This window comes from Ascaphus truei, chromosome 6 (assembly GCF_040206685.1).
Source record: "Ascaphus truei isolate aAscTru1 chromosome 6, aAscTru1.hap1, whole genome shotgun sequence".
Taxonomy (NCBI): Eukaryota; Metazoa; Chordata; class Amphibia; order Anura; family Ascaphidae; genus Ascaphus; species Ascaphus truei.
Window position 1 is genome coordinate 68,631,369 of NC_134488.1, and position 72,089 is coordinate 68,703,457.

General features: G+C 45.2%; 1 long non-coding RNA gene across 1 annotated transcript; it reads right to left on the reverse strand.

Moving 5' to 3' along the window:
- Positions 1-2,829: 2,829 nt before the first annotated feature.
- On the reverse strand, positions 2,830-54,030 carry LOC142496484 (uncharacterized). The gene is made up of 3 exons (XR_012802008.1): positions 53,872-54,030; positions 53,213-53,292; positions 2,830-3,707 (listed from the first exon to the last, which is right to left on the reverse strand). It is a non-coding gene; the product is annotated as an uncharacterized LOC142496484 (long non-coding RNA).
- Between the last annotated feature and the right edge of the window lie 18,059 nt (positions 54,031-72,089).

The following is a 72,089-nucleotide window of genomic DNA, read 5'->3' on the forward strand; positions in this document are numbered from 1 at the left end:
AGATCCAATGCTCGAAATGATAGGCCTGCCAGGAGGGCAGACCAGAGACTTGTGGGTCTTTGGGAGATGGTGAAAAATAGGCACAATGGGATGAGAATTATATAGAAACAGTGACTCTTTTTCAGATAACACCCGCAATTCCCTGCCCAGTGTAATGGGAGAGGGGATTTTGCCCGGGATTAAAGGGGTTACACCCCATTTGGCCACCCCCTACTCTCACCTGGGAAGCAAGGGGTTAACTGGACTGTGGGCCAGTAATGTGTTTTTACATTGCTTCAGCATCCTAATGTATATTCCCCTGTAAAAATGTATTATTTCTGTTCCAGTATTTGCACCAACAAACACACTGGGATTAATGCGGGAGGGAAAGGGTTAAGGTTAACTTAGTGTTTATAGCTCTTTGTTCCATGTTCCCACCTTTTCAGGCACCATTTTGCAGAGTCCCATAGGTCGCCATTGGGGCTCCATGTATTTCAATGGCAGAAGTAGCGGTTTTGGACCTGTTTCCAACGACGACCAGCAGGTGGAGCGGAGAGGAGGAGCGGCGGTTTCCCATTGTAAGTCAATGGGGCCATTGACTTCAATGGGGATTCCTCGACGTCGGCCTCCAGGAACAGATTGGCAGCCATCCAAATCGCAGACCGCAAAAGCGGATACAATGTCTTTGAAAAGAGCTTTATCACTTGGGTCAAGTTCAATGACAATTGGCGTGGGAATCTTAGGTTCTAGGGCACCTGGGAATAAAATTCTTGTTGCCCCTAGCCCCTAGGAACCCTCACACACGACCCCCACCGGGTCCAGGAATGAGGGACCCCCGTAAAGGGTCGAGCGGAGAAAGAGGGTCGTGTCATTGACTTTAGTGGTGGAGCGGAGGTCCCATTGAATCCAATGGCGGCGTGCGCCCATGCATTGTCTATGGCGGCGCCGGCCATTGATTCCAGTGGGGAAAAGCCGCGTGGCGTGAAAACGGCTAAGTCCGAAATGGTGAAAAGTGTAGTCCATATCTCCGGTTCTGGAAGGACCAGAGGGCTGGGACTTGGGTGGCATGTGGCAAATGTAAAGATTTGTGGGTTTTTCCATAGACTTCAATGGCGGCGTCTTCCCCATTGAAAGTCTATGGCGGGGAACCCCATTGACTTCAATGGCGGAGCCCCGCCATTCAACGCTATGGCGGCGGTACCCGTTGATTTCAATGGGGAAAGAGTGAAAAGCAGAGATTCATTTTTAAAGGAAAGAATCCTGTATTTCAAAAATGTTTTAACCTGCATTTGTGTATCTCTGGTTTTGGGGGTTGTAGCAGGCTGAGATTTGGCCACAATGGAGATACAGTTCCGGTAACAAAAGCTGGCAAATATCAGCCCACTGGACCCAACAGAACCACTTATATTAATATGTGAAGATATTAAACTGTGAATGGTATTTTGGGTCTTATATGAGAACGCAGAGCCCATCTGCTATGCTAATAGGTCAGGGGGGCAGGCAGATGGTTTATCATAAGCCCTCTGATCAAAGGTTAACCACCCTGATTTTATACACTAGGGCCAAGAACAAAGGGGCTGAGTGGTTTGTAAGTGTCATAGTTCACACTTGCAGTGGAGGAAGATTCTACTTCAAATGACTCCACTAGCCAGCTAGGCGCCTTAAGGTTAAGGTACTGCACCGACACACTTTATTCGAGCAAATACCCGGTATGTACCTGGCAGATACCTGGAATGCGCCGCTCCTCACCTCTGACAAGCCCCGTTGCATTTGCCTTCCCAGCCTGGGTTCATGCCTGGCTGATGGGCGGCTGATCTGTTAAATGATAATGATTAGGATTTAATAGGCTGCAATGCTTCGCGTGTCTACCAGATGGCATAAATTCATGAATTGTAATGCAGTATATATATATGTACTGTGCAGTATTGCAGCCAACGGGAATAAAATGTTTCAATCCCTGCCGGAAAATAACTCAATGCACTCGGGCAGAAAACAGTCACAAACCTCAATACACCCGGGTATACCCGAATTCGTGGGACTAGCCGAGCTCGAATAAAGTGTGTCGCCAGTGTATAGGGCTGAAAATTGTATTTAAACAGGGCTCAGTCTATGCCCAGTGTCTTTTGTGTCATTCTGAGATTGCTGTATGAACTGCTAATCAAGATTCGTGATTATTTCATCATTCCAATTCTAAGTAAGTGCATATTTTGTCTGTTATTTGTATATCTCGTGTGTTCACCTTTTTCAAGGAATAAATTATAGTTTATCATATCTAGTCGTGTTCAGTTTAACCCAGGTATTTTTGGTGTATATTATATCTTGTCATAAGTTACCGTGACACCCAGTTCCACCAATCTGTGGAGCTCCAAGAGGTACATATTTGTAGGATCATTATACAGCCTACAGTAAGATTGGGAATCACTTAGTTGTTTTATGGCCTCATTATACACTGGCGACACACTTTATTCGAGCTCGGCTAGTCCCACGAATTCGGGTATACCCGGGTGTATTGAGGTTTGTGACTGTTTTCTGCCCGAGTGCATTGAGGTATTTTCAAGGCAGGGATTGAAGCATTTTATTCCCGTTGGCTGCAATACTGCACAGTATATATATATATACTGCATTACTATTCATAAATGTATGCCATCTGGTAGACATGCGAAGCATTGCAGCCTATTAAATCCTAATCATTATCATTTAACAGATAAGCCGCCCTTCAGCCAGGCATGAACCCAGGCTGGGAAGGCAAACGCAACGGGGCTTGTCAGAGGTGAGGAGCGGCGCATTCCAGGTATCTGCCAGGTACATACTGGGTATTTGCTCGAATAAAGTGTGTCGGTGCAGTAGTAGTCATTTTTGTGCATAACGACAATAGCGCCACCTTTATCAGCGTTTTCTTATTCCTGGAGGTAGGTGTACCAAGGGTGCACTGAGGCCTGGTATTATCCTGGAGCTTGTTGTACCAAGGGTGCACTGAGGCCTGGTATCATTCCTGGAGGTCGGTGTACCAAAGGTGCAGCAGATACGTTTCCACTTGCCTTCATAGGTTGTGTTTTAATCATCTTTTTCCAGGTAGACGAAATAGGGCACAAGTATTGTCTCACGAGTTGTTGCTTATGTGCTACAAATCTTTTCCTTTTTGCAGGTAACTGTGCAAAGGCTGGTGGCAGAGATGATTGAATTACTGGTGGCATAGATGATTCAATGAATGGTGGCAGAGACGATTCAATTACTGTTGGCGGAGATGATTCAATTACTGGTGGCGTAGACTGTACAATACAGTAGATGGATCCGGAGATAATATTCCTAAACCAAATGAATGTAGAGATGAGGAGGCAGGAGAGTGTACTGCAGACGCAAGTGCTGAGGCACAAAGATTGTTTTGTTTGATTAAGCTTCCAGCTATACAGTAGATTGCATAGAGCTATTATGTATTTTAAATTCTGAACTAGTCATTATCAAAATGTCTTTCATATTGCGTATTTCCGCAACCATTTGTTCATGAACCCCCAGCAATTTTTGATGACGGGATAATTGGAATTCCAATAAACGCTCTTTTGATAGCTCGATCGATGCCAAATGCTCCTGGTGGGTACGAGCTGGTTGGGCACGATCACGATGGTCACGAGCAGGTTGGGCATGTCTTAATCCTGGACTATCCTGATCCGTAAGCAAGGATAAAGACGGTGAATCAGACAATCCAGATATTATTCCTGGAGATGGGATATCTGTTGTAAATAAATAAGGACAACATTAATAGACTGGCACAGAAAAACTACCAGTCACATAGTTCCGTCGTTACAATGTTTGCTGATGTAATTCTCACTAACAACTTCAATGATGACCTCAGACTCCTAAAAAATGAAATGTCTGCTGGACTATTGTGCATGACTAATTTGAGGCCATTGACACAGTACCTATTGAGTCTGCCATGCAGCAGACCAACATCATTACTTGGGAGACACACAAATATTCCATGATTTGATGCCTCAACAACACAATTTATAGGTGATTGCAACATCAGATGTATAATTGTTGTGGAGATAACAACTCTGTCGATGTCAGTCACACCTGCAACTGTCCCATGGTCATATGAATCTGTACTTGTGGCACAGAAGGTGCCACACAATATTCTTAGAAATTGATGGCCTCACCTTCAGTTAATGGGGATGACACCTGGGATAAAGGGGCTGCCATCTGTGTTCCGACCTGTGATGCAGGGGCCACTATGTAGAGTGGAGAAGATGGTTGTTAATAAGAGCAAGTATGTTAACATAACATTACCTGTAATATGAGTTAATAAGACTATATAATTAATTCCACTCTTTGTATATGTGAGAGTTTAACTGTGATCAGCAGCAGCTGTCTGCTACATATCAAGAATGTTTTTAGTTTAAATCCATGACCTACTTACAAACACAATGGTAATACTACTACATACTGTGTGAATGCAGATATGTATGAAGGGATGTGTAATAGAGTTTATGTAGACTCACATAATGAATTGCATGTAACAACTAGTATTCTGATTGCATCGACTATTAACTCATGACATCCTAACAGAATACTAATTATTGACCAGTAATGATAGTGTATTTTTCATAATGATTTTGCCAAATATCAAGTGAAAACGTTTACTCATTTAAAAGTACTGACCTGGGAAAAACGGGTAGTCGTACACGCCAATATCCCTATCCCCAGCCAATCCTTCAACCATGAGGGGCTCGAATCTTGCACTCAGCTGCTCCTTCAACGGAGTCAGCTTTAGATTGGGAGCAGGAGGTCCTCCACCAGTGCCTCAAGCATGTAAATATTTGCTTTGCAATTTAGCCTTCAATTTTCTTTTAATATCATAAAATCTTTTCCTGCAGTTGTCATGAGTTCTGACCTAATTTCCACAGACCGACACAGCCACTCTAATCTCTTCCCACAATTCCTTTTTGACCTTGTATGTTGTCTTGCCTTTAGATATACAACAAAACAACTTTGTTCATGTACATATCTTATAATAAAACAAAATGTAGAACAAATGTGTGAACATGTGTAACATTTATTTGACATGCTGTTTGCCAGTGAGTATCTGTAGCACATCAAGATTATCAACATTTTGACGCATTGTCACGGTAACTTATGACAAGATATAACAAACGCCAAATATCTGGGTTGAACTGAACGAGGCATAGATATAATAAAATATATTTATTCCTTAAAAAGGTGAACACAGCAATATAGTACAATTAACAGGCAAGAAGGTAACACTTACTTAGGGTTGGGGAATGGAGAAGTATCAGCTAGCAATTCTCCAGCAATTAGGTGACATTCAAGATGAAATCAGAAGAACAAGAACTGTAGGGTTGACACAGTTTATATACCTTTGTAACCCTATTCTTAACATTGAATACAGACTATTGGTGAACAATTATCGGTATCCAATCCCTAACGTGGAAACACAGTTTAACCCATGCCCCCCCAGCTAGTTAGCCCATGCATACTGGGACTCTGAGGGTCTTATTTCTGTAGCCCCATAATTAAATCAGGGGTGATGACCAGTCTACCAGATGAAGTATCTGGCAGGATCTTCATTGTTTGTAGGTGTAGATATAACACTTACAAACCACTCCAGTTTGATGCTTTCCGCCCTCAGGTAAACAGTTAGAGTGGCAGAGTCTTTTGATCAGTACTTGGTTCCTAGACTTTGGGTCGCCCCCCTGACCATTTGCATTCCTTTGTGTGTAGGACTCTGCGCGGGTTTTTATCCCCGCCTTGGAATACAATATTAAAGTTTAAACACAGACATATTAAAATATCCGGTTCCGTTAGGTCCAGCAGGTCCAAACTTTCCAGATCTTAATGCCGGAACTGGACATCATATGATCCAAGTTTCAGCCTGCTGCGACCTTCAGAACCGGAGATACACAAATACCACTTAAACCGTTTCATACTTTAACACAAAATTCTCCACTGTAAAATAAATCACAGTTTGTCACTAAATCCCCATTGTGGTGCAGACACTGACATTATAGTGAAACATGGGGAATAGGGGAACATACAGTTTCCTGACATGACAAGGTGTAAGCCACATTCCTGGACCGCAGTCCAGTTAACCCCTTGCCTCCCTGGTGAGGTCAGGGGGGGTCATATGGGGTGCAACCCCTTTAATACCGGGCCAACCCCCCTCTCCCTCTACACGCATACTTAGCAAATTATGTATATCAGGACATATAATATTTACATACAATTGTACAATTCCTCTAATTGTAATCTGGTTGCCAACACTCAATGATAGCATGTATATTGTGGCAGGACGGCCTCACGGCGGGGTCAGTAAGACGCTTGACACGATGGGAAACTTTAAACACTAGTGGTTTATTAGCCACAACCAAAATAAGTACGGGTGCACTGTCCCTTTAAGAAACTACTTTCTTGCAAATTAAAGCCTAGTCCGTTAGGGACACTAACTCACTTCTTGAGCCCTTACTAACAGGACAGCCAGCTAATCTGGTCATGCCCAAAACATGCTACACAAACGATAACCAATAAGCATAATAAGAATAAAGTCTTATCTGTTTCAGCTCCAAACAGCAAACAGGAACACGGTTCCAGGGAGCAGGCTATGTCCTGCCTCGCAGCAATATGTATATTTATCCTGGGTTGGGGTCCCAGCTGGTCCCAGCAGCCTAGCTCCTCGCAGGACTGGGGACCAGAGCAACAGCAACGGCTTCCCAGCCGGGAGAGTTCTCTCCACCTGTGGAAAAACAAGCTCACCTTGTGTGAGCAACTTCCTGCTTTTTAAAGCACTTGTTTCACTGATAGTTCAGCCCCTGTTTAATTAGGCTGCAGGTGTGCTTCTTTCTGTCTGAGGAGATTAACACTCCGAGAACTGGCTGCAGCGTCTCTCCATTCACTATTCCAGCCTACTGAGTTTGTGACTCTGTCACATATCCCTCTCCCCAGCGAAACATTGTCATGTGGAGCAGCCCGTGCACCATTCCCGTGCACCAGCATCTTCGTCGAAAATGTCTGACGTCGGCCCTTCCCTCCCCCTTTTTTTTTCTTGCCTTCCAATTTAGGCATTTTCTTTTTGGGGTAATTACCAGGCTACCTGTGTCTGAAGACTGGTACCTCCCTATCTCTTTGTCTTGTGCCAGTTTCAGTTTAAGGTTGATGCTCCGCTTTTGTTGTGTCTCTTCTTGACAAGGTTCCTGAGCATCCTGCTGTCTATTAGCTTTCTCTCCCAGGACTCTACGCCACGCTGTGACCTTGATCTGCAAATCCTGAAGATGCATTGTTGTCCTTGTCCTCTTGTGCTCAGAGTCTCCCTTATCCTGTAGAAGAGCATTGACCTCGGTCAGCTCATTGCATACACCCCCCAGTGACTGTTTGGCCTTCTCTTTTGGACCTTTCTTTCTCAGTGTACCTTCAGTGTTGGGTTCCACACCATTTATCTTCAGTACTTCAACTTGGTCGGGATTCCTTTTAACCCGAAGTACACCCCATGGCACCTCTCTTTTACGGTCAGCAGACTCATAGGCTTGGGCCTTTCTGTCTTGACTCTTTAACTTACTCTGTTGGGAGATTTGCTGGACCATCTGTGCGGTCTTTCTCCCCTTATGATCACGGGCACACTTCCGTCTCATTCGTGGCTGTCTCTTCACAGTGGCTGCCCTCATAGCAAGGAATCCACTTTGTGTCCCCTGGGCACTGTAGTTTGATTGGATTCTTACTGTGCTAGTGCATCGCAATTTGGCCTTCGCATTCCGTGCCTTGTGGAAAGTAGACTGTAGTTCTGCAACAGTATCACGGTCATGCTTCCTGGAGTGCCTCCCTTGTTTTATCTCTACCGCCACCTTTTCCTTGGACTGCTTCAGTAACCCAAACGTCTGTCTTGGGGTTGCAAGCTTTTCCTCCAGCTTCATCTGAGAAACCTCCTGCTGGTCAGCCGTAGAGTCCAACGCAGCGTCCCGCTCAGTCTTCAGAACCTCAAGCTCCTTGACCAGGTCACACTTTTGTTTCTCCGCCATCTTCCGGCCAGCACACTCAGACTCCAGGTCCTTCCTCAGGTCTTGAAGCAGTCCTTCTGCCTTTCTTCTTTCACTCAGTGCGGCTGCTAGTTCATCTTCGTTAGAATTGAGTCGCGATTCCACGTCTCCTAGCAGACTCAGAGCAAGGCTTAAATCTGTCTCTCTTTCTTTATTCTGGACCTGCAGCTGCTGGTGCTCCTCCCGGACCTTGTCTAGCTCCATCTGTAGCCGGGCCCCCTCATTGGTCGTGTAGTCCAGCCGCTTGTGGATATCAGCCATCTCGGTTTCATGGTGCAACATCAGGCAAGCCACCTGTCGGACGGTCACCTTCTCCCGCTCGGCGAGCTGTATCTTGCGCTCAGCAACCTGCGTTTGCAGCTCTTCAATCTGATGCTGCCAGTCCCCTCTCAGGGCCTTCACCTCTTCCCGGTGCTTACTCTGGGTTTGTATCAAAGCCTCCTCCATCTTTTTGAGCTCTGCAGTTCTTGTCGCCAGTATCGCTGTTGCTTCTGTCTTCCAGGCTTCTTTCTCCTTGGCATACTGACTCATGGAGATGGAGTTGCCTCTCTGCTTCTCCAGCTCTTGCTCCAGTCTTTGGACCTTCTCATGTTCCCTCTCACACAGAGTCACCTGGCTTCTAAGCTCCGCCTCCAGCGATGCTCTTGTGGCGCTCAACGTGATCTTCAGCTGCTCCATGGCGAGGCATTCTTTTTCCAGCATTTTCTCTGCATTCTGCAGAGCAGCCTGTACTTCATTTTTTTCTTGCGCCAATTGCGTCTTCACTTTCTGCGCTTGGTGAAGCTTCTCAGTCCCATCACTGACCAGACCAGTCAGGTTAAAAACCTCTTCCTTCAGGTTTATATTCTCCATTTTCACAGTCTCTATATCCCTTAGGACCGTTTCATTGGCTTTCTTCAAAGTACCCAGCTCTGCCCCTAGCGATGCTCTTGTGACGTACAGCGTGGCCCTCAGTTCCTCATGCGGTTCTGTGGGGACATACTGGGTACTCAGCCGTTCCTGTAGCCCTCGCTGCTTCTCCTTGGCTGCTTGCAGACTTGCATGTAGCTCTTGCAGCTGGCTCTGCCATAAGTGCATTGCCTGTGTGTGCTGCTGCAGGGAGACACGTTGCATCCTCTCTGTATTCTGCAGTGCTTCCTGCACCTCTAGCTTTTCCTGGATCAATTGCTTCTCCACTTTTCCTGCTTGGTGGAGCTTCTTATCACCTTTACTGATTTGATCAGTCAAGTCTGAATTTTTCTGCGTCAGACTTACATTCTCCTTCCTTACAGTCTCTAAATCCCTCAGGGCATTCTCATGGGTTTCCTTCAACATACCCAGCTCTGTGTTTAGACTGTGGCCCTCCTGGCGTGAGAGCTCCAGCTCTGTTTTGAGCGTGCTATCTTCTTGGTGAGAAACTTCTAAGTCTTTGATGAAGTTTTGCACATCTCTCTGGGACATCTCATAGCATAGTCTCCAGTCAGGACTTGTTCTCTCTGATTCCATGTTAGCAATTGCGGTGTTGGCCTTATCCAAACTTGTCGTCAGCTCCTCCAACTCACTCCGTAAGAGATGCTCTGTTTTCTTTAAAGCCGCATACTCTTGTATAACTGGGAGTATACACCTCTGTACCTCGGCATTAGCTTCTCGCTCCCTATTCAATTGTTCCTGCAAGACATCATAATCACGCTTTGCAGTTTGGAGTGCAGAAATTAAGGCCTCTTTTCCCTGGATCAAGGATTTAGCTTCCCTTTGCTCCTCCTTTTCCTTTGCCACCGTTCCTGTGACAATTCTGCCGGTCACTCCGGTCTGCAGCACATCTCGGCGCCTTTCTGACAGCGCAGGTTCAAGTGGCTTGGTCACTTCCCCTGTGATTTGAAGAACAGTTTTCTTTTTCTTCTTTCTTTTTACTTTATTAGCTCCAGAGATATCAGTGGTACTGGGCACACGCTCACTGGTATCAGCTTCCACATCTTGCTTGCACTCATAGGGCGTTGCCTGCTTTTGCAGCTGTTTGTCTTTGAAAATTTTGGGGCACACATCTTCCATGTGACCTACTTTATGACAGGCCCAGCATACTAAATTCATCTGTGGGTACAGCTCTCCTCCAGGGGCCACATATGAGTCGTCATCATCATCATCATCGTATGGCCTGAAGGGACACTGTTTTGTATGGTTATGTACATTGCAAAACTGACACATGACGGCGGCCATTTTAAAACCCCGGATTTTTTTTTTGTTTTCTTCACACCCGACGAGGCAGACTTTGCACAACACACGTAACTTGTATGAGCTTTACAATCTTTGAACCTTCTGGGTTCTTCTTAGGGCAACATCTTTGCCAAAATTCATTTTCACTTTCTTTTTTACCAGACAGGGCAAACTTTGCTCACAGCACTTGCTAGCTGCAAATTCACTCACTTCAGCAAAAGGCATTAGCTTTACACAGCAATCCTTTCGTACCCGACGGGGCAAAATTTACACTCAGCGCTTGCTAGCTGTAACTTCCATGCTTCAGAAAAAAATCATTTTTTTTTTCCGCTTGAGTTCAGTGTCTCAACACATCTTCATCTACTGACCCCCAGAGGCGTAACATCCCACTTCTGACACCACCTGTGGCAGGACGGCCTCGCGGCGGGGTCAGTAAGACGCTTGACACGATGGGAAACTTTAAACACTAGTGGTTTATTAGCCACAACCAAAATAAGTACGGGTGCACTGTCCCTTTAAGAAACTACTTTCTTGCAAATTAAAGCCTAGTCCCGTTAGGGACACTAACTCACTTCTTGAGCCCTTACTAACAGGACAGCCAGCTAATCTGGTCATGCCCAAAACATGCTACACAAACGATAACCAATAAGCATAATAAGAATAAAGTCTTATCTGTTTCAGCTCCAAACAGCAAACAGGAACACGGTTCCGGGGAGCAGGCCATGTCCAGCCTCGCAGCAATATGTATCTTTATCCTGGGTTGGGGTCCCAGCTGGTCCCAGCAGCCTAGCTCCTCGCAGGACTGGGGACCAGAGCAACAGCAACGGCTTCCCAGCCGGGAGAGTTCTCTCCACCTTCCTGTGGAAAAACAAGCTCACCTTGTGTGAGCAACTTCCTGCTTTTTAAAGCACTTGTTTCACTGATAGTTCAGCCCCTGTTTAATTAGGCTGCAGGTGTGCTTCTTTCTGTCTGAGGAGATTAACACTCTGTGAACTGGCTGCAGCGTCTCTCCATTCACTATTCCAGCCTACTGAGTTAGTGACTCTGTCACAATATATATAAACAAGGACATTTATATATAAATGTTAGTTCAATGTGAATGCAGAAATGTTAGCTAATAGATGGCAATCATTATTGGGACACTAATTGGTAATGATTTTCTTACCTACTAAGTGCCCATACAGCCAGTCATAACGCTCCAATATAGCAGTCACAAGGACTCTGTTCTCCTCATGGATGAAACGCATATTTCTTGTAGTTTCTATACGCTTCCTACGTGGATGGCCAGCTGCAACCACTGAGCTCTGCTGCTGCTGACTTGACTCCCCTGCTTCTAATGGAAAAGACTGTAGGAGCATTGCACTCTCCCCACCTCCACTCACCCCACCAGTCACACCACCATCACTCCCCTGACTCCCACATGCTCTCCCATGCCTACTCACATGAACACCACTCATCCCACCCTCACTCCCCTTACTCCCACACTTACTCACACATACACCACTCACCTCAGCACCACCACTCACTACACCAGTCACCCCACCATCACTCCCGACTCCCACTCCTCCCGTCCATACCTCAAACACTCACAAATAACAGAGAAATAAAATAAATGACACACTAACAAAAAACTTTCAAACTCACAAGACAATAAAATAGTAAAGCAAACAAAACAACAGAAGACAAACCTATCAAAAGCCACAACAATTCTAGCAATTCCAAATCCTCCAAACTCCTAGCTCTGTCTGTCTCTTACTCACTCCCAACAACACAGAGAAAGATTACAATAAATAGACCATTTAAATAGACCTCTCGACAAATTGGTTGTCTAGCGAGATTAGCGCACAATGGGAAAAAAACTTCTTTTTTTTTATCACAACGCGCCATTTCCTTGTTTTCAGAGAGACGATCATCACTCCACCGGTTACTCACCATTTTTACAAATTTTGCTATCACAGGTATTCGGGGCTTTGTGCATACCGTGATAGCAACATTGTAAAAAAATAGCAATTTAAACAAGACGGTGATTTTTTTTATCGGCACTTAGCCCCATAGTGATTGATAATGCTGCACCATAGATCAGATGAGCTGCATGACATTAGCTCTGTGTCCTATACATAGATTGAACACTGATAACATATATCATATAGGAGACTCTATGATCAAAAACTGCAGCTTTCTGCCTTTACTTTTTCCCGCAGCATCACGTTTTTGTTTTGAATTGTTTACTGGATTGGTATAATTGATGCTGCAAGTTATTAGACAACGTGCTCAGTATGTATAGTGGGATAACACAGAAATTGTCTAAACTACAATATAAATGCTGTTTCTTTAAACAGCGCAGCTCTAACATCACTGCATAGGTTTACCATATACTCATGATCAAAGTTATCCTACAAGCAACATTAGTGGCAGTATGTATGTATAACAGCGGTATACTTAGCTACAATGTAGCATCTGGAGGTCTAGAGGCAGAGAGCTCTTCGCACAGCAGCAGACTGGATCTGCATGCACCACGTGTGTGACGTCACCGTGCCCTACGCGTCACTACGCCCTATGCGTTTCTCTCCAGGCAGAGCTTCGTCAGCGAAGCCTTGGAGTGCACCACTGAATGTACTTTCTTGTGATGTTTCACTGACCTTACGACAGTTATTCATTTATATGACACTCCATTTATACAAGTTTCTTTTAATGTTAGCATTTTCGTTCTGCAGAAGAAGCTATGCCACGTTTGCAGGTATTAGTACCAGTTTACGGTTGATCAGATGGGGAGTGATGGAAGTGTGTAGTCATAGTCAACATGGATTCAAATCACAACATTAAAAATGTTAAAATAACTTACAATTATTGAAGATGGTGCCCTCGCTGGGAATCTTTAAACTACAGATAGAAAGCAGCTACTATACATATTTCTCAATGCGATAGTTAATGTTTTTTTGATGTTATTGTCAAAGACCATATAAAAGAGACATTAATAAAAGTAAAAGCAGCTTAATCTCTTTCAGCTGGAGTACTATTATTAAACACCTTCCCATGCATGGTGAAATGGAAATCTACTGTAGTTTATCAATAATGGATTTCCCTTCTTCATGACCTTGCTTTTGACTAGATGGCTTACCTATAGCATGCAAATCTTTGCCAGCAAAGTCATTTCTATTTCCTGGCTGTACGTTATCTCCACAACTCTTTTCACAAGTCATTTAATCAAGGGTGTCAGGCTAGCATAATTGATGACTAGGAAGAATGTGTTTGAGGCATGCCCATTAGTTATAAAAATTATCTTCTTGCAGCTATATTATATCTAAGAATCTTGTTATTTACATCGCTGACATTTGAAATATATTGTTAGTGAGGAAGATTTAACCCTTTGGATGTCTCATGACATAGCCACCATATCATGGAGTCTGGCACTTCAGGGACCCCATGTCATAGTGACTGTGCCATAGGCTTTCTGTTAATTTTCTGGGGGCGGTCGTGTGCCAGCTGAAGAACAGAAGAGGCCTCGTTCTCTTCTGTGCCACTCATCAGTGATGATGTGAAAGCCTGGTTTTGTACACTTTTTTGTAACTCTTGTGTGGCACAGTATCAAAAGCCTTTGCAAAATCTAAGTACTGTAGATCACATCAACTACATTGCATAGGTCCAAAGTCCTACTTAGCTCCTGTGGGTACATTAGCATGTCTCAGACAGGTCTGCAGCCCTGTCTTTCCCCATTCTCTCTTAGCATACACTGCTTCCACTGCAGTGAGGGATTCTGAGTAATGACATGCAAATGAGCACTCGCAGTATATCACTTTTTACATGTCAATTTTAACATGGCTCATGTTAAAATGGACAAGTAATTAGTGACACACTATGAGTGCTCATTTGCATGTCATTACCCAGAATCCTTGGCTGCAGTGGAAGCATTGTATGCTAAGAAATAATGTGTAAAAGCAGAGTTGCATGTCTGAGACATGTGAATATGCTCACAGGAGCTAAGTAGGAATTTGGACCTAGGCAATGTAGTTGATGTGATCTACTTAGATTTTGCAAAGGCTTTATTTGCTGTATGCTGTGTGGTGGAGGGTTTTTGTCAATTTTATTTTTACCCACCATAACTGGTTTAATCTCTGGCTATACTTACCTCTGCAACGAGACTAATAAGGTTAGTATGGAATGATCAGTCCCTCATAAGTCCATGAAGATTTACTATTTCTTCAAAAATCTTCAAGTACTGTAGCTTCCCCACTATTGATGTCGGTCAGGCTCCCTTTAATATATGCACCACATCTGCTTTATGCCAACATTATGGCACTGAGCCTGTAGAAATGGAGTCTTTGACTATTAAATATAAAACAGTCTGGCTACAGCTGAACTTAGCTCCTTATGAACCCGTGAGTGCATGCCATCGGGGCCAGGTGCTTTATTTACCTTTATTTTAATTGAGCAGCTTTAGAACTTCTCCGTGTGTTAACCAAATGTTGAGATTGTGGCTTCCTCTTGATGTAATATTTTTGCAGTGAGTTCCTCCTTGGTATAGTCAGAGGCAAATCATTTGTTCAATACGTCTGCTTTGCCTTATCCCCAATAATTTGCCTGCCTGCCTGCCTCCCACTATATTCTCTTTTCCAATCTTGTTGTTATGAATGTACTTTTTGGTCCATTTTTCTCTGCTCATTAGAATTATTGTAAAATGATCCCTTGTGCCTTTTTGCTTTCTTGTGGTGAATTTTAAGTACAGGAAATGTATATTTCATTGCAGGGTTTTTTACTTCGCAATCGGCATTCCATTATTTTCACTATGATTTGACTTTCCATTGCAATCCTTCTTTAATTGTACATTTTTGCTAATTATAATTAGGGATTTCAGTTTCCGGTGTTTATTTTAAAGATTTCTTAAACAATTTTCAACAGTGTTTTCATTTACCAAGAATAAGTTGCAAACAACGGTGTTTATAATTTGTGTTTACATTTTTTTTTTAAAACAAAACATCAATTGTTATTGGCATAGATATCAGCCAATATGGCATCATACACAGATACTGTTACTTACAGTATGTAACCCCTCTTAAATGCCTAACACGAGCTGTTGAGGTGGGGGCCTAAGTTCTCTTTCTCTATGGGATATGTCACATGTGGCTTTAAGTCAGACAACTACAGTAGGTTTTATGGTATAATAGTATTTATAAAGAAAATAGCAATGGACACCATGTTACATTATGATCACTATATACATTTGCATAACAATGGTATCATAACACTCCCCATTAAACGCTGCTCGAGTGTATGGGAATGTCTGATGCTGAAGCCACTCAATCTTGGGTATCAAGGCCTGTGACTTGGTGCCAGCACAATGTTAGAGCTCTTATTAACTGTGGATTTAACCATGTCAGGTCTGTTATTTGTCAGTCAGTCAGTCTTTCTGTCTCTCTCTGTCTCCTAGAGAGCTCCTTCCTTTGCCCCGCCTCTCCCGAGTCCAATCTCATTGGCTGAGGCTCTGTCCATTACAAGTCACATCCTCTGTACCAGAAGTGGCTTCCTACTGCAGCACAGCAAGCTGGGGTTGTTGTTTTCTATTTCAGCCAAGGGGCAGTGTATGTGTGTCAGCTGCCAGCACTTACAAAGGGGTTACATTGACATGCATTTTTTTAATATCAAGTAGTGTATGGTCTTATTGTTTTTTATCATGCAATGTTAGCATGTTGTGCAGCAAATCTAAAAGCAGCAATACAGGATTTTTTTTTTAATTACAGGACTATGTTCTTTTCAGCTCCGGGGACCCCCTGCTTCCAGAGATACTTACCTCTGTAGGAATTGCCGGTATCTCTGCAGCCAGGGAACTGTGTGCCTAACGAAATGGTGGCTTAAATGTCCCGTGTCAACGGGCCAGTAGGAAGCTGTGACATTATCCATTCCAGCTTCCTATTAGCCTGCATGAGCTAGACCAGGGGTGCACAAAGTGGGAGGCGTGAGATTTTCTGGGGGGGGCGCGGCAGTTACACAGGCCCTGCACTTCCCCAAAGGCATTTAAAATAAATGCCGGGGATTGCGAGAGGCCTCTGTAACTTTTAACTGACCTGGAGTTCCAGCGACGTGTCTACATGGCAACCGGCATCATATGGCACCGCGGGGTCACCCCTGACTTAGACATTTAATTTCCAGAGATACCAAAACCCCCCATGGAGGTAAGTATCTCTGGAAGCAGGGGGTCCCCAGAGCTGAAATGAACCCTGTCCTTCAATCCTGTAATGAAAAAAATAAAATGAAACCCGAATTACTGCTTTAACATGAACTAAATATCCTAGGTATAGCAGAACATAAGCACAGACATTGCCAGGACTTTACATACTGTCATAACCCTGAAAGAGCCGTATCAGCAGTTGCTGAAATCCTAAATGAGTCACACATTTTTGCTTATTAAGAAAAAATGCCTTGTTTGTTTAACCTTAAGTTTAAAAAGGATTGCTCTGTTAAAGGAGCAATGCATACAGTACTTTCATATAACTGCAGGGATAAGAAATTGCTCAGTGAACAATCAATTTAGACCAAATCATCCTCATATACAGGTAGGTTGCCAGGTGGCTTCTCCAAACATACTGGACACTGATGAAAAGTGCAATGTGTTCAAGACACACACACACACACACACACACACACACACACACACACACACACACACACACACACTCTTGAGGCACACACTTGAGACACACACCTCTCTGTTCCCCGCTCCACGTTGTTTCCTCCTCTCCATGGCTGTACCCCCAGGCTCCTGACTCCTCCTGATTGACTGCATTACCCAGTAGCAGCCAATCAGGATGGAGGAAGCTGCCCAGCCCCCTAGCAACAGCCCTGTTCAATCCAGAGCGGTAATACTGGACACATACATGTGCATTATTACATCAAATTTTATACTGGATAGAGTGTCCAAATACAGGACGGTCTGATCCAATACTGGACACCTGACAACCCTATATACAGGGTGTAAATAGTAATCTTAGAACATTTACAGCAGCTAAACTTTTTTTTTATCCCCTGCTTACTCAGTAAAACTAAAGGTGACCTGTGATACAAAACATGCACTGAACAGTGATAACATGAAAAGATAACAGTGTGCTAATATTCATGTCATTTTGTCATTTCCCAGAATCCCTTGCTGTAGTGGAAGCACTGTATGCTAAGAGATAATGGTCAAAAGCAGGGTTGCAAACCTGTCTGAGACATGTGAATGTGCTCACAAGTGATATTTTCAATACAAGATAAGAAAATAGCATTTCAATAAAATGTCATATCAAGAGGTAAGGCAAACCATACATAACCATAGTATACATACCAGTAGCGCAACCAGGGGGTGGGTGCAAGGGTGCATTTGCACCCCCAAGAATTGCTATCGCACTTACAGAGGCCCCGTACTCCTTCCCCCCTGCAATGAAACTGATTGCCGTGTGAGACAGCGGGGCCTCTGCAAGAGAGCAGCCCTTCTCCATCCGCATCGAGGCGTCAGGTGACGCAGCGATCTCACGTCGTGACGCGTTGCCATGTGCTGTCGCTGCATCACGTGATGGTGCATTGTCATGGCAACGCATCGTCACGTGAAGTCGCTACATTATGACGTCGCGACTGCACCCCCCAATCAGATTTTCTGATTGATACATACTTTCATAACCTTGAAAGAATCAAAGCAAGAAAAGACCAAAAAGTTTAATATTGCTTTTCTCACTCATTCTGAATGTGCCACTAATTCTTCCATATTAAGAAAGAATGCAGTGTTCAATAGACCTTAAAAGTGTACTTAAAAGTGTACTTAAAAGTGCTGCTGAGTTAAATGAGCAGTGCAATCTTTCATATCAATATATAACTGTGCTATGAAAAATGGGTTACTTATTTTCGGTAAATGAAATCTGTCATCATATGGTGTACGCATCATAAGATTTAAATAACAGCTGAGTCTAGTTAACAGATTTGTTGTAGTACACCATGCTATACTTTTTGAGCGATTCCTATTTGAGCTCTCTCTTTACTTGCTGTAAATATTTAATTCCTGAGAAGGCTCATTCCACGTTAGAGCTGGACACTAGAAGACCAAGTATATTCAAAGCACATTGTGCCAAATCAACCAACAGTTTCATTTTCCATTCCAATAACAATGAACTGTATTGCTTTCTGGTTTTGGTTCTGCCAAGTACTGATGAAAATTCTTTTCCAGACCATCAGCGCTTGAAAAAAACAAAACATAATTCTTATCATCCTGACTAAACTCTCCTCTCAAATGCCCTGATGGGAGAAGGGATGTTACACTGAAGCTTTGCCTGCCATTTGTTATTCATGGAATCATAAAATAATCTGAATCTATCCTCCTGTAACTGCCGTTTCTCAGATGGTCAACACTCTAGCAAAGCACACGGGGCAGGACCAAAATCACCTAAAGTGTTACACACTTTACTTTCCAATAGGTGCTTTGCTTGGACCCCTACCATGGTAAATACTTGATGCACGTGTGTGTTTTCAGATTCAAGAGTTTATATCACATTAATAACTGGGATCATATTTTCTGTATGGAATTTCAGAGACCGTACATGGTGTTTCTCTTATCTTCACTTTTAATATGCACTTAAAGGCCCTCATGTTTTTCCCAAAAGCATCATCACGTAGTAAAAAAAACAGTGACTGGTTTCCACATGGCTAGCAAAGCACTAGCTGCCTCTAAAATGGCAAACCATGGTGTCTGAGTAACCGGTGGTATTACTTTCTGTTTTACTCCGTCGGGTGCCAGAATGCATAATAAAATCAACCGCTCTTGAATACTTCACATGAACTCAAAGCGTTTTTCAAAACACCAGCTAACACGTGGCAAGGGTCACGTCAAGGAAAAGCTTTGAAGTCTGATTTTGCCCCCTTTATGTCATTGCAACATTGTAGTTATTGGCAATGCAAGCAACACCGTCCCATTTTCAGCATATTAGTTAATCACCTTTTGCAAGAGTATTGCAATAGAAACAGCAGTGCCGGTTTCTAATACTTCCATCTCTGCGCTACACCCAGCCGTCTGCTATGTCTGCAAAAGTAAATAGGCCACAGCAGGATTACCATGCCTTTCTGGGGTGTCATCAATGGTGGTTGCTAATGTTGATTCAATTAATTCAATAATATGCTCAATATCAGCCGCACACATTTCTGGTAGGTACTTTTCATGCATCTGGCTTGATTTTGGCAAAGTGCGTGCTGCCAGCCGCTTGCTAAAACATTCACCGATGGCACCACCAGCCTGTTGAAGACCAACAGAATGGACCATTGCTCGTCTAGTTAATTCATGTGCCATATATTTCTCTTATTCACACTTCCATTTAAAACGAGTAATAGTGTCAGGAAGGGACATTTGTAAAGGCTCAGTATCCGGTTTGAGCGTTGGCTCTTTCAGATTTCTATGCGCATTGGACTGCACATGTTCACTAATGCAGCTAGCCTTTTTTCCTTTTAATACAGGAATGCTAACTCGTCAAAATTTGTAAATAAGATCTCTTAAGAGCTCCTTGAAAGTGTGGGCAGCTGATACATTCACTGCCTCATGGCTGCAATAAGAAACTACAACTCCCAGCTTGCTGTGCTGCAGCTGGGAGCCACTCCTGGTGCAGGAGGATGTGACTTGTGATGGGCAGGGCCTCAGCCAATGAGATTGGACTCTGGAGAGGCTGGACTAAGAAGGAGATCCCTTGGAGTCTCTGGCATTGCATGCAGAGGAAAAGCTGCAACACCCTGAGAGATCTTAGGCTGCGGTCCCAGTCAGCACTGTGGCACGTGCGCCCGGCCGGGCTGCGCGTGCACAGCGCTAACCGCGATCTGCCACCTTCAGGGAGAGACGGAGATTGCGATGGGAGGGGGCATGGTGGGGGGTTTGTGGGGGCGTGGCCATGACCTCACATCACACAGCTGGTTCGCCTTCATTGGGTGAACCGCCGGCGCAAGCTATGCTTATAGTGCCGGCCTCCGTCGCAAGTTCTAAACTCAATTTCATTGAGTTTAAAAAAACCTGGCAGTACGGCGCGGCTGCACCTTCAGCGGGAAGGTGCGTACTGGGCCCAGCCCCCTTGAGGGACGGTGCTTAGACGCACAGCGCACGCCGATTACTGGGACCGCAGCCTAAGGCTACACTTATGGTGATGGTGACTTCAGGCTGCGGTCGCTGGAAAAATCAAATTGAGATGACTTCCAGCGATCGCGACCAAGCCGTTGCGCCGTCACGTCGCGCTTACTATAAGCGCACGCGACGGCAGCATTGCATTTGTTTTGCTGTCGCTGTCGCCGGCACTATAAGCATTACTTGTTATATAGCACGTGCGGGCGCGCGCCCGGCATTGCACGTGCATGTGGTGTGCGCCTTTAGTTGCTATAACGCAAGCGGTGAGGCGCGCAGTTAGGGGGCGTGACTCTGACATCACAGTGTTAGGCTGCGCTGTGATTGGCTCGCGGCGTGGCAGCAGCGCGAAAATACAAGTTTCTTGTATTTTCTCTGGTCTGCCGCGCCACCGCTCACGGCCGTGCATGTGCGTGGCCCAAGTATACAAACGTCTGGCTAACACAGCCAATTATAATTGACGCACGCACGGCAGCGCATGCGCGTGCACTATATTACAGCCAAGAAGAGCCCAGTCAGCGATCCGCCCGCATTAGCGGACGCTGGCTAAAGGAAGTAGACCTCAGCAGAGCATCCATCTGACAGCTGCAGGAGGCACGTGTAGTGACAGAGGGGATACTCATCGCAAGCAAAGTAAAAGGGTACGAAAATATTTGCGAAGTACAGACCTGCTACGTTCATACAGAATTTAAGAGCTCCAAGGGTGTGCCGGAACCTTTCCACAGGCGCTTACAGGGTCGCGTGATCACGAGGAGAGATCTTGTGGGAAGTGTTTATATCTAATTGCATTTGGTATGTATTCAATGATCCTCACTTTTGACGATCATGTTGCTATTTTGGTGCCTAGCAATAATTACATTTCAAATACCTTTGTGTTATAAACATTACTGTTGTGTAGAGGTAAGATATATAGGAAGACTCGGGCCCCGCCTCAGTAGAAGGTGTTAATCTGAGGTACATTGGTGGGGTTCCATACAATTCACTTCTTCAACAGTAAAATCTTTGTTCTCCAGTACATATTCATCAGCAGTTTTAATTAGTCGTGGCATTGCTCCAGAGGAATCCTATGCTGCCATTAATTGGGTTTTTGCAGCAAAGCTGCAGCTGCGGCTTAACCTGCAGCCATCCCTTATCATTTCTGTTGATAGGACAGCCCGCATGAAGCCGAATAGGGAAGCCAACACAATAGTTGAGATCCATCTGCAAGGCTGACTCACGTGCAAGTAGGGTAGCGTAGCCAAAGATTTACAGCCCTATTCTCCTGTTGCGAAAAAAATCATTCAGATTTCAGTGTTGGGGTAGCTAGGGCCTGTGGCTGACGAGCAGGAGGATGGGATTGGGCCTGTGGTTACCTTGTATTGTATGTCTTTATTTATATAGCGCCATTAATGTACATAGCGCTTCACAGTAGTAATACATGTGGTAATCAAATAAATAACAGATAATATAAATAACCGATCATGGGAATAAGTGCTTCAGACATAAAAGTAACATTAAGGAAGAGGAGTCCCTGCTCCGAGGAGCTTACAGTCTAATTGGTAGGTAGGGAGAACGTACAGAGACAGTAGGAGGGAGTTCTGGTAAGTGCGTCTGCAGGGGGTCAAGCTTTATGTTTCATGTGTTCAGAATTTCCACAGTGCTATTCATATGCTTCTTTAAGCAAGTGTGTCTTAAGGTGGGTCTTAAAGGTGGATAGAGAGGGTGCTAGTCGGGTACTGAGGGGAAGGCATTCCAGACGTGTGGGGCAGTCAGTGAAAAAGGTTTAAGGCGGGAGAGGGCTTTAGATACAAAGGGGGTAGAAAGAAGATATCCTTGAGAAGAACGCAAGAGCCGGGATGGTGCATAACGAGAAATTAGGGCTGAAATGTAAGGAGGGGCAGAAGAGTGTAAAGCTTTAAAAGTGAGGAGAAGAATGGAGTGTGAGATGCGGGATTTGATCGGAAGCCAGGAGAGGGATTTCATGAGGGGAGATGCTGAGACAGATCTAGGAAAGAGTAGAGTGATTCTGGCAGCAGCGTTTAGGATAGATTGTAGGGGAGACAGGTGAGAGGCAGGAAGGCCGGACAGCAGGAGGTTACAGTAATCAAGACGGGAGAGAATGAGGGCCTGTGTCAGAGTTTTAGCAGTCGAGCAACAGAGGAAAGGGCGTATCTTTGTTATATTGCGGAGGAAAAAGCGACAGGTTTTAGAAATGTTTTGAATGTGAGGGGCGAAAGTGAGAGAGGAGTCGAGTGTGACCCCTCGGCAGCGTGCTTGGGCTACTGGGTGAATGATCGTAGTTCCAACAGTAATGTGGAAGGAGGTAGTAGGGCCAGGTTTGGGAGGAAGTATGAGGAGCCCTATTTTAGCCATGTTGAGTTTAAGGCGGCGGAGGGCCATCCAGGATGATATAGCATCTTGTGGGAAGAACGGGGGGCCAGAGGTGTGAAGCGGGAACCTTTGGGTGCTGAGTGGGATTGAGGGGTAGCCTGCCGGTACCAGGTGGGAGCCCATCTGTGTTGAGCAGGGGACCTTCGGATGTTCAGTGGGAGGGAGGGGAAGCCTGTGGTTATTGGATAGGAGGAAATGTGGAAGGTTGCAATATCTGGTAATGCTGCCTCTCTTCTTTCGGCTCCTTCACACTGCTGTCTGGCGGGTGCAGTAGTTAGTTGTAGTGCTGTTACATTCCCCTCCCTGTGGCGGTCTGATGCTGCAGCCTCAATCTGATGCTGCCCTCTTCTCTCTTCTTTTCTCAAGTGGTCACTTGTACGCACACCCGCACAGCTGCATTTATATAGGGCATGGGAACCCTACCATGTGATAATGCTCCACCAATAAAAATTAACCAGCTGCAAAATGATTGGTTAATCATGTTTTAGTGTTTTTTTTCCGGTTAAAAACAAAAAACGGAATTTATCATTATAATGCCCATTTGCGTGAGAAAAGAGTGATCTGCGCTCATAAAATTGTGATAATGTGCTTAGGTATAAAATTGCTTATGCAAAGTGATGATAGTGTTAAACCCAAAATAAATATATGATAAATCAAATATTAAACCTGTTAAGATGGAGGTAAGTGCTGCTGTGCTCGTGGGATGGCTCCACAAACCGAAAACTAATACAAGAACTGTGGCAGGACGGCCTGTAGCCGAGGTCAAAGAACAGTCGGGGCACTCTTTTTTATCAGATCTGTTAGGGGTGCAGAAATTTCTGAAAAATTGGGGATAAACCGCCTGTAATACCCTGCTAACCCCAAAAGGGAGTGGACCTGTGTCTTTGTCTGGGGGTGGGGACTTCCGTTATGGCGGCCACCTTGCTAGCCTAGGCGATCCAGAATAGCAGCCTTTAGTTGCTGATAGTCCATGGCCTCGTCTGCTGGAAGAGCTTGATAGTCTGCCTGAGCTTCTCCTATGAGGAGTGGAGCCAGAGTCGTTACCCAGCGTTCAACTGTCCAGCCGTGGGCCGTGGCTACCCTTTCAAAAGTGAGGAGAAATGCCTCTGGGTCATCGGTTGGCTTCATTTTAGGCAGCATCACCGGTGGGTTATTTGGAATCCCTGGTCTGCCTGGGGCTGGGCCTTCAACCAGCAGTTGGAGTAGCTTTTCCTCTCGCCGGGCCTGTTGCTCATCTTGCTGGGCTTGTCACTCCGTTTGCTGAGCTTGATGTTCTGCTTGCTTGACCTGCCATTCTATTTGACGGGCCTGTTGCTTGCTTCTCTGATAGCTGGAGCTGTTGCTCAAGGAACTGAGAAAAAAAAAATTCCATTTTTTTTCTTCTGTGTGGCTCTTCAGATACAGGGGCCGTCCGACATCCCACTTCTGACACCACCTGTGGCAGGACGGCCTGTAGCCGAGGTCAGGGAACAGTCCACACGTATAGTTTCAGGATAATGGAAACGTTCAGTGGCTTTATTTCTCCACAGCATACATAACATGCGGGTACTCTGTCCCTTTAAACAAAACCAATCCTGCTCCACATTGGGAGGACTGACTAACACACCAGGCCTATCTAGCAGGCTGGCTGGCTAAACCATAACCAAACCGTAAGTGTCTTTTAAGCAGTCAGGAAAAACAAATGAACAAGTCTCTTACTTTGGTTGCAGTAGTTAGCTTGATGTATCCGTCTGGCTAGCAGCACATATAGCCATGTGCTCTGGTCTAGGGCAGGCAGCTACTGCCAGTAACAACATCATCTTATACCTTGCTGCTTCTCAGGTGTCAGCTTACATCCTGATTACCTGGCTTCCACCTGAGTTAACCCTTAGGAGTGCTGGATGAAGCACTCAGACATATGTCTCCCAGGCATAACTGATAGGGGTTGACTTCACCCTGTCACATACCTCCCCTGTTTGTGTGTGGCTAGTGTCCCACACGGCTGAAGCCCGACCCTCCACTCCTTCTCTTGACAAAAAATCAGCATTTCCATGGTCCTTTCCAGGTCTATGCTGAATATCAAAAGAGAAGGGTTGGAGGGCCATGTACCACCTGGTCAACCTTGAGTTTGTGTCCTTCATGTTGTTTAACCACTTCAAGGGCGCATGGTCAGTGACCAGGGTGAAGTGTACTCCAGTGACATAATGTCTCAAGGCCTCAATTGCCCATTTTACAGCGAGGCACTCTTCTCAATGACGGAATACCTCACTTCCCTTGGGAACAGCTTCCGGCTGATGAACAGTATGGGGTGTTCAACACCATCAAATTGCTGGGACAGCACTGCTCCCAGTCCTACCTCTGAGGCATCCGTCTGGATGATGAAGGGCTCTTTAAAATCTGGGCTCCGAAGAGCGGGGCCTCTGACAGGCACTTTTTTAGCATGTCAAAGGCGTCTTGGCACTCCCAAGACCATTTAACTTGGGTCGGGGCACTCTTTTTTATCAGATCTGTTAGGGGTGCAGAAATTTCTGAAAAATTGGGGATAAACCGCCTGTAATACCCTGCTAACCCCAAAAGGGAGTGGACCTGTGTCTTTGTCTGGGGGTGGGGACTTCCGTTATGGCGGCCACCTTGCTAGCTAGTGGCCTTACTATCCCTCCCCCAACGGCATAGCCCAAGTATTTTGTAGTGGATTTACCCAGGGCACATTTTTTTGGATTTGCAGTGAGCCCTGCTTCTCTTAAGGATGTTAGGACTGCCCTTAACCTTTTTATATGAGACTGACAGTATCTGCTATAGATGACAATGTCATCCAAGTAGGCCGCGGCATATGCCCTATGGGGTGGTAGTACCTTGTCCATTAATCTTTGGAACATGGCTGGAGCCCCATGTAACCCAAATGGCATAGTGACGAATTGGTATAACCCGAGAGGGGTGGCGAAGGCAGTTTTGCATTTGGATTCTTCCGCTAGAGGTATCTGCCAATATCCTTTAGTGATATCTAGGGTGGAGATATACTCTGCTTTACCAAGCGAGTCAAGCAATTCATCCACCCTAGGCATTGGGTATGAATCAAATCTGGATACAGCATTTACCTTTCGCAGATCCACGCAAAACCTCACCTTCCCATCTGGTTTAGGGACCAACACATAGGGCTACACCATTCGCTGTGGGACTCCTCGATCACGCCCAATTCCAACATGTCTATTATCTCCCTCTCTACCAGGTCTTTTATGCCCTCTGGCAATCTATAGGGACGGGACCGTACTTTTACGCCAGGTTCTGTCTCAATCCTATGGGACACTAAATCAGTCTGCCCTGGCAGTTCAGAAATGTCACGGGAGACTCCTGTGGCGGGTAGGATCTCGGTGGCCAGAACAGCACGAGCGTAATAGGGGTCACAATCAGAGGGTCCGAGGCAGGCGGCAGACAGCGCAGTCAGGAAACAAGCAGAGGTCCGAGGCAGGCGGCAGGTAGCGAAGTCAGGTAACAAGCAGAGGTCCGAGGCAGGAGGCAGGTAGCAAAGTCAGGTAACAAGCAGAGGTCAGCAATGAGGAGACTGGAACAGGACAGGGGAGCAAGGACAGGTCTGGGGGCAGGGACTGAGAACAGGAACAAACAGGGACAAGCCAGATTTACCAGCAAGGGCTTTTACTGTGAACAGACTTCTATAATACAGGTACAGGTACAGAAAACAGATCAGGATCAGAGGCATGTGCAATAGGAGTCTGACTTCAAGCAAAGGCAAAAGCAACAGACAGGAAGCAGAGCTATAAAGGACAGAGACAGAAGCAACAAGAAGACAGACAGGCAGACAGAGGAACCCAGAGGAAACAGAAGACAGCAGCACACCCAGTGGACAAAAAAGAACTATGGCTAGGCAGGAGGTCTAGGAGACCCTGACATTACTCCCCCCTCTCAAGAGCGTTCTCCGGACGATCCTCCAGGCTCTTCAGGGAAACCTTGATGGAAGGCCAACTTAATGTGTACGTCAAGTGCTGATGGGAAATCTGAGAGAGGTGCATTTATCCTCATCACAAGAGCGTTGGCATCAGCATCAAGAACATTAGGCATAGCAAGGAACTTCACCCGGGATCCGTCTAACGTCATAGCAGGGGCATCGGGAACAGATACATCAGGCTCTTCACATGCGGCAGAGGGGACATATTCACTTTCCGTGGTCTCTTTTTGTGACCAATATATCTCTTTTAGTTTTGGAATCTGGAACTTCCCAATGGATACGTTCAACTCCATTGCAGAGGCATGGACATCAGGAATGTGGGCATCAAGGACGGGTGCAGACTTTTCACATGGGTAAGTGGGAACATAGAATTCACGCTCCATGGTCTCCTCTTGTGACTGCCGTTTCGTGGTATCACCTAAATTCTCATTAAGACCAGCTATTTGATTTTTCAGCTCTTGAAACTGTCCTTCTGCACTTCTTTTCCCACTCAATGCAGTTGTCAGTTCGGCTTCTTTGGAGTTGAGTCGCGACTCCATATCTCCCAGCTGACTCAGAGTAAAGCTTAAATATGTTTCATCTTCTTCATTTCTGATCTGCAGCTGCCGGTACTCCTCCCGGGCATTGTCCACCTTCAGCTGCAGCCGGACCTTATCACGGGCAGTGTGGTCCAAGAATTTGCAGGCATCGGCCATTTTGACCTCATAGCGCTGTGTCAGGCTAGCCACTTGACAGACGGACACCTTCTCTCTCTCCTCCTTTTTGGCAAGCTGTGTCTTGAGCTCAGCGTTCTGTGCCTGCAGCGCTGTGAGCTGCTGAGATGTGTGTTCAGCTGCTAGCTTTAGCTCTTCCTCCAGCGAGGCTCTGGCTATGCTCAGTGTGGCCTTCAGCTCCTCATGCTGTTCTTTTGGGACACACTGGGTACTCAAATAATCTTGCAGCATCTTTATTTTGTAGGCAGTCTGGAAACTTTCTTCCTGCAGAACTCGCTGCTTTTCTTCAGCATTCACCCATTTCTCCTTGGTGTCCTGCAGATGTGTACGCAGTTCTCGCAGCTGACTCTGCAGCATATTTTCTGCTTGTGTGCGCCGCTCCAGGGAGACACGTTCTTCTTTCAGCACTCTCTCTGCATCCTGCAGTGCTGTCTGCACGTCTAACTTTTCCTGGGCCAACTGTTTCTTCTCCTCTCCTAATTCATGGAGTTTCTTATCTCCTTCACTGACTTGGACATAGAGATTCTTGCACTCTTGGGTTACAGTTTCAAACCTGATATTTAACCCTTCGAAGATTTCTCTCAATGAACATAGTTCTGTGTTGAAGTGGCAACTCTTCTCCTTAGAGGCTTCCAGCTCTGTAGTAAGCCTGTGAACCTCTTTCTGAGATGCTTCCAGTGCTGCGTCAACTTGAGCCATGAAAGTCTGGTACTGGGCAGAATCAGCGTAGGCCTTCTCCAGCTTACTTGACAAGATCACCTTGTCATTCTCCAACTGATATTTTTCTTTTTCCCAGTCACCCTCTGCTTTTTCCAGCGCTAATTGCATCCTTGACTTTTCTTCTATCAATAGTCTGTTCTCCTCTTCTGATTCATGGAGTCTTTTATCTCCTTCACTGGCTTGGACAGAGAAGTTCTTACTCAGTTGGTTTATAGTTTCAAACCTACTATTTAACTCTTCCGAGGCGGCTCTCATCGAACGTATCTCTGTTTTCAAGTAGCATCTCTCCTCCCGATCGACTTCCATCTCTTTTTTGAAGTAGCAAATGTCCTCCTGGGAGACTTTAAGCTCTGTATTTAGCCTGTCAATTTCCTTCATAGAACTTTCCAGGAATTCGTTACTTTTAGAAGCGAGGCGCCGATTTTCAGCAGCATCAGCATATGCCTTCTCCAGCTCACCTGACATGACATCCAGGTCACTCTCCAACTGGTGCTTTTCTTTTTCCTGGAGAACACACTTAGCAATTGCTGAGGATAGACAGATCTGTAGTACAGTCTTGGCTTCTTGCTCCTTATCTAAACGTCCATAAAGACAATCAATCGTTTTCTGTGCAGCTTGAAGCGTCTGAGTTAGGGCATCTTTCTTTTCTTCCTCTATTGTCTGGATACGTCTGTGAGTTGCCTTAAGCTGCAGCATATCTCTTTCATCAAATGCAGACTCTGAGGTTAAATTTTCATTCTTAATTTCTTCTGCAACTTCCACAGTAATGCCTCCCTTCTTTTTCTTCTTCTTCCTTGCTTTGAGAAGTTCTGAAGAATCAGTGGTACTGTGTTCACATTTACTGCTCAAGACTGTTTTCAGAGTGGGAGCCATAACTTCAGACATACTGTAGGGAAACCAGACTTCCCAAGAAACCAGTAATGCAGAAAATGTGTCTTAAAAGCAGAAGCATTAGAATGAACAACAGGAATATTAGACACAGAGAGACACAAGATAGGAGAGCTGACCTTTTGAGACTTTAGCATCAGTCACAAAGATTTATAAATGCAAGGAAAAAACATAGACAGAGAAACCTGTAGTTATATCTGAAACTTTAGAAATCAGGCGTAGGGATATCATACAGACAGAGAGAACCTGCAGTTACATCTGAATCTTTAGACATCAGGCGTAGGGATATCATATAGACAAAGAAAACCTGCAGTTGAATCTGAAACTTTAGAAATCAGGCATAGACATATCATAGACAGCAGGAAACTACTACAGAGAAAACTTGCAGTTAGATCTGAAACTTTTGACATCAGACATAGGAATATCAGACAGAACCTTGCAGTTAAATCTGAAACTTTAGATATCAGGCGTAGGGATATCATACAGAGAAATCTGCAGTTAAATCTGAAACTTTAGATATCAGGCATAGAAATATCATAGACAGCAGGAAACTAATACAGAGAAAACTTGCAGTTAGATCTGAAACTTTTGACATCGGACATAGGAATATCAGACAGAGAACCTTGCAGTTAAATCTGAAACTTTTGATATCAGGCGTAGGGATATCACAGGTTACAGAGAAACACACTTTAGGGGAACTTGCAGGTAAACCTGAAACCTTAGAACCAATCATAGGAAGAACTACAGATTGCAAGAAAAATCACAGCATGCAGTAACAAAATAATGGAAGCACTCTTGTCTTTTGAAATGGGAACCCTGTGAACAGCAGTGGTCCAACCAGGGATGCAGAGACAAGCCTTGTCCAGGGAATGAAAAGTCAGAGTCTAAAAAGGTGGCAACAGGTACTGCAAGGGTTAACCCAGGCACTGCACAAAAGAAAAATCTCAAAGAAAGGTGCACTAGTCTCTGCAGCAACAGTTCTAGTCTCAGCAAAAATGTTTTTTCGTTATGAACGCAATAATTCTTGCAGAACACTTAGCAGCAAAAAAAAACAAAAACCTTCCCAACTGGGATTTCCAAAAAAGAAACGAAAGTACTTATCTTCAACCATGCGGATGTGGTCTGCTGCAGCAGGCAGGAAAGGGTGCAGGCAGAAGAAGAATATGTTCCAGCGAGGTCCAGAAGTGGCCTTTGCTTTCTGTCACGGGAGACTCCTGTGGCGGGTAGGATCTCGGTGGCCGGAACAGCACGAGCGTAATAGGGGTCACAATCAGAGGGTCCGAGGCAGGCGGCAGACAGCACAGTCAGGAAACAAGCAGAGGTCCGAGGCAGGCGGCAGGTAGCGAAGTCAGGTAACAAGCAGAGGTCAGCAACGAGGAGACTGGAACAGGACAGGGGAGCAAGGACAGGTCTGGGGGCAGGGACTGAGAACAGGAACAAACAGGGACAAGCCAGATTTACCAGCAAGGGCTTTTACTGTGAATAGACTTCTATAATACAGGTACAGGTACAGAAAACAGATCAGGATCAGAGGCATGTGCAATAGGAGTCTGACTTCAAGCAAAGGCAAAAGCAACAGACAGGAAGCAGAGCTATAAAGGACAGAGACAGGAGCAACAAGAAGACAGACAGGCAGACAGAGGAACCCAGAGGAAACAGAAGACAGCAGCACACCCAGTGGACAAAGAAGAACTCTGGCTAGGCAGGAGGTCTAGGAGACCCTGACAAGAAAAAACATCTGGGAACTGGTCACATAATTCTAGTAGGTCTGACCTTTGTTCCATTGTTAACTGCCCTCCCATGGGAACCTGATGGTCATTGTACGTACTACCCTTTGGAAGCTGTGGACCCAAATCCGTCTCTCCTTCCCGAGGGTGGATGAACAGCGATCTCATCGTTTTCCAGGGATTTCAGGAGGTTTACGTGGTAGATTTGTTTACCCTTCCTGGACCCTGGTTGAGAGATCTCATAGTTCACCTCCCCGGTGCGGCGGAGAACTTGGAAAGGACCCTGCCACTTCGCAAGGAGTTTACTCTCGGATGTCGGTAGTAGTAGCATCACTTGGTCCCCAGGTTAGAAGACCCTCAAGCGAACATTTTGGTTGTATTGCCTTTCTTGACGTTCTTGAGCAGATTGGAGGTTTTCCTTAGCAAACCGACCTATCATGTCTAGGTGGTTTCTAAGGTCCATGACATACTGAAGGGTATTCTTGGAGGGGGAGGGCTCCTCCTCCCAGGATTCCTTCAGTAGGTCGAGAATACCCCGAGGTTGGCGTCCATATAGGAGCTCAAACGGGGAGAAGCCTGTGGATGATTGGGGAACTTCTCGTACCGCAAACAACAGGAAAGGGAGAAGTTCATCCCAAGCTCGCTTTTCGGTGTCCACAAACTTTCTAAGCATGGTTTTTAAAGTACGGTTAAACCTCTCTACCAATCCATCAGTCTGAGGATGGTAGACTGATGTCCTGACGGATTTTACCTCCAATAACTTCAGGACATCCTGCATTAACTTTGGCATGAAATTTGTTCCCTGGTCAGTTAACATTACTTGGGGCAGTCCTACCCTAGAGAACAGTTCTAACAGCCTGTGAGCAACCTGTTTAGCAGTGGCTGATCTCAGAGGGAAGGCCTCAGGATATCTGGTGGCATAATCTACAACAACGAGTATAAATTTATGTCCCTTCGCAGAGGGTTCTAAAGGTCTGACCAGATCTACCCCAATTCTCTCGAATGGGACGGCTACCTAGGGCAGAGGGACCAAGGGAGCCGGCTTCTGTCCTTTTTGGCTAGTTAACTGGCATTCAGGACATGTCTCACATAGTTTCATGATGTCACCATGTATGCCTGGCCAGTAAAACCGGGACGAGATGCGGTCCGTGGTCTTATCTCTACCCATATGACCACCCCATGGGAGAGTATGGGCTAGGGTGAACACTGTTTTAATCAATCCTTTAGGGACTAGCATCTGTCGAATGACCTCCCCTGTTTGTGTAACCTTATTCACACGATATAGAATGTCATTTAACAGTTCAAAATGTGGAAACACTTTTACACCTTGTTCGTCCATTATCTTGTTGTTGACCTGTACCACCTTCTCATATTGTCTAGCCAGAGCTGGGTCTTCCCTCTGCCTCTGACGGAAGTCAGGAAGATCCAGGTCTGGCAAAATTCCCGTATCTATCTGTTCCCCACCCTGGTCATCTCCGGCCATGACCTGCAGTCTTTTGGGCTGACTAATGTTACCAGGTGTCCCAGCCTTTCTTAACCAGTCCTCTTTTTCCGCACGTCTCTGTTTACGTGTCTTTGGGACGTGGTGTCTACGGGGGAAAATCTCTGGGGAAAAAGGAAACAAGTCTCCGGGCTTCTCCGGAACCAGAGAAGTAGGCTCCGTAGGAGTAGGGGCCAACAATGTTTCGAAGTAGGGCCAGTCTCGGCCAAGTAGAACAGGAGCAGGTAGCCAGGGAGCAACTCCCACTGGTAGACTAGCCTCTTGATCCTTGATACGCAGTAGAACGTTCGCGGTCGGGTATCTATTTGTATCCCCATGGATACATTCGATATTCCAAGGAGAGTCATAGGATAGTCTGTTGCTTGGAATTAGGTCCTCTAGGATCAGGGTTTTTCCAGATCCCGAGTCCAGCATGGCTTTTACTATTTTCCCCTCCAAAGATGCTGGGACTAACCATGGATTGTGGTCCCCTCGGAGAGAAGCTGTGGCAGTGGTTCTGTCATATGAACAGTCCATCTCATCATCTCCTGAGCCGCAAACTCGGTCGTCAGCGGAAGCTCTCGACGGGGTTCGGTATTTGGACTTCTCCGCTGTTGGATGGGATCCTCCCTTCTGGTTGGTGGTGGTATCCTCTCCACCGGATGGGTGACGGAAGCCCAGGTTTTCGGGGAATACTGTGGGTGGCGGCCTCCCTTGAGTGATCCAATAGCCTCGGACCCGGGACGGGCGTCTCTGCGGGAGTTTGTACTAGGAACCCTCCGAGAGGGGGAAGGGTCTTCCGATCGGGTTGACTGGACCTCCCGAGCTGGCGGGTTGTAGACCCCTCGATTGTCTGCTCGCCTGCCTCTGGTATCACCGGAAGCAACTGGTGTTTGCATGGACCGTTCCCAGCTATCCTGTTGGGTGTCGTCGCCAAGGAAGTTTTCCACCAAGCGGACCGCTGAATCCAGGGAAAATGCAGCGTGTCTTTTTACCCAGGAGCGGTAGGAGGGGGGCAGTATCTGTATGAACTGCTCGAGCACAAACTGTTGAAGGATCTCTGCCTTGGTATGCTTCTCCGGTTGTATCCACCTGGTACATAAGTCTACTAAGCGGTGGGCTACGACCCGGGGTCTGTCTCTGTTTATATATTTGACTGTCCGGAACCGCTGACGGTTGGTCTCTGGAGTAAGGCCTAGGCGATCCAGAATAGCAGCCTTTAGTTGCTGATAGTCCATGGCCTCGTCTGCTGGAAGAGCTTGATAGTCTGCCTGAGCTTCTCCTATGAGGAGTGGAGCCAGAGTCGTTACCCAGCGTTCAACTGTCCAGCCGTGGGCCGTGGCTACCCTTTCAAAAGTGAGGAGAAATGCCTCTGGGTCATCGGTTGGCTTCATTTTAGGCAGCATCACCGGTGGGTTATTTGGAATCCCTGGTCTGCCTGGGGCTGGGCCTTCAACCAGCAGTTGGAGTAGCTTTTCCTCTCGCCGGGCCTGTTGCTCATCTTGCTGGGCTTGTCACTCCGTTTGCTGAGCTTGATGTTCTGCTTGCTTGACCTGCCATTCTATTTGACGGGCCTGTTGCTTGCTTCTCTGATAGCTGGAGCTGTTGCTCAAGGAACTGAGAAAAAAAAAATTCCATTTTTTTTCTTCTGTGTGGCTCTTCAGATACAGGGGCCGTCCGACATCCCACTTCTGACACCACCTGTGGCAGGACGGCCTGTAGCCGAGGTCAGGGAACAGTCCACACGTATAGTTTCAGGATAATGGAAACGTTCAGTGGCTTTATTTCTCCACAGCATACATAACATGCGGGTACTCTGTCCCTTTAAACAAAACCAATCCTGCTCCACATTGGGAGGACTGACTAACACACCAGGCCTATCTAGCAGGCTGGCTGGCTAAACCATAACCAAACCGTAAGTGTCTTTTAAGCAGTCAGGAAAAACAAATGAACAAGTCTCTTACTTTGGTTGCAGTAGTTAGCTTGATGTATCCGTCTGGCTAGCAGCACATATAGCCATGTGCTCTGGTCTAGGGCAGGCAGCTACTGCCAGTAACAACATCCTCTTATACCTTGCTGCTTCTCAGGTGTCAGCTTACATCCTGATTACCTGGCTTCCACCTGAGTTAACCCTTATGAGTGCTGGATGAAGCACTCAGATATATGTCTCCCAGGCATAACTGATAGGGGTTGACTTCACCCTGTCACAAGAACAAAAAGAGAAACAGTGCAAAAAGCCTCATATATTAAAATGTGTTTATAGTTTTAAACAGGTGAGTATTACACGTACATCAAAGAAAGTATATATCAGCATGACAGGGGTATATAAAACAGGATCTATTTATTGGTATCCACTGCAGGTGTCATTACAGTGGATACTTTCTCTGGCTTCACAGGATTCCAGTCTTGGGATGGCCCTAGGCCCCTTAAGGGCTGACAGCAAATCTCAATCCCAGCTGGGAGAAACTTGGACTGCATGTCTCTACTCCAGGAGGGGGAGACCTGGACTGACTATAATTTAGAATGCTACCTCCCTAAGGCACAGAGGGGGAGGGCACAAGGCCTGTACCATGATTGGCTGCACACAGACCCAGTTCACCTCCACCCTTGTCACTCAGAGAGGCAGCATGAGGGGGGCTGGGGTGTAAACCCAACAGGATAACCTGCCACTGCCTATATCTACTAGGACTTACGTCACAGGGGGCAAAAAATATAACCTGAATCAACCATGGCTACATATATTATCATACTCCATCCATCACCTCATCTATTTGCTAGACCCTCTAAATTAACTGTCCAATCATGAGTTTCATCCCAACCATGTTATAGTAATGCTAACCATATGGCATTACTAACTTCTAGCTAATATTTCAAGCTCTCCTATTTTATCTGCCAGGCTTCTTGCATTAGCAAGCATGTACTTAAGGTTGTTGCCAGTCTATGACAGTGTTTTTCAACTAGGGTTCCTAAGAACCCTTGGGTTCCGTGGGCATCCCTAAGGGGTTCCCTGAAATGATCTGGTCATTTGAAAATTATATAAAATACAGAAGAATTTACAATGCATCTGATCACAGAGTTGCTATTAGAGATTGTTGTGGGTTCCTCAGAATTTCACTTGGGCTTCCTTAACCGAAAATATGTTGGAAACCACTGGTCTATGATATTGTTTTGGATGTTTTACTATCTGTTATCTTTTCTTCTCCTGCCTTTTTTGTCCCGTGGAGTTTTGTCTTTAAAGGTTTTCTAGTATCTGAAATTAATATGGGTGCCTCACAGCTTGCTAAACTAGCCATTCTCCCTTTACATCTTCCTTGTCCCTATCCTTACCCATAGTGTAAAATCTCCTCCAACACTGTAATCATCCTCTCCCCTTGCACAGCAGATCCCTCGTTGAGGTTCAGTCCATCCTTACTATAGTCATTCTTAGGCCATGATTATAATCAGCGCGACAGCGCATGCGATTTTGAGCGCTGTGTGAACAAAGTGCAGCAGCTCTATCAGGCCGGCCATAGTACCTGCGAGGGCAGATTTTTTAAAAGATAATTTATTTTGTTCTTTAGTGCGACGGCAACGTCACAGCCGCGTCACGTGAGTGGTTCAGCCAATGAGGGAGAACTAGCCTGGTGACGCATCCGCCACGCCTCCCCATTACCTCCATCTAAAAGTGTATAAAGTGCACACATTGCACGGGTGAGGGGCGCACAACGCCATACGCTCTGTCGCATGCGTGCGTGCGCGCGCCTTCTATAAATGCAGCCTTAGACTCAGAGTGCTCTAAAAACTCAAACTCCTTCCTACAGCAATTTTTTAGCTATGTATTTACCTCTCTAAGTGCCAACTGCTTCCCTGGGGTAGCGAATGCCACTGCTAGCATTTCTAAAAATACTACTTGGAGGTCCTTGCCTTAAGCTTGCGGCCCAGATCCTTCAAATTATTTTTTTTAGGACCCTTTATCTTCCTTTAATTTTGGCATTGGTGCCAAAGTGTACGAAGATCGCCATATCATTTAAAAAAATCTGTAATATGTTGAACCCGAGCACTCAGGCAGATTGCCCCCTCTACCCTGCTAATGACTGATCCTCTACCACCACAACATACCAACGTCTCTGACATTTACAATTCCGCTTCCACTGATTTATGCTGCTTACAAACTCTGCAAAAGGGAATAAATATATGGAACTGTGGAGTTACAAGTGATGACAGTGGAGCTATGTCTGGTTTTGGCTACTAATCTACCCTGCCTCACACTTTAGCCCTGGTATCTGTGTAGACAGTGTTAGGCCCAATCCGGGTTTTCCCCTGCAGTAAACAGCTTCCTTGAGTGACAGGCGGGCAGGCTAAGGCTTGTGTACTGCTCAATTAGGGGCTTAGACCATGGATCCTCCTCCTGTGTACTAGGGGAGCTGTAGAGTCAAATGTAGTTAGTGCTGAGAGGGTCAGGGCTCTGACTACCTTCCATCCCCTCCCTTAGGGGAGTGGACCTACTACCTCCTACTCCACCAGGGAGTAGGGGAACAGTTAGGATCAACCCTTGAGGCCCATGCCTGGGTGTTGAGTCCAGGGATCATCCTGAGGGTTGGAAGATAAGTGAATCAGTTAAGGACTGGATTCTGAATGCTATATCCTGTGAGCTGCAGAATAAAACTGTTCTTGTGTTATAAAATATACTCCTGTCTGAGACTACAATCTATCAGGGGGAGTATCAGAGGGTTCTTCTGCAGGGGTTGTCTCCGGCACTCCTAGAGCCTGCATGAGATGGAGACGCTGAACCACCGAGAGAAGAACTAAACATCACCCCAAAAGCCTGTCCTCTCTTCCCCATACCACTGGTGGAAAGCTAAGCATCCTGTGAACCAGCAGGTAAACAGCACTACACACCCTTTAATAGGAAGATCTCCAAGAGGGTGGGGGAAACACAGTTACAAATTAGTTCTCTAATCTAATCTCTAATCTAAAATCCTTGTTTAAATTGTTCTGGTTTAAACTGATCTCAAACCCACAAAATTCCACCCAACATTTCCCATGGCAAGAATAATGCCTGGGCACAGTCTATCCCTGCACCGTTGTGTACACTAGATTTGCATACGCTCAGTTGCACTGTCTTGGATTCTCTCCAGGACCTGATGCCACTGTTCATGTTAGAACAATACAATCTTATTTGTAGACATAATGTACTCAAGAGGATTTAGTTATGGAAGAGACATTGTGGTAAAAGGTTTTCCGTATACAACTGAATGAAGGAATGAGACAGAATTCTGTAGCAACACCAGACAGCTCAACCTAGTACTTGTGTATGGAAGCCGATTATCTTCAACCATTGCTGTTTTTTAAAGAAGATGTCCCACAGCGGGGTGGGGGCGGGGGGGAAGGGAGGAGGGGGGTGTCACATGTCTCACTACAATTATAAGAGCAGATAGGAGTTATAGGGAGCGGACAGGGAAGGAGAAACAGGGGGTTTGATGAGAAGTTATAGTGGGCTACTCGAATCTGTAACTTCCACACTTTTTCTTTCTCTTGAAGTCATTTAAAACCTTTTGGTCTGAGTAGGGCCATCGGCAGAGTTTACGGGGCCCAGGACAGAGTACTCACCTGTGCCTCAGGTTGATGAGCAGAGGTGGGGTGTGGGGGGGTGCTAAAGATAGTTAAGCAGGGATGCCGGAGTATCTACAATTCCAGTGATAAGGGACAGCCCACAGCATGGGGCCCTGCATGGAGGAGTGGCCCCCCACTGGCACTCCCACCCAAGTGCCAGTGGAAGGCAGGCCCTCCCACGTGCCGGAGGGAACTTTTGCGGAAGTTAGGCCCAACTTCCAATTGGGCCTAATTTGCCATCTAAGGTAGCAGGGCCCCCAGAGCTGCCTTGTCGACGGCCTTGAGTCTGAGGTTTGCAGTAAAATCTGTACCTAGGTCCTAGGAGATCAGCATCAGATGGAAGAAACACTTTTTCTTTGCTGGTTCAAGCATCTACATTTAGGAGCACACTGCGTCAACTTCATGCATGGAATGGTTTATTGTGCGCTTTCACCCCGAGAAGGTCTGTAATATACAGTAAAACAGATTATATGGAAGTCTCCTACATCACGGAAGGAGTTAAGACATTATATCGCTGCAGCAAATCAATTGTTTAAACACTTTAAAAAAAGTGCTTTACACCCTTCAGTCTTAGGATCAATGATCATAACTTGTAATGATTCTGTGAGTTTCAGGGAATTGCGCACTGCCTGCCAGCTTTAAGCTGTAAACAAATAAATCCTCCAGCTAAGGGTACAAACGAAAGGTCTTTCATTCCAAAGGCAATATGTTACATAGTTACATAGTTACATAGTAGATGAGGTTGAAAAAAGACATAGGTCCATCAAGTTCAACCTATGCTAAATTTAGACAACAGATACTTTATCCTATATCTATACTTATTGATCCAGAGGAAGGCAAACAAAAAACCCCATTAAGGGGAAAAATTAATTCCTTCCTGACTCCAAGAATTAGCAATCGGATTAATCCCTGGATCAACATCCTTCCCATGTATACTTATTTGGTATATCCCTGTTTACTTTTCCCATCTAAAAAGATGTCCAACCTTTTTTTGAACAAATCTATTGTATCTGCCATCACAGTCTCCATGGGTAATGAATTCCACATTTTAACTGCCCTTACTGTAAAGAATCCTTTCCTTTGTTGCTGGTGAAATTTCCTTTCCTCCAACCTTAAGGGATGGCCCGAGTCCTTAGTACGGCCCGTGGGATGAATAGTTCTTTTGAAAGCTCCTTGTATTGTCCCCGAATATATTTGTATATAGTTATCATATCCCCTCTTAGACGCCTCTTTTCTAATGTAAATAAATCTAATTTAGCTAGCCTCTCCTCATAAGTTAGATTGTCCATCCCCTTTATTAATTTGGTGGCTCTTCTCTGCACTCTCTCTAGTTCCATAATGTATTTTCTTAGGATTGTTGCCCAAAATTGTACTCCATATTCAAGGTGTGGTCTTACTAGTGCTTTGTAAAGGGGGATAATTATGTTTACTTCCCTTCCATCCATTGCCCATTTGATGCAAGATAAGATTTTGTTTGCCTTTGCAGCTACTGCATGACATTGGGCACTATTGCTAAGCCTGCAGTCTACAAGCACTCCTAAATCCTTCTCCATCAAGGATTCCCCCAATATATCTCCATTTAATTTGTAAGTCGCCTTTTTATTCTTGCATCCCAAATGCATAACCTTACATTTATCTGTATTAAACCTCATTTGCCATTTACCTGCCCACGTTTCCAGTCTCTCCAAGTCCTTCTGAAGAGAAATTACATCCTGCTCTGATTCTATTACCTTACACAATTTAGTAACATCAGCAAAGATGGAGACTTTGCTCTCGATCCCAACCTCAAGGTCATTAATAAACAAGTTAAAAAGCAGGGGTCCCAGAACCGATCCCTGAGGTACTCCACTCACGACTTTAGCCCAAGCTGAAAAAGTTAAATTTATGACAACCCTCTGTATTAAGGTTGAGGCAAAATTTGTTTGTAGTAGGTTTGACTCAGGGTGGTCTCTGGAGCTGAACCGCGCTAATTTCAGCTCCTGGGACCCCCTATTTCCTGAGATACTAGCTTCCATAGGGGGTGCCATTATCTCTATCACGGTTATATATTCTGGTCATGCAGGTCAATAGGAAGCTGCAAGGGATGACATCACGGCTTTTTATTGGCCTGCAGGACATTTAAGCCATCATTTCAGGAACCCAAACTAGCCCAGCCATAGCCCCACAGAGGCAAGTCTATGGGAAAGTCCTGAAATTAACGTGGTTCAGCCCTGGAAAACCCCTGCTTCAAACCTAGTACAAAAAAAAAAGCTGCTTGGACTTAAGGTTTACCGGCTATAAAACCAGGGCAAAGTTGATTTTTCTAGACGAAAGTTTAATTGCATCCTATGGGACCTTTTTATTTCATAAACTTGGTCCATTTTTTCCCCCTCTAGCTTTGGACTTAAATAAACTCCTCGAGAGAGATAAATAATAGACACCTAAATGTTAAACCCCTCACTGCTGCACAAGTGCCACTTGCTTATTAAATTCTCCCTTCTTCAAGACCGGTGAAATAGTGAGGCAAAAAAACAACATAGGGATTTTTTTGGCACCAGCCTTGCAGCAAGGAGACTTTGATAAGTGATCTCTTCATATCTAAAAGGTTTGTGTAGAAGACTTCTTAAATGTGGACTTCATGGTCTATGCATCAATAAATAAAGTGATCCGTGTGGACGTATTTACCTCCACACATTCCAATTTTTTCTTGTCGGGTGTATTAATTCTGAAGTAAAAAGAAGACTTACGCTCCCTTTAAGGTGACGGAGAAAACCAACGCAGGAAACCATCAAGAACAATAACACAAGCCACACATTTCTTATTACATAGACATGTGCCGATATGCAAATGTACCCCCCTAACTCCTCCCACTTGCTCCATAAATCCTTCTTGTCGGAGACCCAAAAGGGGCAAAACAGTAAGATTAGTACATAGATGCAGCCTGGTGTGGGCATTTTTCATTGACTTTGCTCTTATATTTGTGCTTGAATACATAGGGGCCTATTCTAGAAGATTTGAAAACTAACTCATCAAGCTTTTTGAGCACTTCCCGAACGATTTGACCAGTTTGCTATTCAGAAAGCTTCGATAACCTGCCAAAATCGTTCGGGGAGTACATTTTCCTGAGCGGTCTCACTCCTGCTCAAACACACCGAGCGGGAGCTGAAAACAGCTCCAGATCGCCATTTTTATAAGATCGTGCTATTCTAGTAGTCCCAATAGTCTTATCGTGGCTCAGAAATAGAGATCATATCAAAGATCTCATCGGGATTTGAGAGTAGGACTTAGGAAAAAAAATGCATTTTTCCTGCATCGGATTGATGCCGGGAGTATCCGGAGCTGACACCCATTAATATCAGCTCTGGAGACCCCCTGCTTCAATCCGATGCACTAAAATACATTTACAGGCAGCTTCATTACCTTAGCAGCTAACCGCTAAGGAATTGAAGGGGTTAAACACCAGTGCCCGGTTTATAATGAGTGTGGGGGTGAGTGAAGGTGGTATTTGGCCCATTGTGGGTGTTTAGGCCCTGTGGGGGGGTTGCGGGAGGAGTTAACCCCTTCATTACCTTAGCAGTTAGTACCGCTACGTTCCTCCCTTTCGATGATGTCACATCCTTTAAAAAAAAGAGTCTGTCACATGGTACCCCATCCAAACGGACTGGGGGAGTACATCTGACACTCAAATGTGATGTCACAGGCCTTATATAAGGCCTGTCCCGTCTCATTTGACCTTAAGAAGCGTTAAAAAGCCGACGAGACAGCATTCGCCTCCTGGAATGGATTACAATATACAGAGAATAAAGAAGAAGATGAAGATAAAGAAGAAGATGGACTTACCAGCTGTTGAGGATCATTGCTGATGAACTGGGAATCGGATGGTGAAAACGTCAAAGTAAAAAAAACATTGATTGTATTTTTTTGCAGTGCGTATTTTTGATGTTTGGTTTCTCTAATTGTGTTTTTTGAATGCTTTATTTTATTTATTGTGTTTTTTTGATTCTTAGTTTGTTTAATTGTTTTTTTTTTTGGTTATTGACTTGTTTCATTTTTTTTTGTGATTGGTTTGTTTAATTGTGTTTTTATACATATTGTAGGTTAAGTTTAGCTTCTAAATGGGAGTTAGGTTGGGACCCGTCTCTACTATTATTCTCTGGGAATAAAAAAAGAACTTCCCGGATACACCCATTATACACGGGCTATGGTTTTCCTAAGCTGCCCACCCTCAGGTGTCAGGAATTATTTGCACCACAGACAGCACTGTAAGTGACCGTACCAGGAAGTTACGGGCCAAAAATGTTGAGAACCTGGTATACAGTACATTACAATGAACTTAACATGTTTGATGAATATGGTCAAATCACTCACACTTTATATTATTATGTAAATTTAATCAACCACATACTTTTAGAATCATTTTAGCTAAAAAGATTGTAAATGACATAACCATTTCAATAGGAGGCAATAAAACAGCTCTGTTTCATCAAATTCACATTTTCCCCATAATGCAAAAACAGAACCAAAACCATGGGACTTTAGGCAAAACCAGGACAAAAACCTGAAAACATTTTAGAAGCACGACCAAACCCCAAACACAGGGTCTGGTGAACATCTTCAGTCTAGTTAAGTGTCTTACGTTTGATAGCTTTGTTAGTCTGAGAAGTTTACACCAAACCACACTTGGGAGGATTTGACAGCACATAAAATGAAAAGTCTGATACACAGATGCATCATTTTCTGCATCTTGTTTATCCCCCGAATCACTAGCTGTTGCACTATATCGACAAAAAAAAAGACACTAAACTGACACTTATAGGCGCAGTTGCAAAAAGCGTCTGTAAGCGTCAACTTTGCAGCAAAAGGTCCATTGCATAACTTTTATTCTATAGCCCCCTAAGGTCTATAAGAAACCTTTCTGAAAATCTGCACGTTTATAAAAATGATTTATCGTAAAGAGAAACCCGGATACAATGTACTTTACCATTCTGGGAAATCCCCAAATGTGACTGTGTCTGCGGTGCCTGAGGATATCGGCTTGATGTGTTTAAAGGTGCAGTCCCACATGGGAACAAACTGAACTAATTACAGTGTTGTGTTTAACCCATTTGCCATTCCATTGAAAACATGTTTTTTGGGGGACTGTAGGTGTGTGTGTGTGTGTGTGTGTGTGTGTGTGTGTGTGTGTGTGTGTGTGTGTGTGTGTGTGTGTGTGTGTGTGTGTGTGTGTGTGTGTATATACAGGTAGTCCTCGGTTATCCGACACAATGCATTACTCAAAATGCCGTTGGATAGCGAAACGTTGTAAAGCGAAACACGTTTTCCCGTAGGAACACTGTTTAAATGAAAGGTTCCGTTCCTGACGGCATTTTTAATGCTAAAATACACAAAATATTTTACACAGACAATAAGATATTCAGCACACACATAAATTATATAGTGCATATACTGTATTATATATATAATATTACATAATATATAAAAATATAATATTTTATATAGTATAATATAGTATACAGGCATACCCCGGTTTAAGGACACTCACTTTAAGTACACTCGCGAGTAAGTACATCTTGCTCAATAGGCAAACGGCAGCTCACGCATGCGCCTGTCAGCACATCCTGAACAGCAATACCGACTCCCTACCTGTACCGAAGCTGTGCGCAAGCGGGGAGACTATAGAGCCTATAGAGCCTGTTACAAATGCGTTATTTACATCAGTTATGCACGTATATGACGATTGCATAACAGTACATGCATCGATAAGTGGGGAAAAGGTAGTGCTTCACTTTAAGTACATTTTCGCTTTACATACATGCTCCGTTCCCATTGCGTACGTTAATGCGGGGTATGCCTGTAATATATTATATACACATAAACAACTTTGCAAAGCGTCGTAAGAGCGTTGGATAAGCCGTTTTGGCATTGTAAAAATGAACATAGCATTACATAGCGTTGTAAAATGTAAAAATGAACATAGCATTACGCATTACATAGCGTTGGATAAGCCATTCGTTGTAAAGCGAAGCGTTGTAAAATGAGGACTGCCTGTATATTTGTATTTATATAGTTCAAAAAGTGTGCACAGTACAGAACTTTATAAAGAGCCATGCAGGAAAATATATTAAGTGCAAACATAAAGGGACTCGATATGTACTGTAGGAATCCCTGCGATTACAGCCCAAGTGCAAAATGTTGTTGTGCTTTATATTATTATTATTATTATTATTATTATTATTATTATTTCTTGCACCAGTTTTTCAGCTGGGACAAAATGTTTCCTGTTGACACCAATGAGATGTTTTCCTTTGATAAATCTAGAGCAGTATCTTTGCCCCAGCTTTGCAGCCAGGAGACTTTGATCAATAACCCTTCCATGCTCCCTTAAGTGAGAGCGCGTCGGCTGAACGACAGTACGAAGCTGGGGGTTATGCACTGAAATATCTTTCAAGAAAGGGCATGCCTCAGCTACAGTATGAAAATGCTAACCCCACCTTCAGTTATATACAGTACACCCGGCTGGGAAAGCAAGACAGCAGACGCCTTGCATGCTGCAAGTCAGGGAACCTCGGATTAGAGCTCAGAAGCTGCAGGAATATGACATGTAGAGTGACGTTAGGACCCAGCCTACGTGCAGGGTTACAGAGTTGGTGCAACACCTTGTATGTGTTTTTTTTTTACTTATACAGTATAGAGCCAACAGTGGATACAGCACATCACAAAATTACCAAACAGAGTAAATAGAGTACAAAAAATTGGGGTATGGCTGGTAAATGACAACATAAGGCAAAGTATTGTATTGTGTTGTATGTGTTTGGGGGTGAGGTGTATTTGTTGAAATGCCGGCCATATATTTTTTTTTTTACAACACGAATGGTACTGCAGGCCAGCGGGGACCCATGGGGACTACCCGGGGACCCCAAGATGCCCGTGGGGACCACCCGGGGACCCCCACTGGCGTATGTTATCAATCGTGTGTTCAAATAAATAAATAATGGTTTTATGTGGGGGCACAGGGGGTGGGTTGTGTATTGGTGCTTACTACATATTTAAATTTAAATTGTATTACTAGTTTAGATGAGCAGGGGGTCTCTGGAGTAGAACCTTGTTGATTTGAGGTCCGGGGACCCCCTGCTTCCTGAGAGCCAGGCCCCGTTAAGGGGTGCCGGTATCTCCTATGCATGTAAATGTTCCGCGTCACGTGACCGTGACATTTCAATGCATAGGAGATACCGGCACCCCATAACGGGGCCTGTATCTCGGGAAGCACGGGGTCTCCAGACCTGAAATCAATGCAGGTCTGCTCTGGAGACCCCTGCTCATCTACACTAGTAATAAAATGTTAATTTAATTTTTTTTTATTTGGGCCGAGATTTGCGCAGGGAGAGGCGGCTCTATCTCTCTGCAGCAGAATCAACTTGCTGGGTGAGGCCTTTTCAGAGGGCTGATCATCTCGTCGCCGGCTACTCGCCATGTTTGCAAATGTTACTATCACTGGTATTCGGGGCATTCTGCATAACGTGATAGAAACGCTGTAAAAAAATGGCGAATTATAAACCCTGGTGATTTTTCTATCGGACTTTACTGCATGAGGCTCTAGGCCTGATAAGACCGGGCCTAGGACGGCAACCTTTTGGGGCGGGACATTTTAAGTTTTTCCTCCTTTTTCCCCCCATATATAGAGACCACGATCTCTAACCCACTGATTGACGGGGGAGAGCGTGGGTTCAAATGACGCTGCAACGTCAAATGGCGACCTCACATGACGCTGCAACGCTGCAGAAGGAAGAGGCCGGTGCTGCAAGAGGAGACGGCACGGGCGGCAAAAAGGTAGGTGCCTATGGGCGGCAAAACGTGCAATCCGCCACTGCTGACATCTACTCTGTTTGTTTAAGTCTACAACACCGCTTAAAAACGAACACCAAAAAAAAGAGCTTGAATTGAAAACAATGAGAGTTTTGTTAGATGCTACTACATACCCAGTCATCAAAAGGGTTCGATGAAAGCCTGATTTACAAACGATTGACATTTATTAAACATCGGGGCGAAGATATTTGCATTGCATTTTTGAAAGATGGAAGCAATTTTTATGTTGCAAAAACAGAAAGGGGAATTTTCAGTTTATAAATATAAAAAGTAGTTGTACTCTGGGAGTGAAAACTAAAAATGTGTGGTATTGTGGGTGGAAATATAAGAAGAAGTGGTTCTCAGCGTCCCTAGTTACCATCACACTTTAACCACTATATGTACCTTAAATGTGACGTTCAGTTCTGTATCACTGGCAAATGTTCTGTAACACTGCTAACCTTATCAATTGCATTCCATTGTTTCAAAGACCCCACACATACAGATGCAGCGGCCGTTATTCGAACATTTCACGGAGCTGTTTTCGTGTGCTCTGCTGTATTCCACGCGGCATTCGCGCCTGTGTTTACCGTGGGTGATTTGTTTGAATTTCATGGATTATGATTTCTTTGGGTGCAATTCTTCGCGGATCCGTGAAAGAAATGAATGAATTGTAATGTGTTCAGTACTGTGCTACGGTGTCAATTTGCAGGTGTTTAAAAACCAGAACACTAAAATGCCATTTTTTGCACTCGATAAAACGAGTCGACACGTGGTAAGGTTGGAAGAAATCCTGCGCCATGACATGGGTATACCGAGGTATACAACACATGAAATGTTCAAATAACGGCCGCTGCATCTGTACAAGATCAATGGATCAAAATATATATATTTTTTTAAATGAAACCCATTGCGTTTAATTAGATTAATTTTCATTTTATAAACCTGGTGCACCAAATCTGCCTCAATTTTGCAGCCAGCAGCTTTAATGCAAAGCATTGCCAAATAATAAAACAATGCTTTTTTTAAGCATCAATCACTAAGACATAACCCATTAAATTTCCCACAGATCCCGTTGGTCCTAAGCGGGACTTCACCTTTAATGCAAAACCATTTCCTTGCTGGCAGAGACCCAATTCTGATTAGGAATGGTGTGTTTCAATGCTACAATCTTGCCTCATAGGTAAATAGGAGCTTAGTGTCCGGGTTCTCATTATTTCACTGTTCTTCCTTTCCAAGCGAACAATAAAGTTCTCTTCCTCTTGGCTTCCCAGAATAACAGGTCTTAGATTTAGCCGCTGTTCCTTGAGAACCAATGAGGCAAGTTCAGAAAATAAGGCAGTGCTCTTAAGGTCATTGCAGTATTGTCAATCTGCCTCGATGCGATATGGTCCAAAACTTGTGTTCAAACTGTAATCCCAGTCAGTGCATTCTGGTTAGGAATAGTTCTGTATGTCTACGGATAATGGAAACTTGGAATATGAGAATTGGACTCCAATCTCATGATTGAATAGGGCCAGCAATGCTGTATCTAAATAGGCATATATACAGTTGTGTGAAAAAGAAAGTACACCCTCTTTGAATTCTATGGTTTTACATATCAGGACATAATAACAATCATCTGTTCCTTAGCAGGTCTTAAAATTAGGTAAATACAACCTCAGATGAACAACAACATATGACATATTACACCGTGTCATGATTTATTTAACAAAAATAAAGCCAAAATGGAGAAGCCATGTGTGAAACATAGGTCTAGAACATAAATTCTCCAAATCTTGGAGAACCAAAGTATAAAATGTCTTAATGTAGCTGCCCTTTGACTGGTAAGGAAAGAAAAGACGCTTGGGCCCAAATGGTAAACACTTAATAGTGGGCTCATCCACAGAAAATTAGGGGTGGATAGTAAATTGAGACTCATCCACTGAATTAATGCCCAACACCGGATCTTGAGTAGATTCTACACACTGTCAACCCTGCATTAAACCATAATCATATAAACTTGTTACAGGATGTGGATCTGTCAATATTGATGTTAAAGCAAGTACATGCTACCTCCTGTGTGTTAAAATCAGGTTCAGATACGTCACGAAGATCATTCATAATAAATTGCCTCTTTAGAGTAATTTTGCGGATAAATTTATTTAGATCCATAAATAATTCAAACTTATCAGGTTTCGTACTGGGTGAAAATGATAAACCCTGTGCCAAGAGCGAGATTTGTTGGGAGGAAAATGTATGCGATGATAAATTAAAAATACCATACTTGTGAGGTTCCTCCCTTAATAGTGTGTTCCTCTTCGCTCTTTGGCAACGCTACCCTGCTTTTGTTCCTCTGAACTTCGTTTTCTTCTCCGGGTTAGATCTAAATTCAACCCGTGATAGTTCTGTTTGTCCCAAAGCGGGTATGTTTTTTGCTTCTGTACACACTCGCTCTGGGACTTCCCTAAAACAGATAAACAATGAACGAGGAACAAGTAGCAGTGGCAGTTGTTACTCTAGACCTTGATTTAGCATCGGTACATACAGATGCAGCCATGAGTATTATAACTCTTGCCTTGGAAATTCTGGGGCAGTCTCACAGTAAATGCCTCAACATTTCTGTGAGATTCTTAATGGCCCATCGGATAAACACAGCAGGGGGTCCCTGCAGTCCCATTCAGTTTGAATGGGACTGCAGGGACCCCCCTCCTTCCCCCCCCCCTTGCTGTGTTAATCCGATGGGCCATTAAGAATCTCACAGAAATGTTGTGGCAAATTGAGGAATTTACTGTGAGATTGCCCCAGAATCTCGAAGAATTTCCCAGGTACAAGTGTTCAAATACCGGTGGCTGCATCTGTAATGAGGTTTTAGGGTTGGTCCCTCCTTTCATCTCACCATGTGTGTCTGTTTCATTTTCATTGCTAATTGATTCATCCAGTCTCAGTGGTGAAAATCTATTCTCAATAGAACATGTATATGAATACTTACTAGATTCATCCTCATTAATGGAATAGGCCTTACTAACAACAGCTTCCGAACCTCCCTTTTCAGTCCTATTTGAACGTACTTGTTGCTCTCTAGGGTGATTCTTGGATTCGTAAGCCCCCTATAGGATATTGACCGATCCTTTCCGCAATGGAAACCTACGGGTATTTTTCCTCCAATCTGTAACCCTGCCATTTTTATAACCTTCTTCGCCTTGTTTTGTTTCCTATTAATAATATCCTTCTCAAAATAATTTATAAAATATATTTGTATTAAATTTAGGCCGCTGTATTACAGGTTGAAAGAATACAAAATAAATTTACAAGAACAAAAATAATGCGCCCAAATAGAATAACCTTATAATATGCAGATATAGTTAATTGTAAAGATAAGTCTAAAGGGATAAGTGGTGCACCAAGTATAAATGATGAAATAGAATTCAATGTAAAAATTGCACAAACAAAACAACATATAAAACAAGGATGGGTAGACAGGGGAACAAGGGGAATGGGAGAGGACAGACACAATAGGATTTAAATCAAATAGCAGAAAATAATGCAGATTTGAAAGAAATAAAATAAAATATGTGTGACTACTGGAAACGCCGACTGCAATCCTCAGGAACAACCTTTTTCCTCAGCAACATCAACACAAAAAATGACAGCGTGGCTCCCATAGCGCATAAATGTATAATAACTGTTTAATCAACTTTACACTCAAAATGTGGATTATGGCCACTCACAAGATTAAAATTGAATATGCGCATTGGACATGTTAATGAAGAAAACGATATCACCGTGTATACATTGAAGACACCGAAACGGCTTGCAAGAACCTGTATAGCAGGACTGTGTCTCTGCCGCCGATACAACCGCGTTCTGAAGGTGCACGTGTGCACTGAGCCTCCTCCGCACATGCGCAGTGTTGTCAGGTTTTTCTATGTAGCAGGGTCTGCCTTGTGCCTCCGATGTCGGGCGCGCTCCAAACATGCACATCCGCACTAGGCTGCCTCTCCACACGCGATCGGCAAAAAGGGCACTTACACTGCCCCAGTGTCACATCCAAGAGTGAATGGAAAATAGCTCTACACACAGATCGGCTCCAGAGTAATAAACAGTCCAGCAGCGCTATGCCCACCCTATGCATTTCGTCGCTAAGGGCTTGCAACTTCATCAGGGAGTAGAGGGATATTACCAGGGAGAGTCCTTAAATAGTAAAAACCTAATTGGTAAATTGAATAACCAGTGTTCAACCCTCTACTTGATTGGAAAAATGAGTGTGTCTGCTATTGGAGAGTCACCGAACAGGGATAACAAACATACAGAAACCACATTAAAAAAACGCATAGCAATACATTGTGCAATAACTAGCTGAATAATATAGAGAGAAACTGATGAGAATGGCTAATAAATGAGACATGAACAGAAATGGAATGTTTAAAAATGTATAAATATGTATAAATCCCATGAAAATTAAAAAAAAACCTTAAACAACAAGGGTATGACATAAGAAAGAAATACATATTGAAACTACTGAATTGTAACACTAAACAATCAATGATAATACAATAGTTGCTACAATAAACATGCACTGTTGATACATAACATACATACTCCAAATGCAAAAAACTGCAAACCTATTGAATACGAAAAGTTCCCATAATAGAATATATATATATATATATATATATATATATATATCTCCAACATACACAAAGAGTGGGACCATAGAAATGGACTGCACTAGGTGTACAATGGCACTGAAAAGAAAGAATATTTATTTGCACCCAAAAAAACACCAGGCAAAAGTGAGTTAAAATCGGCCGTCAACTTGGCGTAAAACCCCAAAAGTCTGTTTATAATAAAAATGGAAAAATAAAAACATTGCCAGGGCCTCCACAAACGTCAGTTTGCACATCTTCAGCAGTTCACAAATGTTAAAAAAAAAAAAAAAGAAATGGTGCACATTTACAAAATCCTGCAAAATGTCTGAAAGATCTTTTCAAAGAGGTGAGTCGTACGGGTGGGAGATCAGGGCAGCATCACCCACCTTCAATTTCAGGGCAAACTTACAAGCACGATTTACAGATACCTGCACCAATTCAGGGTTTTTTCAAGCACTATAGCCTAGTTTTAACGTATTACCCCTTATTACTGCTACTTCATCTCGAGTTAAACATATGAAGCACGTGACAAACACTCCCCTCACACAGGTTATTAACTCTTTCGCCTTCAGCAGTTATTTGTGATGGGGATTCCAGGGGCATCAAGGGGGGGAAATGTTTGTGTCTGGGGCGACTCGCTTGTGAAAAGCCGGCCTGTAAATACACATGGCACGTTGGGTGCCTTTTGGCAAGGTCATTATTAAGCTTCTATGGGAATACACCCTGCTGGGCACAGGCGTCGGCCAAAAAAATACAACCTGTCCGTGCCTCTGATGAGTAACAAATGTCCTCCTTCCTTAATGGGGCCGTTCCTTCCAGGAGCAAGGAGAATTAATGGCAGTGGCCTATTTAACCCCTGTGTGGCAGAGAGATCTGCAACACATTGGCTGTGAAGGAGTTGATATGTTATGTAGGGGTGATGGACCAGCACCATCCTGGGTAAGTTGGTTTGAAGAAAGTTTCTTTAACCGGCCATGCCGAACGTCCCCCTTAACCCTTTGAGGGGTCGCGAGGGTCAGAGTGCCACGGACTTGCGGTCACGTGATCGCTCGGTCACTGATGAGGGAAGGGAAGGAATCAACCCCCATTCCGTTCCTCATCAGTGCAGATCGTGGAGCGCAGGATTCAATCTCTCCCAGCAAAACAAGCCCCTGAGTGCCAGACTCCATAGCAGCTACGTCTTGGGGGTCACTGAAAGGGTTAAGCGCATGTTCTGCATGAGTTTAATTCAGTTTGGGAATAGCTACTCACGGTATTCCACACGTCACTCCATAGATTAATTAGCAGGGGAGCGCAAACTATTCCCACTCTGCCCCACTGCCTGCTCTCCCCCCCTGCTCGTGCCCCTTGTCTTCGGTGTTAAATGACGCCGTAGGATCCGTGATGTCATGTTGCCATGGCAACGTGACATCACGTGACCCCGCAGCGTCATTTGACACCACATTGCCATGACGACGTGTCGCTGAAGACAAGGTAATGGACGTTGCAGAGGCCTCACGCGATCCCCCGGCATTTAATTTAGATGCCTTGAGGGAAGAGCGTGGGGCCTCTGCAACCGCCGTGCCTCCCTTGAAAAATCTTGTGCCCCCCAGTTGGCGCACCCCAGGGTGGAGAGCAAGGTGAAGCTGTGAGAGACTAAGGCCTCGTTCAGGGTGCAGGCTTCGGAGGGCGTGCTGCCGTGCGAGCTGCCGTGGGACACAATGTATTCAAATTGAATACTGGTTGTCAGGGTAGCAGCTGCCCTGTCTCCGAAGCCAGGAGTTGACGCTGGCTACAGTTTCAATAAACAAAAAATTTGTTTTTTGAAGCTGCAGCAGCGTCACTGGGACCTCGGCAGCCAATTAAATCATTCTTGAGAAGGATTTCATGACTGCAACTTGGATCCCTAACCTACCGTCTGTAGCCCCGCCCCCTCCCCGCCTCCTCAACTCCTGAAAAAGTCTGCTGGGGGATAAACACACATCGCCCAGCAGACTGCCGCCCTCCCGAATGCCCTCCCTCCAACTCCTGCCACTGGCACCCTGAACGAGGCCTGAGTTGCCACTGCTGGAGCTTTCCTGTAGCCTTCCTGCTACATTCTGAGGAGATCTCGCGAGACGCGAGGAGGACAATCACGTGGCCGAAAGAGTCAGTGTATGTGGAGACACAGGCGGAGAGAGACGCGGGTCGCCTCCTCCAACAGCTGAGTGCCTGCCAGCGGTATACAGACTATCTGTGGACTGTGACACCACGAGGAAAGGGCGCAGGACGTCCGTTCAGGAGGTGGCGAGAGTATCTCTTGCAGGAGAGAACCAGAGTGGGGCTGCCTCGTCGCACTTTTTAGTATAATAAATTGTTTTGTACTTGAGAGCACTGTCTCTCTCTCTCTTTTACCTTTCCTTATCCCTTCTGATCATATATTATCTGGGAGCTCTACCAGTATATAAGAAGATTGGAAGTGTGGATTCAATTCATCAACCTGAGATCATCTATTTTTGCCCTAATTGACCTGATATCTTGTAAGTGCATTCTTTGCAGCAGGAATGTATATCTAGTGTTTACAGATTACACTATGTTTTGTTTTCTTCTCTCCTGTGCGCTATAGGTCATTTTTGCTACCCCTGGGTTAATGCATGAAAGTGCCCCAAGCCATCAAACTTGCAACAATGTTACTACAAAACACTGCAACACCAGGGGGGGGGGGGGAATCCAGTTACAGTCAATGAAATGCAGCCACGATTATTGAGGAAAATCAGTCAAAATGGTGGCCATTTTTAATATGACCAGTAGAAAAACATTTCACGGCAGTATTTGGCCCAAAACAAAAAACTGTGATTGCACAATGTGGGGAGGAACCGCTGTGAATAAGGGAAAGCAAATGATCACACAACGTGCAGCTGCACCTCCGTGAACCTGTTCCTTTAAAGTTTCCTTATTCCCGTAATTAAGTGCCGAGGTTAGCAAATATTTTCTGTGCTGCAATTGTCCAGATTGACATCTGCTGCCTCTAATACCGTAAAGTGGCTTACCCTGTTTCTGGGAACAAGGAAGGAGAAGGCAGCTTTGCATCGCGACACACATATACCTGGTCCCCGGGGCTTCTAACACACTGCAGAGAAGTGCATTACGGGTCACTCTGGGATGTTAAAACTATGCTAGGCTGCTAAGTCATATACTGTTAGTACAATATCTTACCCCATGAGCATGTCCCACCAGCTTTAAAAAAATAAATAAAAGCTTTTTTTAATGTTCAAAAATATGATTTGTTTAATTTCTCACTTCCAGGGTTCTCATGGTAAGTTTTAGACTGCACCGGGCTCTGGGGGGGAGCTTCATTTTAACCTCCCAGATAATTAATATTTGAAATGTGTATATACCCTGAAACAAGCATCAGATTTTTTAAATGAAAACAGCTTTGAAAAGGGCAAGAAGAGATCTCAAAGTTATCAGCACAGACTGCTGCTTTAATGTGCAATGCCTTAAACCCTCTTAGCAAGCTGTATAAAAGTGGAAGCACTCAGACAATTAAAACAGTGTTTGAGTTGCCAAAGCTCAAACCGGCGAAATTTGGATCACTGAGCCTACAAAAAAAAAATGAAATTTTAAAGGAACAATTCTGATTTGGAAGTGGTGAACCTATTCAAATCTAGGAGACCCCCTAAACCCTATGTGCCCCGTGTCCCCTTACCTCCCGGCGCGGTCACGCATGACAGCGGAGGCAGGGACAGGTGCGGGCGGCACTTCGGTGGAGTATGGGGCGGCGATCGGCTCGCCGGAGACTCTGGCAGCGCCCTCTGTAGGGTGCCGCCATCTTGGATTCCATTGCGTATGCGCAAGATGCCACACATGCACAGAAGTAGGCGCGCAAGGCGGCCATTAGGTAGCAGGCTCCGTGGGGAACTACAAGTCCCATCATGCAAAGGGGCTGGAATCACATGGAGCAGATCAGCCAATAGGGCTGCAGCAATCCCCTGCTCCCTGCAATTGAAACATTTTGTGTGTTTGCAACCACGCTAGTCGGAGCTGGGACAAGGAAGGGGTAGGTTGTGTGTGCAGGTGTCTGCACTAGGCCAGATACCCCCTGTTAGGCCCCAGCTGGGCCCCGACTCCCCTCTGCTTGTGGTTGCTGCAGGGACAGGCTCATAGATAGGTACACTGCCCCTGTAGCATAATAGTGAGGGAGACAGCCAAGACGCGCCTGCATCCTGGATCAGGGTGATCTGGGACCAGATCATCCATCTGTGCTAAAGAGACTATTAAGGTGGTACCATCCAGGAGGGACCCACCGTAGAGGCGGAGGCGGCGCAGTTCATCATCGGATCCGTGGATTCCATCTGCATCATCTGCACGCCCGGGTGTGGACACACCCGGAAGGTACCTCATTTCACCAAGTGCACCAACTATATATGGGCTAGTGGGGCAGCGCTGTCTCACACACTTGGGTGGGTGGTTGAGTCTGTGGACACTGGGACGGTCCGGTGCCCGAAGCACCTCAGTACATTGGGCTAAACCCCATAGGGGTGTGGACACGGTGTTGGGAAGGCACAGTAAGGGTTTGCGGCCCTGCGAGGCCTAGTATTGCGGTAGTGGTGCTATTGTTTATGATTGTTCTATGCATATAGTAAATTGCTATTGTTTTACTACATCAGTGTGTATTGGTTATATGTGGTCCTGCACGGGACTATCCCATATAGTTAGGATCCCGCGCAGGTGGAGGCGCTGTCACCCATCGAATCAGGTACACCCCACGCTCCCAGTAGCAGAGATTTAGGCCTCCTGTGAGCCACAGGTAACGCACCACACACACCGTAGCCACCATATCTCCCAGGGGGTGGGGGAAAGTGCGCTACATATATATACAAAAACTAATAGACGATACCGTTCTGCGGCTAACTAAATGCTTTTATTTGAGCGAGCTTTCGAGGTACACTGTTCTCTTCTTCCGGCGGTGTTACAATGGATAAAGCAAGAAAGGTTTTTACTTAAAAACAGTGCATCGTGGAATGTAATCTATGACTGAAGCCTATCCCTGCCCCCTGTGCAGTATGTGATTTATGACTTAAGGTGTTAAATGGTCCTTGAATGTTAGTGATGTAAGAATATGTGTGTGTCTGTGTATATGCAATATATGTGTGTGTGTGTATATATAAGTGTAGCCAGGTCCCCCTTGTTCCCTTACCCCTGGTCCGGGGCGCGTTAGGGGGAGGCTGCCAGGAGATGCCGGGTGCCGCCGGAATGGCAGGCAGACCCGGCACAAGTGACAAAGTGATAGTGCAAAATAGGCGCTGAAACAATACTAGTGTTCACCGATATATAAGTGAATAATTAATAAAGTGCATAAAAACTTTATGATAACTCCCGTGAATGTATATAAATTACTAGTAATAGTGAAAAAACATATATGAATGGTTGTAACCCCTGCTCAAACCCTCTGGAAGGGACTGTCTTCACTGGTCCCAGATGATCGATATATGTTCTCACAACCCAGGGGGAGCATGTAGGAAAAAACAACAAACAACACAAAACTAAGTGCAGACTGTAAACTTCAGTATGGCAGTGTGTGAGGAGACTTGGCTCTTGTGTAAAGCCTACTCACAGGATGGCAGATAGGTAAGGGCAAAAGCTGGATCTGGTGAATCTGTGCTGTCGTCTGACTATATACAGGATGGCTCTCACACATGTACATCAGGTACTGTAGACAGGGACATGAAAGGATAAGAAGAAATCTCCATGGTGCAGATCAATATAAAAGGGATAACTTTATAATGTAGGTTTAAAAATGTGCACTTACAATAACAAAATCAATAAAAAGCATTTAGCACTTGTGACAAGTGACTCAGGTGTGTCTGGATATGGCCACCGCTCACCGCTCACCGCACTGCAGCTGCTTCTCCTCTCCACGCAGAAAAAGTGTCAGAATCACTTGCAGGGATAGGCTGGATCGCCACACTCCCCAGGTGTCCCCTCTGGGCCCCGGGAAGGCAGGCTCTCTCCCCGCGCTGCTGTGTATGTTCCCTGGATGTACACTGGAGATGATTCACCCGGCATCCAGGGAACATACACAGCAGCGCGGGGAGAGAGCCTGCCTTCCCGGGGCCCAGAGGGGACACCTGGGGAGTGTGGCGATCCAGCCTATCCCTGCAAGTGATTCTGACACTTCTTCTGCGTGGAGAGGAGAAGCAGCTGCAGTGCGGTGAGCGGTGAGCGGTGGCCATATCCAGACACACCTGAGTCACTTGTCACAAGTGCTAAATGCTTTTTATTGATTTTGTTATTGTAAGTGTGCATTTTTAAACCTACATTATAAAGTTATCCCTTTTATATTGATCTGCACCATGGAGATTTCTTCTTATCCTTTCATGTTCCTGTCTACTTGATGTACATGTGTGAGAGCCATCCTGTATATAGTCAGACGACAGCACAGATTCACCAGATCCAGCTTTTGCCCTTACCTATCTGCCATCCTGTGAGTAGGCTTTACACAAGAGCCAAGTCTCCTCACACACTGCCATACTGAAGTTTACAGTCTGCACTTACTTTTGTGTTTTTTGTTGTTTTTTCCTACATGCTCCCCCTGGGTTGTGAGAACAGACCCGGCACAAGTGCCAGAGTGCTGCGGGTGGTTAGGGAGATGGTCAAGTGCTCCGGAGTTCCGCGGCGGGGCGCCAGTAGGGCGCCGCCATTTTGAATGCGCGCCTGAGCACTAATGTGATGAGCATGCGCAGGACACACAGACTTGCGGTGGCCATTACAAGAGATCTGCAGTGGAACTACATATCCCAGCATGCTCTGGGAGATAGCTACACATGGGCCAGCACAGTCAATATGGCTATAGGATTCTCGGGAGCACCAAGAGATACATTTGTCATGCTAGGAGCACCACGCCAGTTGGGAGAGGGACCCCAACGAAGCAGGTAGTGTGCAGGGAGCAGTGCTTCCCTGGACTAGGCCAGATTGCCCCGTAGGCCCAGCTAGACCCCGACCACGTGTAGTTTGTGACTGCTGCAGGGAAGGCCCATAGCTATGGACGCTTCCCCAGTAGTTACAGTGATAGAGTACTGCATCTGTGCTAAGACGCACACGGTGTGCATGAACTGTGGCTTATCGTCTGGGACTAGACCACGAGGTCACTTAAAGAGACTCTTAACAGGGATACAATCCAGCAGGAGGTCCCTCCAGAGGCGGACGCTTGAGGATCCGAGTGGTGTGGGACCACGTCGCTGAACAGCGGAACCATCAGCCACGGCGGCCTGGTCTGGACTAAGACCAGGGAGGTATAACAGCTGCATGTGCACCAACGGCCATACACACTGTGGGTAGCGCTACCACACACACACACTCTTTGGGTGGGCCTGTCTGTGGACACTAACGGGTTAAGTGCCCTGGCACCTTTGTTCTTTGTGGGTTCCACTAGGGTGGTGTTACTGTGGGGTGGAATACTGTATGGGTGTGGCCACGTATGGCCTGGTTATTATCACCGTTATCCGTTATATGCCAGTAAATATAAGTTAACCATACTGTTATTGCGTATTCTTATCTTTTACTTGTGGGTTCCTGTGAGAGGTTATCCTACTGCATTAAGATCTCTCTTAGGTGGAGGTGCTGTGTGCTAGCGAACATGTACACCCCAGGCTCCCAATGGCGGAGGATCAGGCCTCCTGTTTGCCACTCTGGTAACAGCAGCACGTGTAGTCCCTTAGGTCACGGGGAAAGAGGGCTACAAAAGTAATAGTACATGGATTAGAATCCGGCAGAAAGGAGACATCACACAAACATGACATCCAAAAGACATCCAAAAGAGTGCACCATGGCGACCATCTATGTATATATATGGTAAGGAGAGGCAGACGTGCCGGTGAGCGCACTGTATAGAGCTCCCCATGGTAACCCCTTGCACTGCCATTACCCTCACTCAATCCAACACAACAGAGAGCAAATGAAAGGCGTTGTACTCACAATCTTGACACGTCGATAAAGCCGGTATGACGCTGTGTAGAGAGGCTTGTGATCAGTGTCCAGCATCAGCGTGCTCCTGCCCGAGTTCCAAGTAGTAGAAAAACGCTGAAATGGTGGTTCACAGCCGTCCGTTGGGATTTGGTCAAAAACCAAGCGCAATTAGTAAAACATGAACATTTTAATGTGCACTAGAAATCTTTAACGTGCCACAAAGTAACTGACGCGTTTCGTCCTGTCTTCGACACAGTCCTATTGCCAGGACGAAACAGGTCAGAGTTTAGTCACCCAAACGCGTCAGAGTTTGATCGCAGAGGAAGTCGCCCAGAGTGATGGAACGCATTGGGGACTGTCTCATTGGAGCTGATTTTGAACCAATAGCTAGCTCGTTATTTCCTTCCTTACTCCTCCCTCTTTGAATCACGGAAGAAAGGGAGGACGCTGGTCTACAACTGCTGTGAATCATTGACTGAGCCATCTCTGCTGAAGCCAGGATATCCTGACAACCTGACCTGTTGGTGGCCTTTGAGGACTGGAGTTGGTAACCCCAAATTTAACTGATAAATAAGCCCTTATGTTTATGTGTCTTTATCCATTGATATATAATGGAAAAATAATATATTATATAATATATTATATATGTATATCAATGTAGCATATCTATAACTATATCTATCTACATCTGTGTTTCTCTGTCTTGCTCTCTAATTTCTTTCAAGGAAAAGGAAACATCAAATAATATGAAGACACCCGCACAATCAAATGTCAACTTTGACATGTTTGCTAATATATCATGAGGCCTTTTAACGCAAGTATAAATATAGATATAATGAAATAAACAAAAGACTCTTTCACAAAAGGAAAACCATGCAAGGTATTTTTAGATGCAAAATACAATAATTTGTCTCTGTGACACAAAGTATTTGAGTTTGGCTGTATTCCAACATAATCTCATATTTATATAGCGTCTACAGCAGGGGTGGCCAACCTTATTTTTAAGACACACATTTTTGGGTGGGCCGCTATCCTACTGCCCCCCTATATCTGATACAAATGAATAGCTAAGCCTAAACTAAATGACGCCAAAAGTAAACATAGATAATAGAAACATTAGAATATTACAAACATTAATGGAGGTCCAGGAGAAGCATGGCAGCCAGGCGGACGTTTCCGAGAGGTTGGCAGCAAATCAGCGGCCTCGCCAAGCAGACCCCAGGATAGATACCTTGAGGGGAGAGGTGAGAAGAAGAGGCCCCTAGTAACCGTCCCACAGGTGCAGGGGTCAGCACCAGCGGCAGGGAGAAGTGCAGCCGTGGGTGCAGCCTGTGCGGAGCAGGAGGCTGGCCTTTCATTGAACAAAAAGTATTTAAAAAAACAATATACAGCATTGCGCTCAATCCATTGTCACTTGTTTGTTGTCATATATAATACAATCCTATTATCATATGTGTGTTTTCTAAGTCCCCCTCTAACGCCTCCTACTGTATGTCTGTACTGTATGTCCCACAAGCTGCTCAAAAAGTAGTTGCAGATGTATTGGCTAAATACATTATTCACACCCTAATAGTGGTGCCCTCTAGGAGCGTGCTGCTAAGGATTTAATTTGGCCCAACAGAAAATGTTAAATAAATATATATTCACTACGCTTCTCCATGTAAGGAGCATGCTGCTGGTGAAAGGATTGGCTACATAAGTGAAAAAACAGAAAGTGAATCCCTGCGCTTCTCCCATTGGGATAGCCATAAATGGGGAAATAAATATACATAGTACAAATTAAATCTGTAAGACAAAGGAGACTTTTGGTTACATCCTTTGATCCCCCTCTCACCTACACATACTCTCCCTCTCTCACTTACACACACCACACACACCACACACACACACACACACACACACACACACACACACACACACACACACACACTCTGCGTCTCTCACTTACACACACACACACTCTCACCTACAGACATACTCTCCCCCTCTCACATTCACATACTCTCCCCCTCTCACTTACACACACACACACACACACACACACACACACACACACACACACACACACACACACACACACACACACACACACACACACACACACACACACACACACACACACTCCCCCCCTCTCACTTACACACACACACTCTCTCCCTCTCTCACTTACACACACACACACACACACACACACACACACACACACACACACACACACACACACACACACACACACACACACACACTCCCCATCTCACTTACACACACACACACACACACTCCCCCTCTCATTTACACACATACACACACACACACACACACACACACACACACACTCCCCTGCTGTCCGGCCTTCCTGCCTCTCACCTTTCTCCCCTACAATCTATCCTAAACGCTGCTGCCAGAATCACACTTCTCTTTCCTAGATCTGTCTCAGCATCTCCCCTCATGAAATCCCTCTCCTGGCTTCCGATCAAATCCCGCATCTCACACTCCATTCTTCTCCTCACTTTTAAAGCTTTACACTCTTCTGCCCCTCCTTACATCTCAGCCCTAATTTCTCGTTATGCACCATCCAGACTCTTGCGTTCTTCTCAAGGATGTTTCTTTCTACCCCCTTTGTATCTAAATCCCTCTCCCGCCTTAAACCTTTTTCACTGACTGCCCCACACCTCTGGAATGCCCTTCCCCTCAGTACCCGACTAGCACCCTCTCTATCCACCTTTAAGACCCACTTTAAGACCCACTTGCTTAAAGAAGCATACGAATAGCACTGTGGATATTCTGAACACATGATACATAAAGCTTGGCCCCCTGCAGATGCACTTACCAGAACTCCCTCCTACTGTCTCTGTACGTTCTCCCTACCTACCAATTAGACTGTAAGCTCCTTGGGGCAGGGACTCCTCTTCCTTAATGTTTAAAGCACTTATTCCCATGATCTGTTATTTATATTATCTGTTATTTATTTGATTTCCACGTGTATTACTGCTGTGAAGCGCTATGTACATTAATGGCGCAATATAAATAAAGACATACAATACAATACAATACTTATACACAACACACACGCCAGCATGCTCTTACCTGATCCTTACTCTCCCTCCTGTCAGCTGGAAGTTGACGCGTCTTCTGATGCCGACCAGAGCAGGGAGAGGAAGGATCACAATGACCAGGCGGCTGCTGCTGCTGAGCTCGGGAGCTGCCGGGTCACTGATATGTGGCGTGTTGCTGCAGCGCCGCACCTGTAACAGCTGGGAGAGTTTTGCCAGCTCTCCCCCCCTTGGCAGCCGCGTAAGTCTGTGTCCATACAAAGGCAGACCGCACAGACGCGTCCGCACGCTGAGTGAACAGACTGCCTTAAGGCAGTGTTCGCATACATGCGGCTTGCGGGCGCGTTAAAACTGATTTCTCGCCCGACAGGGCAGTCACATAAGCGGTTTACCCAATGAGGGCGAGCCAGCTCTGTGACATCACTGGCAACACCCCCAGGAAGGCTCCCCACGGCCCGTGTACTATGGCCAGGGAAACCACCCGCTTTCCTTCAGCCTCCGCGCATCTCCGCATGGGCTGCGGCGCAAGGGCGCAGTCTTACCCCTGATGGGTGCTCGCGGAACTCCAATTGAAACTCAATGTACTAAGGTAATATTATCTATTGTTACAGTTTGCAGTTCAAACTGCTGGAAACATTGAATTCTCAATGTGGAACCTGCGCTGCAATGCCGAGTCCGTAAGGTATGACCTTATATTGATCCAGAATAAATCCACAACACCATAGGGGGTAATCAGTAAATATTGACGCTGATCCTGTGGTATGGTTTCCTTAATGGGGACCTATATTCCCTGAAAGGACTGGCCAAAGGAAAATAATCCCTGCACAGAACCTCATTGGGATGGGCCCTGGAACACTCATATGTACCACGTGTATATCAGATTGAATAAAGTCTGTTACTCACAGTATTGGAGTCTCCCCAACCAGCTGGTGTGTGAAGCGTGCTGCTGCTTGCAGAAGATCCAAGTAAATATCCATATAGAGAAAGGCGCACAGCAAAAGGAGAGAGTTGGTCAAAACTGCTAAAAAATTATCTTTATTGGTCCATAAAAGAGAGAGGGAGATACAAAAACCCTCCTACATGTTTCGAGCACCAAGCACTTTATCAAGGAGTATCTCATTTTGCTGTGCGCCTTTCTCTATATGGATATTTGCTGGAAACATTGGCAACAAATTATCACAAACAGGAAAGTGTTGCAAAGATCTTGCACTGCTGGGGAAGTGTGCTAAAACCTGCTATAAAAATCAAAGGGTGCTCAGTATATTAAAAATCATTGAAATGGCATTAAGAGTTAAATAACAATTAGAAAAATGTAGTAAGTATTATCTAATACTACAGAACTGATTTATATAAGAAGAAAAAAAGACGTAGGAAATTGCGTAGATTACTCCTTTAAAGGACTACTTGGTCTGTTTGCCTTTTTATTATTTCTAAAGACAAAAATGAAAGGAATAGCATCAACGAACAAAATGCGGTGCAGGCTTAAAAAAACCTAAATTCTGCCAATGCCCAAGTCTGTTTGCATCGCACAGTATCTCTGTCATCATATAATGACATTTTAATCCTATGTGAAGTGCAGAATTGCAGTGTTTAAAGCATCTTCTGAATTCAGTTTTTGTTATGCAGCAGGTACAGTGAGTTCTGCGATACGCACTGCACTAACCCTGCCGTTTTATAAATAAGGTGTGGCTAGCTAAAGCAGAATAGGGGAATTCCCACGCATGCAAACGCAGATAACTTGTCACACACAACCTGCCCAGTTTTCCTACTGCAAAACCTTACATCAGGGGTGGACTGTGACATACAGGACAAACCTGTCCCTTTTTACCTCTGTGCTAACACTATATCAAAAGTCTTCAGGATGCCACACCAGGCCAGATACATCAATGTTTCGAACAAGAAATTCCACTGGTTTCAATGGTATTGTCAACTGGTGTAGCTTCTTGGTCCCGGTTTTGCAGTTGGGGGAGGATTTGATAAATAACCCCCATAGTCCCCGTCACGTATTGAGGAATATCTATGAAGGATTAACTGCTGCAAATGGTCAAAATCCAGAAAATTGATTGACATTTTGTTGGAGTGTTTCTCCCAGCGCAATTTGCAAAAGGTTTTCCGGTCATTTGTTGGACCAGGTTTTGTGCTCTGCACCAACAGCTTTTTAATTGCATTCATATTATTGCAAATAAACAAAAGGGAGTGGATAATATTCAAATTCGGTTATCCCTTCAGGTGCAGCAATTAAAAACAACTTAAACTGCAATTCCCTCTACTTGTTTTGTTTTTACCATTTTTTTACAGGATGACTGGGCAGTCCCTCCCTCCTGCCCAAGATACTCACCAGAGAAGTTACCTGGTTCAAATCTCCCTCTAGGGGAAACAAAATGGCTGCCACATCTCAGGCCAGGCATTCTATTGACAATGTAATTCCCTTTTAAAAAACAATATGCAATACTGGTACAGACGCGACACGAGTATTCTAAAGCTTGCCTTAAACTTGCCCGGTTACGTTCTGGGTATGTGCTGGGTGTAACCTGGCTAGTTTAAGGCACGTTTAAGGCGTTTCTGCATTGACTAATGACCCATAGGATTAGCACAGCAGGGGTCCCTGGCAGTCCCATTCAGTTTGACTGAGACTGCCAGGGACCCCCGCTGTTAATCTGATGGGCCATTAATCAATGCAGAAATGCTGGGTCTAGTTTAAGGCAAGTCTAAGGCATGTATCCAGCATGTACCTGGGTGTACTTGGGTCTTTTTGGCGATTGCCACTGGTTTGTGTTAGAATAACCGTGGGCACTACAGTAACTTCACTGGTTAAATATCTCTGGAACAAGGGGGTCCCAAAAGCTGAAAACAGCATGGTTCAGCTTCAGATGACCCCATGGTTCCAATCATGTAAAAAAAAAAAAAAAAGGTTGTTTAGCTAGAGGTGATTATTTTTTTCTTCTAAAGAGAGAATTGTGGGTACTTTTTACCGTTTGGTATGGGGTGGTTTACAATGCAACACAGAAGAGGAGAAAGCTGGGCCACACTCACATCAAACAATGACAAAGTCACCGAGACTTTATAACCACTTTTATTGTAGCATAATAAAGGAGCATCTTTATTCTGCTCCAATAAAGTAGGTATAAAGTCTCTCTGACTTCACCATCGTCTGATGTGAGTGCGGCTGAGTATTCTTCTCTGCTGTGTTGTCCTGCTCGGTAGGCTGGGAGCCCTGGCAGAATGGGTTTGCTGGGGGAGATCACGTCAAACACATGTGATTGATTTTTTGACTGGGTGATTAGGTTGGAGCAGTAGATGTAGCCTACCTAGATGTTAGAAAGGCCTTTGAAGACTGATAACCAAGTTGCAATGTTTGGGATTGGACACTAAGGTGGTAGAATGGATAAAACATTGGTTGATGGAGACTTGTGGTAAAGGGAGAACATTCAGAAGAGGGGAAGGTGACCACTGGAGTATCTCAGGGATCTGTGATGGGACCGGTGCTCTTTTATATTTTTATTAGTGACATTGCAAATGGTTTGGAGGAGAAAATAGATGACACAAAGATCTGAAACAGTGTTTACACTCCACGGGGGAGGGGGAATAAAATAATTTAGGTAAATTAGGGGAGGTCAAGAGTATGGCAATTAATATTTAATGCCAAAAAGTGCAAAATAATACATTTGTGTCACAAAAATTCAAAGGTAGAATACAGTATAAATAGCACTATAATGTCAACTACTATAGAGGAAAGGGACCTGGGAGTCATTATTTCAGCAGACTTGAATGTAGGTAAGCAATGTAACAAAGCAATGCGGAAAGGCAGGATGATGTTAGGTTATGTAGCCATGCTGTAAAATGGCTGCAGTCATCTCTCCTGCTGACAGTAAGGCCTGGTAAGTTATGGGCATGCCAGCAGTAATTATTGAGGTTTGCCCTCACACCCTGGTGAGGTGCCCTATGTATGGATGGGAGTGGTCACAAGCTCTGACTCCACGGTTAGTGATGTCAGAGTTGTGTCAGCCCCAGAGGATACATAAGGCACAGCACTGATCAAAAGTTAGGAGAATAGAACGAGTAGTTAGAGGAGTTCAGAGTTGATATATACGCTGCGGAATAATGAGACTGTGACCAGGGACCTGGCACAGGGTAGATATCCCTACGGGGAGAGGGAATCCCTAATCAAGGAGGAATATACCTTTCAGAGGGAAGCTGCTGGACAATCATGTGTGGCTAAATACACCCATTGTGGAAGGCAGCTAGCCACATCCAACAATAAAGATGTTTCTGTTGAAAGATACCCTCGTGTGTAAGTGTGGAGTGATTACACCGGGGGTTGCACCACAGAGGAGTTCCTCACCAGGACCATCCACAAGCGGACGCTGGGATCCTGATGAGGTGGAGGCGCAGCACTGGATATAGGTAGGACTCGAGCACACTACCTCAGCTGCCTGTCTGGGTTGGCCATCCCCAACACAACATCATGCGGGAGGCTCAGGAGTCCTGTTGCCAACAGGTGCACCACCAGACATCACACTGTAATGGGGACTGGTTAGACCACAGGGGCCAATATGAGATTGGGTGTGTCAGGCCGGTTCAGAAAACCCGTTACAGTTATATAGGGAGAGGTGTTAGTAGCAGAAAGACAGGGGTGGTGATGGCCCTTTGTAGATCATACTATGTTCAGTTGTGGAGACCATAGGGCCTATTCTAGTAGCTTCGATAACCAACTCATTGAGGATTTTGAGCAGTTCTCGCCAAATTTTGCTAGGTAGCTATTCAGAAAACCTTGATGAGTTGGCCAAATCGTACTTATTAGAGATTTCACGCTCCTGCTCAAACACTTCAAGCGGGAGCTGCAAAAATCCAAATAGCGCCATTTTGATACAATTCGACAACTTTGGAATTGAGAGTTTATCAAAGATTTAATCCCGCCAGCCCTAGGTTGGCAAGATGGGATATGAGAGCAGGACTTAGAAAAAAAAATGCATTTTCCTGCATCGGACTGATGCCGGGAGTCTCCGGAGCTGATACGCATTAATACCAGCTCCAGAGACCCCCGGCTTCTATCCAATGGAATACAAATACATTTACAGGCAGCTTCATCACCTTAGCAGCTAACTGCTAAGGCAATGAAGGGGTTAACTACTAGTGCCCAGTTTATTGTGGGTAGCGGGGGTGGGTGAAGGTGTTATTTGGCCCATGGTGGGTGTTTAGGCCTTGCGGGGGGTTTGCGGGAGGAGTTAATCAATTCATTACTTTAGTGGTTAGTACTGCTAAGCTAATGAAGGGGTTAACCCCTCCCGCTACCCACCCGGTAGGCATAAACACACACACCGGGGGCCAAATGCCACCTTCACCCACCCCCGCTATCCACAATAAACATTAAAACACAATATTAGCCAATACACCCATTCATTGCCAGTGTATGTATCTATGTATGTCTTTATATAGCGCCATTAGCGTACATAGCGCTTCACAGTAGTAATACACGTGACAATCATATAAATAACAAAGAATACACATAAAAGATCATGTAAATAAGGGCTTCAGACATAAAAGTAACATTTCGGAAGAGGAGTCCCTACTCTGAGGAGCTTACAATCTAATTGGTAGGTAGGAAGAATGTACAGAGGCAGTAGGAGGGAATTCTGGTAATTGCGTCTTCAGGGGGCCAAGCTTTATGTATCATGTGTCTAGTATTATCCACAGTGCTACTCATATGCTTCTTTAAGAAAATGTGTCTTAAGGCGGGTCTTAAAGGTGGATAGAGTGGGTGCTAGTCGGGTATTGAGGGGAAGGGCATTCCAGAGGTGTGGGGCAGTCAGTGAAAAAGGTTAGGGTGGGAGAGGGCTTTAGATACAAAGGGGGTAGAGAGAAGACATTCTTGAGCAGAATGCAAGGGATGGAGCATAGCGAGAAATTAGGGTTGAGATGTAAGGAAGAGCAGGAGAGTGTAAAGCTTTAAAAGTGAGGAGGAGAATTGAGTTTGAGATGCGGGATTTGATAGGAAGCCAGGGGAGTGATTTGAGCAGGGGAGACGCTGAGACAGGTTTCAGAAATAGTAGAATGATTCTGGCAGCAGCATTTAGGATAGATTGTAGGGGAGACAGGTGAGAGGCAGGAAGGCCGGACAGCAGGAGGTTGCAATAATCAAGACGGGAGAGAATGAGGGCCTGAGTCAGAGTTTTAGCAGTCGAATAACAGAGGAAAGGGCGTATCTTTGTAATATTGCGGAGGAAAAAGCGACAGGTTTTAGAAACGTTTTGAATGTGAGAGAGGAATGTGAGAGAGGAGTCGAGTGTGACCCCTAGGCAACATGCTTGGGCTACTGGGTGAAAGATAGTACTACCAACAGTAATGTGGAAGGAGGTAGTAGGGCCAGGTTTGGGAGGAAGTATGAGGAGCTCGGTTTTTGCCATCTTAAGTGTGGTTACCTATGCTCTCAATGGGAGCAAAGATAACCCCAATGCAAGGAATGGGCACCCCCGCTACCCCCAACAACCATTACATTACAGTACAGTGAAGGGCAAAATTACTATTATCCAGATCTGGATAATAGCTTATTTGCCAATTCAAAATAAAACATTATCCAGACAGCATAAAGTAAATAAAACTTCTACTTACCCCTGCCAGGATGAAGGCCATCCTCATCACTGTCCTCTGCGTCCATGTCCTCGGTTGGCAGCAACAGTAACCACTATAGTAATTAAGTGTAACGCTCGGCCAGCCCACAAACCAGACGAGACCCCGGGACTGAGGTGGAAAGGAGTAGTACCACACACCTAGCAGTAAACGGGGGCACGGCCGGAGTGTGGAAGTAGCGTAGGTGGTCCTGATAACAAGAATAGAATGAGTACCTTACTTGCCAGCTCCAGCGTAGAAAGGTAAAGTCCGTAAGCCAATGGTCGTGGGATGGAGAGAGCAGCGTAGTAGAGTGTCCATAAGCCTGGGTCATGGAGTGGAGAGAGCAGCATAGTAGAGTGTCCGTAAGCCGTGTCCAAGGGATATAGAAGTCTGCAGAGTAGTAATGTCCAAAGCCAAATCCTAGGGTTCCAGAGAGCAGCGTAGTAGAAGTCCAAAGCCAAAGGTCGATATACAGGGAGGTCAGCAGTATATCCAGGGACAGGAATAGGAACTGATAGACAAAAGGGGCCAGGCAACAGCAGACAGCACCAAGGTACAGAAGCTATGCAGAGCAAAGAGGAAATGGTGAGGAGAGACTAAATAGGGGGCTGGGACATATCAGAGGCAGGGGGGGACGGAGAAGCGGCCCGAGGGAGTACCTGATAGGGGAGAGGTGCCTGGGCAGCTGGGACCTGTCAAAGCAAGGGGAGCAGGGGAGGAACGGCTCAAGGAAGGGCCTGATCGGAGAGGAGGGACTGGGGGGCGGACCTGACGGAGCAGGGGCAGGGAAGCGTGTGATGCGCGCGTCATATCAGAGGAGGCAGAGTCAGGTGCCCGGCGCCAACAAATTGAAGCGTGGGTCCGCACGCGTCACCCCTACGGGAAGTGTGGGAGCAGCCGTAAAGGGGGCTGCAAGGAGTGAGGCACGCCGCCAGGAGCCTGGGCGGCACGGAGCAAAGGTAAGGAGGCGCTAGAAGCGGGTGTACCCACAACGCGGATCCTTACAGTACCCCCCTCGAGGGTCAGACTCCGGACGAACCATCCAAGGTCTGAAGGGAAATTTTTGGTGGAATCGTTTGAGTAGAGATGGGGCGTGAAGATCCGCATGTGAGACCCAAGAACGATCCTGAGGTCCGTATCCCTTCCAGTGAACCAAAAATTGGAGCTTGCCCCTGGAGATGCAAGAGTCAATGATGGACTGGATTTCGAACTCCTGTTGTCCTGGTACAATGAAGGGAGGAGGCCGGAGAGAAGGATGAGCGAATCGTTTGCCTTGGATAAACGGTTTCAACAGTGAGACATGGAAGACGGGTGAAATTTTCATAGAGGGAGGCAAGCGAAGCTGATAGGCCACAGGATTAATTTGTCTCAGAATAGAGAAAGGACCCAGAAACCTGGGAGACAGTTTAGGGGTTGGGGCCTTCAGTTTGATATTTTTAGAAGAAAGCCAGACCTTATCTCCAGGTACGAACTTATGGGCCTCCCGACGAAGCCTATCTGCTTGTCTCTTCTGTCTTAGCACGGACTGTTGTAAAACTGTTTGAATATTCCTCCATGACCCCTGTAGGGTGGATACCCTATCATCTGCTGCAGGAACTCCGGACCAGGGAGAATGCATGGGAAGACGGGTAGGATGAAATCCGTAGTTTACAAAAAACGGTGATTCTTGAGTGGACTCATTTTCTAGAGAGTTAATCACAAATTCTGCCCAAGGAAGTAACTCTGCCCAATTATCCTGAGAATCGGAAGAAAAACCACGCAAATACTGTTCAAGGGACTGGTTCATGCGTTCAGTCTGCCCATTCATTTGGGGGTGGTAGCCTGAGGAAAAAAGAAGGGTAATGCCCAACCTCTGGGAAAATGCCCGCCAGTATTTAGAAACAAATTGAGTACCCCGATCCGAGACAATGGACCATGGGACGCCATGAATAAGGAAAATTTATTTTACAAAGATATCCACCAAAGTACTAGAATTGGGTAGACCCTTCAGGGGAACAAAATGAGCTTGCTTGGAGAATCTGTCAACAATTACAAGAATAGTAGTCATACCATTAGACGGGGGAAGATCCACGATGAAGTCCATGGCAATGTGACTCCAAGGATGCTCTGGGACCGGGAGAGGTTGTAGAAGACCAGAAGGCTTTTGACGGACAGATTTATTTTGTGCGCAGATTGGGCAAGAGGAGGTGAAAGCTCTAATGTACTTAATCATATTGGGCCACCAGAAGGTTCACAGAATCAGAGCCGTAGTCTTCTTAAACCCGGGATGGCCGGCAGATCTGGAGGAGTGACCCCATTCAAGAATTTAGAGATGAAAACTTGGGGCTGCATAAAGACGACCATCAGGTACTTTTAGCCCTTCGGGAATCTGTGCTTGAGACTCCAAAATCTTATCTAGTATGTCAAAGGAGGTGGCAACGATAAACAATTGGGGGGACAGAATACTCTCCGGGACTTCCTGTGACCTCTCCTCGGTGATAAACTGACGGGACAACGCATCTGCTTTGATATTCTTTGTCCCAGGAATATAAGAGATGATAAAGTTAAACCTTAAGAAGAACAACGCCCAACGAGCTTGACGGGGCCCAAGACGACGAGCACCTTCAATGTAAGAAAGATTTTTGTGGTCTTCAGGATCAGAATGGGTTCTTTGGTTCCTTCTAGAAGATGTCTCCATTCTTGTAATGCCATCTTGATTGCCAACAACTCCCTATTCCCCACATCGTAATTTCTTTCTGCTGAAGAAATTTTTTTAGAAAAAAACCCCAGGGGTGTAGTTTATCTTTGTGGGTGATTCTTTGAGAGAGAACTACACCGGCTCCCACGTCGGAGGCATCAATTTCCAAGGTAAAGGGAGGGTGGGGACAGGATGTCGCAGAATGGGGGCCGAGACAAAGGCTTTTTTAAGAGACTCAAAGGCCCGGCTGGCCTCCAATGGCCAAGAGGAAGGATTGGCTCCTTTTTTGGTAAGGGCCGTAATGGGTGCTACCAAGGTGGAAAAACCAGCAATATATTTCCTATAATAATTTGCGAAACCGAGGAAACGCCGAATCGCCTTTAAAGAGTTAGGTTGTGGCCATTCAAGTACAGAATTGAGCTTCTCCGGATCCATGGTGAATCCTTGATCAATGTATCCCAAAGACAATGTATCCCAGGAAGGTAGTTGAGGATTGGTGAAAGACACACTTCTCCATCCTGGCGTAGAGCTTGTTAGCCCGTAAACGAGAGAGCCCCATCTTGGTATGGAGAATGTGTTCCTCGAGTGTTTTGGAAAAAATAAGGATATCATCCAAGCAGATAATCACAAAAGAAATCAATAGATCACGTAAAACCTCATTCATAAAGTCTTGGAAGACTGCAGGGGCATTTCACAACACAAACGGCATCACCAGGTACTCATAGGGCCCGCTGCGCGTGTTGAATGCGGTCTTCCACTCGTCGCCACTGCGGATGCGAATTAGGTTATAAGCCCCCCGTAGAACAAGTTTAGAGAAAATCGTCGCGCCTTGCAGCCTATCGAAGAGCTCCGGAATAAGAGGCAAAGGGAAGCGATTCTTTATGGTAATCTTATTTAGGCCATGGAAATCGATGCACGGGCAAAGCGTCCCATCTTTCTTTTTTACAAAAAAGAATCCTGCTCCGGCGGGAGAAGTGGATTTCCGGATGAAGCCTTTTTGAAGGTTTTCTGTGATATACTTGGACATGGCCTCCGTCTCAGGCAGAGATAATGGATATGACCTGGCTTTAGGAAAAGGAGCACTCGGAATTAAGTCAATCGGGCAGTCGAAAGGGCGATGAGGGGGAAGCTCTTCGGATTTGGCCTTACTGAAGACATCCAGGAACTCCGAATAGACGTCCGGTAGAGTGGCGTCTTGCGGGGGACAGGTTTCCAAGACGGCCAATACCGCAGCGGACGGAGAAGACGATTCCACCTGGGAGGATCTCCATTGAACTGGGAACTCGGCAGTCCAATCGATGATGGGATTGTGTAGTTGCAGCCATGGTAAGCCCAGGATGATTTGAACCGAAGGGGAATTGATGACATCAAAAGAAATGAGTTCTAAATGTCCATCATTCATAGAAAGTTCAAAAGGAAGTGTCTCCAAGGAAATAAAAGCTGGCTGCAGGGGTCGACCATCGATAGCCTCCAATCCGACCGGAAAGGCCTTCTCCCGGAGTGGAATGTTGTGCTGGATAGCAAAAGCCTGATTTATGAAATTCCCTCCGGACCCAGAATCGAGGAAGGCCAGAGCGGGAGTTTGGATGCTGGCATACTTAAGGAGGACAGGCAGTAAGA